Here is a 72,089-nt window from a genome sequence, read left to right as displayed (position 1 = left end):
GAAGACAAATGCGAGTTGTGGTTTTCAACACCAGCGCAAGTGCAAAAAGTGGTTTTGCTACACTAACACAAGTGCGAAAGTGGTTTTGAACACTAACAGGAGCGTGAAAAGTGATTTTCAACACTAGCAGAAGTGCAAAAAGTTGATTTCAACGCCAGCACATGTGCGGAAAGCGGTTTTGCAAAACAAGCACATGTGTGAAAAGTGGTTTGAAATGCCAGCACAAGTGTGGAAAGTAGTTCTGCAACACCAGCTCAAGTGCAGAAAGTGGTTTTCAACACCAGCACAAGTGCGAAAAGTGGTTTTTCAACACTAACACAAGTGCGAAAAGTGGTTTTTCCACACTAATACAAGTGCAAAAGTGGTTTCCTGCACCAACACAAGTGCGAAAAGTGGTTTTTCCACACTAATACAAGTGCAAAAGTGGTTTCCTGCACCAACACAAGTGCGAAAAGTGGTTTTTCAACACTAACACAAGTGCGAAAAGTGGTTTTTCAACACTAACACAAGTGCGAAAAGTGGTTTGTCCACACTAATACAAGTGCAAAAGTGGTTTCCTGCACCAACACAAGTGCGAAAAGTGGTTTTTCAACACTAACACAAGTGCGAAAAGTGGTTTTTCAACACTATCACAAGTGCAAAAAGTGTTTTTTTCCTCACTAATACAAGTGCAAAAGTGGTTTTTCAACACTAACACAAGTGTGAAAAGTGGTTTTTCCACACTAATACAAGTGCAAAAGTGGTTTCCTGCACCAACACAAGTGCGAAAAGTGGTTTTTCAACACTAACACAAGTGCGAAAAGTGGTTTTTCAACACTAACACAAGTGCGAAAAGTGGTTTTTCCACACTAATACAAGTGCAAAAGTGGTTTCCTGCACCAACACAAGTGCGAAAAGTGGTTTTTCAACACTAACACAAGTGCGAAAAGTGGTTTTTCAACACTATCACAAGTGCAAAAAGTGTTTTTTCCTCACTAATACAAGTGCAAAAGTGGTTTCCTGCACCAACACAAGTGCGAAAAGTGGTTTTTCAACACTAACACAAGTGCGAAAAGTGGTTTTTCAACACTAACACAAGTGCGAAAAGTGGTTTTTCCACACTAATACAAGTGCAAAAGTGGTTTCCTGCACCAACACAAGTGCGAAAAGTGGTTTCTCAACACGAACACAAGTGCGAAAAGTGGTTTTTCAACACTAATACATGTGCAAAAGTGGTTTCCTGCACCAACACAAGTGCGAAAAGAGGTTTTTCAACACTAACACAAGTGCGAAAAGTGGTTTTTCAACACTAACACAAGTGCGAAAAGTGGTTTTTCAACACTATCACAAGTGCAAAAAGTGTTTTTCCCACACTAATACAAGTGCAAAAGTGGTTTCCTGCACCAACACAAGTGCGAAAAGTGGTTTTTCAACACTAACACAAGTGCGAAAAGTGGTTTTTCAACACTATCACAAGTGCAAAAAGTGTTTTTTCCTCACTAATACAAGTGCAAAAGTGGTTTCCTGCACCAACACAAGTGCGAAAAGTGGTTTTTCAACACTAACACAAGTGCGAAAAGTGGTTTTTCAACACTAACACAAGTGCGAAAAGTGGTTTTTCCACACTAATACAAGTGCAAAAGTGGTTTCCTGTACCAACACAAGTGCGAAAAGTGGTTTTTCAACATTTGCACAAGTGAGAAAAGTGGTTTTCCACACTAACACAGGTGCGAAAAGTGGTTTCCTTCACTAACACAAGTGCAAAAAGTGGTTTTTCAACACTAACACAAGTGTGAAAAGTGGTTTTTCAACACTAACACAAGTGCAAAAAGTGTTTTTTTCCACACCAATACAATTGCAAAAGTGGTTTCCTGCACCAACACAAGTGCGAAAAGTGGTTTTTCAACACTAACACAAGTGCGAAAAGTGGTTTCCTTCAACAACACCAGTGCGAAAAGTGGTTTTTCAACACTATCACAAGTGCGAAAAGTGGTTTTTCCACACTAATACAAGTGCGAAAAGTGGTTTCCTTCACCAACACCAGTGCGAAAAGTGGTTTTTCAACACTAACACAAGTGCAAAAAGTGGTTTTTCCACACTAATACAAGTGCAAAAGTGGTTTCCTGCACCAACACAAGTGCGAAAAGTGGTTTTTCCACACTAATACAAGTGCAAAAGTGGTTTCCTGCACCAACACAAGTGCGAAAAGTGGTTTTTCAACACTAACACAAGTGCGAAAAGTGGTTTTTCAACACTATCACAAGTGCAAAAAGTGTATTTTCCACACTAATACAAGTGCAAAAGTGGTTTCCTGCACCAACACAAGTGCGAAAACTAGTTTTTCAACACTAACACAAGTGTGAAAAGTGGTTTCCTTCACTAACACATGTGCGAAAAGTGGGTTTTCAACACTAACACAAGTGCGAAAAGTGGTTTTTCAACACCAACACAAGTGCGAAAACTAGTTTTTCAACACTAACACAAGTGCGAAAAGTCGTTTTTCAACACTAACACAAGTGCGAAAAGTGGTTTTTCAACACCAACACAAGTGAGGCAAATGGTTTTGCAACACCAACACAAGTGCAAAAAGTGGTTTTGAACACTAACAGAGCGTGAAAAGTGATTTTCAACACCAGCAGAAGTGCAAAAAGTTGATTTCAACGCCAGCACATGTGCGGAAAGCGGTTTTGCAAGACAAGCACATGTGTGAAAAGTGGTTTTAAATGCCAGCACAAGTGTGGAAAGTGCTTTTGCAACACTAACACAAGTGCAAAAGGTGGTTTTCAATGCCAGCACAAGTGTGGAAAGTAGTTCTGCAACACCAGCTCAAGTGCAGAAAGTGGTTTTCAACACCAGCACAAGTGCAGAAAATGGTTTTCGACACTAACACAAGTGCGAAAAGTGGTTTTGCAACACGAACACAAGTGTGGAAAGTGGATTTCAACATGAGCACAAGTGCGATAAGTGGTTTTGCAACACTAACCCAATTGCGAAAAGTGGTTTTCAACACTAGCACGGGTGGTTTTCAATGCCAGCACACGTGTGGAAATTTGTTTTGCAACACGAAGACAAAGGCGAGTTGTGGTTTTCAACACCATCGCAAGTGCAAAAAGTGGGTTTGCTACATTAACACAAGGGCAAAAGTGGTTTCCTGCACCAACACAAGTGCGAAAAGTGGTTTTTCAACATTTGCACAAGTGCAAAAAGTGGTTTTCCACACTAACACAAGTGCGAAAAGTGGTTTCCTTCACTAACACAAGTGCGAAAATTGTTTTTTCAACACTAACACAAGTGCGAAAAGTGGTTTTTCAACACTAACACAAGTGTAAAAAGTGTTTTGTCCGCACTAATACAAGTGCAAAAGTGGTTTCCTGCACCAACACAAGTGTGAAAAGTGGTTTTTCAACACTAACACAAGTGCGAAAAGTGGTTTCCTTCACCAACACCAGTGCGAAAAGTGGTTTTTCAACACTTACACAAGTGCGAAAAGTGGTTTTTCAACATTAACACAAGTGCGAAAAGTGGTTTTTCCACACTAATACAAGTGCGAAAAGTGGTTTCCTTCACCAACACCAGTGCGAAAAGTGGTTTTTCCACACTAATACAAGTGCAAAAGTGGTTTCCTGCACCAACACAAGTGCGAAAAGTGTTTTTTCCACACTAATACAAGTGCAAAAGTGGTTTCCTGCACCAACGCAAGTGCGAAAACTAGTTTTTCAACACTAACACAAGTGCGAAAAGTGGTTTCCTACAACAACACAAGTGGGAAAAGTGGATTTTCAACACGAACACAAGTGCGAAAAGTGGTTTTTCAACACTAACACAAGTGCGAAAAGTGGTTTTTCAACACTAACACAAGTGCGAAAAGTGGTTTTTCAACATTTGCACAAGTGCGAAAAGTGGTTTTCCAAACTAACACAAGTGCGAAAAGTGGTTTCCTTCACTAACACAAGTGCGAAAAGTGGTTTTTCAACACTAACACAAGTGCGAAAAGTGGTTTTTCAACACTAACACAAGTGTAAAAAGTGTTTTTTCCCGCACTAATACAAGTGCAAAAGTGGCTTCCTGCACCAACACAAGTGCGAAAAGTGGTTTTTCAACACTAACACAAGTGCGAAATGTGGTTTCCTTCCCCAACACCAGTGCAAAAAGTGGTTTTTCAACACCAACACAAGTGCGAAAAGTGGTTTTTCCACACTAATACAAGTGCGAAATGTGGTTTCCTTCACCAACACCAGTGCGAAAAGTGATTTTTCAACATTAACACAAGTGCAAAAAGTGGTTTTTCCACACTAATACAAGTGCAAAAGTGGTTTCCTGCACCAAAACAAGTGCGAAAAGTGGTTTTTCAACACTAACACAAGTGCGAAAAGTGGTTTCCTTCACCAACACCAGGGCGAAAAGTGGTTTTTCAACATTTGCACAAGTGAGAAAAGTGGTTTTCCACACTAACACAGGTGCGAAAAGTGGTTTCCTTCACTAACACAAGTGCGAAAAGTGGTTTTTCAACACTAACACAAGTGTGAAAAGTGGTTTTTCAACACTAACACAAGTGCAAAAAGTGTTTTTTCCACACTAATACAATTGCAAAAGTGGTTTCCTGCACCAACACAAGTGCGAAAAGTGGTTTTTCAACACTAACACAAGTGCGAAAAGTGGTTTCCTTCACCAACACCAGTGCGAAAAGTGGTTTTTCAACACTATCACAAGTGCGAAAAGTGGTTTTTCCACACTAATACAAGTGAGAAAAGTGGTTTCCTTCACCAACACCAGTGCGAAAAGTGGTTTTTCAACACTAACACAAGTGCAAAAAGTGGTTTTTCCACACTAATACAAGTGCAAAAGTGGTTTCCTGCACCAACACAAGTGCGAAAAGTGGTTTTCCACACTAATACAAGTGCAAAAGTGGTTTCCTGCACCAACACAAGTGCGAAAAGTGGTTTTTCAACACTAACACAAGTGCGAAAAGTGGTTTTTCAACACTATCACAAGTGCAAAAAGTGTTTTTTCCACACTAATACAAGTGCAAAAGTGGTTTCCTGCACCAACACAAGTGCGAAAACTAGTTTTTCAACACTAACACAAGTGTGAAAAGTGGTTTCCTTCACTAACACATGTGCGAAAAGTGGGTTTTCAACACTAACACAAGTGCGAAAAGTGGTTTTTCAACACCAACACAAGTGCGAAAACTAGTTTTTCAACACTAACACAAGTGCGAAAAGTCGTTTTTCAACACTAACACAAGTGCGAAAAGTGGTTTTTCAACACCAACACAAGTGAGGCAAATGGTTTTGCAACACCAACACAAGTGCAAAAAGTGGTTTTGAACACTAACAGAGCGTGAAAAGTGATTTTCAACACCAGCAGAAGTGCAAAAAGTTGATTTCAACGCCAGCACATGTGCGGAAAGCGGTTTTGCAAGACAAGCACATGTGTGAAAAGTGGTTTTAAATGCCAGCACAAGTGTGGAAAGTGCTTTTGCAACACTAACACAAGTGCAAAAGGTGGTTTTCAATGCCAGCACAAGTGTGGAAAGTAGTTCTGCAACACCAGCTCAAGTGCAGAAAGTGGTTTTCAACACCAGCACAAGTGCAGAAAATGGTTTTCGACACTAATACAAGTGCGAAAAGTGGTTTTGCAACACGAACACAAGTGTGGAAAGTGGATTTCAACATGAGCACAAGTGCGATAAGTGGTTTTGCAACACTAACCCAATTGCGAAAAGTGGTTTTCAACACTAGCACGGGTGGTTTTCAATGCCAGCACACGTGTGGAAATTTGTTTTGCTACACGAAGACAAAGGCGAGTTGTGGTTTTCAACACCATCGCAAGTGCAAAAAGTGGGTTTGCTACACTAACACAAGGGCAAAAGTGGTTCTGCAACACGAGCTCAAGTGCGGAAAGTGCTTTTCAACACAAGCGCAAGTGCGAAAAGTGGTTTGGCAACACCAACACAAGTGCCATAACTAGATATGCAACACTAAAACAATTGCAATAAGTGGTTTTGCAACACTAACACAAGTGCAAAAGTGGTTTTGCAACAACAACACAAGTACGAAAAGTCTTTTTCAACACTAGCACGAGTGCGGAAAGTGGTTTTCAATGGCAGCAGAAGCGTGGAAATTGGTTTTTGCAACACCAACACAAATGCGAATAGTGGTTTTTCAACACTAACACAAGTGCGAAAAGTGGTTTTTCAACACTATCACAAGTGCAAAAAGTGTTTTTTCCACACTAATACAAGTGAAAAAGTGGTTTCCTGCACCAACACAAGTGCGAAAAGTGGTTTTTCAACACTAGCACAAGTGCGAAAAGTGGTTTTTCAACACTAACACAAGTGCGAAAAGTGTTTTTTCCACACTAATACAAGTGCAAAAGTGGTTTCCTGCACCAACACAAGTGCGAAAAGTGGTTTTTCAACACTAACACAAGTGCGAAAAGTGGTTTTTCAACACTAACACAAGTGCGAAAAGTGGTTTTTCCACACTAATACAAGTGCAAAAGTGCTTTTCAACGCCAGCACATGTGCGGAAAGCGGTTTTGCAAGACAAGCACATGTGTGAAAAGTGGTTTGAAATGCCAGCACAAGTGTGGAAAGTAGTTCTGCAACACCAGCTCAAGTGCAGAAAGTGGTTTTCAACACCAGCACAAGTGCGAAAAGTGGTTTTTCAACACTAACACAAGTGCGAAAAGTGGTTTTTCCACACTAATACAAGTGCAAAAGTGGTTTCCTGCACCAACACAAGTGCGAAAAGTGGTTTTTCCACACTAATACAAGTGCAAAAGTGGTTTCCTGCACCAACACAAGTGCGAAAAGTGGTTTTTCAACACTAACACAAGTGCGAAAAGTGGTTTTTCAACACTAACACAAGTGCGAAAAGTGGTTTTTCCACACTAATACAAGTGCAAAAGTGGTTTCCTGCACCAACACAAGTGCGAAAAGTGGTTTTTCAACACTAACACAAGTGCGAAAAGTGGTTTTTCAACACTATCACAAGTGCAAAAAGTGTTTTTTCCTCACTAATACAAGTGCAAAAGTGGTTTTTCAACACTAACACAAGTGTGAAAAGTGGTTTTTCCACACTAATACAAGTGCAAAAGTGGTTTCCTGCACCAACACAAGTGCGAAAAGTGGTTTTTCAACACTAACACAAGTGCGAAAAGTGGTTTTTCAACACTAACACAAGTGCGAAAAGTGGTTTTTCCACACTAATACAAGTGCAAAAGTGGTTTCCTGCACCAACACAAGTGCGAAAAGTGGTTTTTCAACACTAACACAAGTGCGAAAAGTGGTTTTTCAACACTATCACAAGTGCAAAAAGTGTTTTTTCCTCACTAATAGAAGTGCAAAAGTGGTTTCCTGCACCAACACAAGTGCGAAAAGTGGTTTTTCAACACTAACACAAGTGCGAAAAGTGGTTTTTCAACACTAACACAAGTGCGAAAAGTGGTTTTTCCACACTAATACAAGTGCAAAAGTGGTTTCCTGCACCAACACAAGTGCGAAAAGTGGTTTCTCAACACGAACACAAGTGCGAAAAGTGGTTTTTCAACACTAATACATGTGCAAAAGTGGTTTCCTGCACCAACACAAGTGCGAAAAGAGGTTTTTCAACACTAACACAAGTGCGAAAAGTGGTTTTTCAACACTAACACAAGTGCGAAAAGTGGTTTTTCAACACTATCACAAGTGCAAAAAGTGTTTTTCCCACACTAATACAAGTGCAAAAGTGGTTTCCTGTACCAACACAAGTGCGAAAAGTGGTTTTTCAACACTAACACAAGTGCGAAAAGTGGTTTTTCAACACTAACACAAGTGCGAAAAGTGGTTTTCCCACACTAATACAAGTGCAAAAGTGGTTTCCTGCACCAACACAAGTGCGAAAAGTGGTTTTTCAACACTAACACAAGTGCAAAAAGTGGTTTTTCTACACTATCACAAGTGCAAAAAGCGTTTTTTCCACACTAATACAAGTGCAAAAGTGGTTTCCTGCACCAACACAAGTGCGAAAAGTGGTTTTTCAACACTAACACAAGTGCGAAAAGTGGTTTTTCAACACTAACACAAGTGCGAAAAGTGGTTTTTCCACACTAATACAAGTGCACAAGTGGTTTCCTGCACCAACACAAGTGCGAAAAGTGGTTTTTCAACACTAACACAAGTGCGAAAAGTGGTTTTTCAACACTAACACAAGTGCGAAAAGTGGTTTTTCAACACTAACACAAGTGTAAAAAGTGTTTTTTCCGCACTAATACAAGTGCAAAAGTGGTTTCCTGTACCAACACAAGTGTGAAAAGTGGTTTTTCAACACTAACACAAGTGCGAAAAGTGGTTTCCTTCCCCAACACTAGTGCAAAAAGTGGTTTTACAACACTAACACAAGTGCGAAAAGTGGTTTTTCCACACTAATACAAGTGCGAAAAGTGGTTTCCTTCATCAACACCAGTGCCAAAAGTGGTTTTTCAACACTAACACAAGTGCGAAAAGTGGTTTTTCCACACTAATACAAGTGCAAAAGTGGTTTCCTGCACCAACACAAGTGCGAAAAGTGGTTTTTCAACATTTGCACAAGTGCAAAAAGTGGTTTTCCACACTAACACAAGTGCGAAAAGTGGTTTCCTTCACTAACACAAGTGCGAAAATTGGTTTTTCAACACTAACACAAGTGCGAAAAGTGGTTTTTCAACACTAACACAAGTGTAAAAAGTGTTTTGTCCGCACTAATACAAGTGCAAAAGTGGTTTCCTGCACCAACACAAGTGTGAAAAGTGGTTTTTCAACACTAACACAAGTGCGAAAAGTGGTTTCCTTCACCAACACCAGTGCGAAAAGTGGTTTTTCAACACTTACACAAGTGCGAAAAGTGGTTTTTCAACATTAACACAAGTGTGAAAAGTGGTTTTTCCACACTAATACAAGTGCGAAAAGTGGTTTCCTTCACCAACACCAGTGCGAAAAGTGGTTTTTCCACACTAATACAAGTGCAAAAGTGGTTTCCTGCACCAACACAAGTGCGAAAAGTGTTTTTTCCACACTAATACAAGTGCAAAAGTGGTTTCCTGCACCAACGCAAGTGCGAAAACTAGTTTTTCAACACTAACACAAGTGCGAAAAGTGGTTTCCTACAACAACACAAGTGGGAAAAGTGGATTTTCAACACGAACACAAGTGCGAAAAGTGGTTTTTCAACACTAACACAAGTGCGAAAAGTGGTTTTTCAACACTAACACAAGTGCGAAAAGTGGTTTTTCAACATTTGCACAAGTGCGAAAAGTGGTTTTCCACACTAACACAAGTGCGAAAAGTGGTTTCCTTCACTAACACAAGTGCGAAAAGTGGTTTTTCAACACTAACACAAGTGCGAAAAGTGGTTTTTCAACACTAACACAAGTGTAAAAAGTGTTTTTTCCCGCACTAATACAAGTGCAAAAGTGGCTTCCTGCACCAACACAAGTGCGAAAAGTGGTTTTTCAACACTAACACAAGTGCGAAAAGTGGTTTCCTTCCCCAACACCAGGGCAAAAAGTGGTTTTTCAACACTAACACAAGTGCGAAAAGTGGTTTTTCCACACTAATACAAGTGCGAAATGTGGTTTCCTTCACCAACACCAGTGCGAAAAGTGGTTTTTCAACATTAACACAAGTGCAAAAAGTGGTTTTTCCACACTAATACAAGTGCAAAAGTGGTTTCCTGCACCAAAACAAGTGCGAAAAGTGGTTTTTCAACACTAACACAAGTGCGAAAAGTGGTTTCCTTCACCAACACCAGTGCGAAAAGTGGTTTTTCAACATTTGCACAAGTGAGAAAAGTGGTTTTCCACACTAACACAGGTGCGAAAAGTGGTTTCCTTCACTAACACAAGTGCGAAAAGTGGTTTTTCAACACTAACACAAGTGTGAAAAGTGGTTTTTCAACACTAACACAAGTGCAAAAAGTGTTTTTTCCACACTAATACAATTGCAAAAGTGGTTTCCTGCACCAACACAAGTGCGAAAAGTGGTTTTTCAACACTAACACAAGTGCGAAAAGTGGTTTCCTTCACCAACACCAGTGCGAAAAGTGGTTTTTCAACACTATCACAAGTGCGAAAAGTGGTTTTCCCACACTAATACAAGTGCGAAAAGTGGTTTCCTTCACCAACACCAGTGCGAAAAGTGGTTTTTCAACACTAACACAAGTGCAAAAAGTGGTTTTTCCACACTAATACAAGTGCAAAAGTGGTTTCCTGCACCAATACAAGTGCGAAAAGTGGTTTTTCCACACTAATACAAGGGCAAAAGTGGTTTCCTGCACCAACACAAGTGCGAAAAGTGGTTTTTCAACGCTAACACAAGTGCGAAAAGTGGTTTTTCAACACTATCACAAGTGCAAAAAGTGTTTTTTCCACACTAATACAAGTGCAAAAGTGGTTTCCTGCACCAACACAAGTGCGAAAACTAGTTTTTCAACACTAACACAAGTGTGAAAAGTGGTTTCCTTCACTAACACATGTGCGAAAAGTGGGTTTTCAACACTAACACAAGTGCGAAAAGTGGTTTTTCAACACCAACACAAGTGCAAAAACTAGTTTTTCAACACTAACACAAGTGCGAAAAGTCGTTTTTCAACACTAACACAAGTGCGAAAAGTGGTTTTTCAACACCAACACAAGTGAGGCAAATGGTTTTGCAACACCAACACAAGTGCAAAAAGTGGTTTTGAACACTAACAGAGCGTGAAAAGTGATTTTCAACACCAGCAGAAGTGCAAAAAGTTGATTTCAACGCCAGCACATGTGCGGAAAGCGGTTTTGCAAGACAAGCACATGTGTGAAAAGTGGTTTTAAATGCCAGCACAAGTGTGGAAAGTGCTTTTGCAACACTAACACAAGTGCAAAAGGTGGTTTTCAATGCCAGCACAAGTGTGGAAAGTAGTTCTGCAACACCAGCTCAAGTGCAGAAAGTGGTTTTCAACACCAGCACAAGTGCAGAAAATGGTTTTCGACACTAACACAAGTGCGAAAAGTGGTTTTGCAACACGAACACAAGTGTGGAAAGTGGATTTCAACATGAGCACAAGTGCGATAAGTGGTTTTGCAACACTAACCCAATTGCGAAAAGTGGTTTTCAACACTAGCACGGGTGGTGTTCAATGCCAGCACACGTGTGGAAATTTGTTTTGCAACACGAAGACAAAGGCGAGTTGTGGTTTTCAACACCATCGCAAGTGCAAAAAGTGGGTTTGCTACACTAACACAAGGGCAAAAGTGGTTCTGCAACACGAGCTCAAGTGCGGAAAGTGCTTTTCAACACAAGCGCAAGTGCGAAAAGTGGTTTGGCAACACTAACACAAGTGCCATAACTAGATATGCAACACTAAAACAATTGCAATAAGTGGTTTTGCAACACTAACACAAGTGCAAAAGTGGTTTTGCAACAACAACACAAGTACGAAAAGTCTTTTTCAACACTAGCACGAGTGCGGAAAGTGGTTTTCAATGGCAGCAGAAGCGTGGAAATTGGTTTTTGCAACACCAACACAAATGCGAATAGTGGTTTTTCAACACTAACACAAGTGCGAAAAGTGGTTTTTCAACACTATCACAAGTGCAAAAAGTGTTTTTTCCACACTAATACAAGTGAAAAAGTGGTTTCCTGCACCAACACAAGTGCGAAAAGTGGTTTTTCAACACTAACACAAGTGCGAAAAGTGTTTTTTCCACACTAATACAAGTGCAAAAGTGGTTTCCTGCACCAACACAAGTGCGAAAAGTGGTTTTTCAACACTAACACAAGTGCGAAAAGTGGTTTTTCAACACTAACACAAGTGCGAAAAGTGGTTTTTCAACACTATCACAAGTGCAAAAAGTGTTTTTTCCACACTAATACAAGTGAAAAAGTGGTTTCCTGCACCAACACAAGTGCGAAAAGTGGTTTTTCAACACTAGCACAAGTGCGAAAAGTGGTTTTTCAACACTAACACAAGTGCGAAAAGTGTTTTTTCCACACTAATACAAGTGCAAAAGTGGTTTCCTGCACCAACACAAGTGCGAAAAGTGGTTTTTCAACACTAACACAAGTGCGAAAAGTGGTTTTTCAACACTAACACAAGTGCGAAAAGTGGTTTTTCAACACCAACACAAGTGCGAAAAGTGGTTTTTCCACACTAATACAAGTGCAAAAGTGCTTTTCAACACAAGCGCAAGTGCGAAAAGTGGTTTGGCAACACTAACACAAGTGCCATAAGTAGATATGCAACACTAAAACAATTGCAATAAGTGGTTTTGCAACACTAACACAAGTGCAAAAGTGGTTTTGCAACAACAACACAAGTACGAAAAGTGGTTCTGCAACACGAGCTCAAGTGCGGAAAGTGCTTTTCAACACAAGCACAAGTGCGAAAAGTGGTTTTGCAACACCATCCCCATTGCGAAAAGTCATTTTCAGCACGAGCATGAGTGCGGAAAGCGGTTTTCAATGCCAGCATAAGTGTGGAAATTGGTTTTTGCAACACTAACACAAATGCGAATAATGGTTTACAACAGTAGCACGAGTGCGGAAAGTGGTTTGCAACACAAAGACAAGTGTGGAAAGTGGTTTTCAACATGAGCACATGTGCGATAAGTTGTTTACAACACCAGCACAAGTGCGGAAAGTGGTTTTGCAAGACAAGCACATGTGTGAAAAGTGGTTTTAAATGCCAGCACATGTGTGGAAAGTGCTTTTGCAACACTAACACAAGTGCAAAAGGTGGTTTTCAACGCCAGCACAAGTGCGAAAAGTAGTTCTGCAACACCAGCTCATGTGCGGAAAGTGGTTCTCAATGCCAGCACAAGTGCGGAAAGTAGTTCTGCAACACCAGCTCAAGTGCGGAAAGTGGTTTTCAACACCAGCACAAGTGTGGAAAATGGTTTTGCAACACTAACACAAGTGCGAATAGTGGTTTTGCAACACTAACACAAGTTTTGAAAGTGGATTTCAACATGAGCACAAGTGTGATAAGTGGTTTTGCAACACTAACCCAATTGCAAAAAGTGGTTTTCAACATGAGCACAAGTGGTTTTCAATGACAGCACACGTGTGGAAATTTGTTTTGCACCACGAAGACAAATGCGAGTTGTGGTTTTCAACACCAGCGCAAGTGCAAAAAGTGGATATGCAACACTAACACAATTGCGATAAGTGGTTTTGCAACAATAAGACAAATGCGAATTGTGGTTTTCAACACTAGCGCAAGTGCGAAAAGTGGATTTGCAACACTAACACAAGTGCAAAAGTGGTTTTGCAACAATAAGACAAGTGCGAAAAGTCTTTTTCAACACAAGCATGTGTGCGGAAAGTGCACATGCAACACTAACACAATTGCGATAAGTGGTTTTGCAACAATAAGACAAATGCGAATTGTGGTTTTGAACACTAACAGGAGCGCGAAAAGTGGTTTTCAACACGAGCAGAAGTGCAAAAAGTTGTTTTCAACGACAGCACATGTGTGGAAAGTATTTCTGCAACACTAGGTCAAGTGCGGAAAGTGGTTTTCAACACTAGCAGAAGTGCAAAAAGTGGTTTTCAACGCCAGCACAAGTGCCGAAAGTTGTTTTGCAATACGAGCACATGTGTGAAAAGTCGTTTTCAATGCCAGCACAAGAGCGAAAAGTGGTTCTGCAACACTAGCTCAAGTGCAGAAAGTGGTTTCAATGCCAACACAAGTGCGGAAAGTAGTTCTGCAACACTCGCTCAAGTGCGGAAAGTGGTTTTCAATGCCAGCACAAGTGCAGAAAGTATTTCTGCAACACTAGCTCAAGTGCGGAAAGTGGTTTTCAACACAGGCAGAAGTGCAAAAAGTGATTTTCAACGCCAGCACAAGTGCCGAAAGTTGTTTTGCAATACGAGCACATGTGTGAAAAGTCGTTTTCAATGCCAGCACAAGAGCGAAAAGTGGTTCTGCAACACTAGATCAAGTGTGGAAAGTGGTTTTCAACACAAGCACAAGTGCGGAAAATGGATTTGCAACACTAACACAAGTGCGAAAAGTGGTTTTGCAACACTAACACAAGTGCGAAAAGTGGTTTTGCAACACGAACTCAAGTGTGAAAGTGGTTTTGCAACACCAACACAAGTGCGATAAGTGGTTTTCAACACGAGCACGAGCGCAGAATGTGGTTTTTGCAACACTAACTCAATTGCAAAAAGTGGTTTTCAACATTAGCACGTGTGCAGGAAGTGGTTTTCAATGCCAGCACAAGTGTGGAAATTGGTTTTGCAACACTAAGGCAAATGCTAATTGTGGTTTTCAACACTGGCGCAAGTGCGAAAAGTGGTTTTGCAACACTAACATAAGTGCGAAAAGTGGATTTCAACACGAACACAATTATTGCAAAACTGGTTTTCAACACTAACCAAAGTGCGAAAAGTTGTTTTCAACACGACCACAAGTGCGGAAAGTGGTATTGCAACACAGGCACAAGTGTAGAACGTGGTTTTCAACACGATCGCAAGTGTGGAAAGTGGTTTTGCAACACGAGTTCAAGTGCAGAGAGTGGTTTTCAACGCCAGCACAAGTGCGAAAAGTGGTTTTGCAAGTGGCACCAACACAAGTGAGACAAATGGTTTTGCAACACTAACACAAATGCAAAAAGTGGTTTTGAACACTAACAGGAGCACGAAAAGTGGTTTTCAACACTAGCAGAAGTGCAAAAAATTGTTTTCAACACCAGCACAAAGTGCGGAAAGTGGTTTTGCAATCCTAGCACATGTGTGAAAAGTGGTTTTAAATGCCAGCACAAGTGGGGAAAGTGGTTTTGCAACACCAAAACAAGTGCAAAAAGTGGTTTTCAACATGAGCACAAGTGCGATAAGTGGTTTTGCAATACTGGCACATGTGTGAAAAGTGGTTTTCCACACTAGCACAAGTGGTTTTCAATGCCAGCACACGTGTGGCAATTTGTTTTGCAACACGAAGACAAATGCGAGTTGTGGTTTTCAACACCAGCGCAAGTGCAAAAAGTGGTTTTGCTACACTAACACAAGTGCGAAAGTGGTTTTGAACACTAACAGGAGCGTGAAAAGTGATTTTCAACACTAGCAGAAGTGCAAAAAGTTGATTTCAACGCCAGCACATGTGCGGAAAGCGGTTTTGCAAGACAAGCACATGTGTGAAAAGTGGTTTGAAATGCCAGCACAAGTGTGGAAAGTAGTTCTGCAACACCAGCTCAAGTGCAGAAAGTGGTTTTCAACACCAGCACAAGTGCGAAAAGTGGTTTTTCAACACTAACACAAGTGCGAAAAGTGGTTTTTCCATACTAATACAAGTGCAAAAGTGGTTTCCTGCACCAACACAAGTGCGAAAAGTGGTTTTTCCACACTAATACAAGTGCAAAAGTGGTTTCCTGCACCAACACAAGTGCGAAAAGTGGTTTTTCAACACTAACACAAGTGCGAAAAGTGGTTTTTCAACACTAACACAAGTGCGAAAAGTGGTTTTTCCACACTAATACAAGTGCAAAAGTGGTTTCCTGCACCAACACAAGTGCGAAAAGTGGTTTTTCAACACTAACACAAGTGCGAAAAGTGGTTTTTCAACACTATCACAAGTGCAAAAAGTGTTTTTTCCTCACTAATACAAGTGCAAAAGTGGTTTTTCAACACTAACACAAGTGTGAAAAGTGGTTTTTCCACACTAATACAAGTGCAAAAGTGGTTTCCTGCACCAACACAAGTGCGAAAAGTGGTTTTTCAACACTAACACAAGTGCGAAAAGTGGTTTTTCAACACTAACACAAGTGCGAAAAGTGGTTTTTCCACACTAATACAAGTGCAAAAGTGGTTTCCTGCACCAACACAAGTGCGAAAAGTGGTTTTTCAACACTAACACAAGTGCGAAAAGTGGTTTTTCAACACTATCACAAGTGCAAAAAGTGTTTTTTCCTCACTAATACAAGTGCAAAAGTGGTTTCCTGCACCAACACAAGTGCGAAAAGTGGTTTTTCAACACTAACACAAGTGCGAAAAGTGGATTTTCAACACTAACACAAGTGCGAAAAGTGGTTTTTCCACACTAATACAAGTGCAAAAGTGGTTTCCTGCACCAACACAAGTGCGAAAAGTGGTTTTTCAACACGAACACAAGTGCGAAAAGTGGTTTTTCAACACTAATACATGTGCAAAAGTGGTTTCCTGCACCAACACAAGTGCGAAAAGAGGTTTTTCAACACTAACACAAGTGCGAAAAGTGGTTTCCTACAACAACACAAGTGGGAAAAGTGGATTTTCAACACGAACACAAGTGCGAAAAGTGGTTTTTCAACACTAACACAAGTGCGAAAAGTGGTTTATCAACACTAACACAAGTGCGAAAAGTGGTTTTTCAACATTTGCACAAGTGCGAAAAGTGGTTTTCCACACTAACACAAGTGCGAAAAGTGGTTTCCTTCACTAACACAAGAGCGAAAAGTGGTTTTTCAACACTAACACAAGTGCGAAAAGTGGTTTTTCAACACTAACACAAGTGTAAAAAGTGTTTTTTCCCGCACTAATACAAGTGCAAAAGTGGCTTCCTGCACCAACACAAGTGCGAAAAGTGGTTTTTCAACACTAACACAAGTGCGAAAAGTGGTTTCCTTCCCCAACACCAGGGCAAAAAGTGGTTTTTCAACACTAACACAAGTGCGAAAAGTGGTTTTTCCACACTAATACAAGTGCGAAATGTGGTTTCCTTCACCAACACCAGTGCGAAAAGTGGTTTTTCAACATTAACACAAGTGCAAAAAGTGGTTTTTCCACACTAATACAAGTGCAAAAGTGGTTTCCTGCACCAAAACAAGTGCGAAAAGTGGTTTTTCAACACTAACACAAGTGCGAAAAGTGGTTTCCTTCACCAACACCAGTGCGAAAAGTGGTTTTTCAACATTTGCACAAGTGAGAAAAGTGGTTTTCCACACTAACACAGGTGCGAAAAGTGGTTTCCTTCACTAACACAAGTGCGAAAAGTGGTTTTTCAACACTAACACAAGTGTGAAAAGTGGTTTTTCAACACTAACACAAGTGCAAAAAGTGTTTTTTCCACACTAATACAATTGCAAAAGTGGTTTCCTGCACCAACACAAGTGCGAAAAGTGGTTTTTCAACACTAACACAAGTGCGAAAAGTGGTTTCCTTCACCAACACCAGTGCGAAAAGTGGTTTTTCAACACTATCACAAGTGCGAAAAGTGGTTTTTCCACACTAATACAAGTGCGAAAAGTGGTTTCCTTCACCAACACCAGTGCGAAAAGTGGTTTTTCAACACTAACACAAGTGCAAAAAGTGGTTTTTCCACACTAATACAAGTGCAAAAGTGGTTTCCTGCACCAACACAAGTGCGAAAAGTGGTTTTTCCACACTAATACAAGTGCAAAAGTGGTTTCCTGCACCAACACAAGTGCGAAAAGTGGTTTTTCAACGCTAACACAAGTGCGAAAAGTGGTTTTTCAACATTTGCACAAGTGCGAAAAGTGGTTTTCCACACTAACACAAGTGCGAAAAGTGGTTTCCTTCACTAACACAAGTGCGAAAAGTGGTTTTTCAACACTAACACAAGTGCGAAAAGTGGTTTTTCAACACTAACACAAGTGTAAAAAGTGTTTTTTCCCGCACTAATACAAGTGCAAAAGTGGCTTCCTGCACCAACACAAGTGCGAAAAGTGGTTTTTCAACACTAACACAAGTGCGAAAAGTGGTTTCCTTCCCCAACACCAGTGCGAAAAGTGGTTTTTCAACATTAACACAAGTGCAAAAAGTGGTTTTTCCACACTAATACAAGTGCAAAAGTGGTTTCCTGCACCAAAACAAGTGCGAAAAGTGGTTTTTCAACACTAACACAAGTGCGAAAAGTGGTTTCCTTCACCAACACCAGTGCGAAAAGTGGTTTTTCAACATTTGCACAAGTGAGAAAAGTGGTTTTCCACACTAACACAGGTGCGAAAAGTGGTTTCCTTCACTAACACAAGTGCGAAAAGTGGTTTTTCAACACTAACACAAGTGTGAAAAGTGGTTTTTCAACACTAACACAAGTGCAAAAAGTGTTTTTTCCACACTAATACAATTGCAAAAGTGGTTTCCTGCACCAACACAAGTGCGAAAAGTGGTTTTTCAACACTAACACAAGTGCGAAAAGTGGTTTCCTTCACCAACACCAGTGCGAAAAGTGGTTTTTCAACACTATCACAAGTGCGAAAAGTGGTTTTTCCACACTAATACAAGTGCGAAAAGTGGTTTCCTTCACCAACACCAGTGCGAAAAGTGGTTTTTCAACACTAACACAAGTGCAAAAAGTGGTTTTCCACACTAATACAAGTGCAAAAGTGGTTTCCTGCACCAACACAAGTGCGAAAAGTGGTTTTTCCACACTAATACAAGTGCAAAAGTGGTTTCCTGCACCAACACAAGTGCGAAAAGTGGTTTTTCAACGCTAACACAAGTGCGAAAAGTGGTTTTTCAACACTATCACAAGTGCAAAAAGTGTTTTTTCCACACTAATACAAGTGCAAAAGTGGTTTCCTGCACCAACACAAGTGCGAAAACTAGTTTTTCAACACTAACACAAGTGTGAAAAGTGGTTTCCTTCACTAACACATGTGCGAAAAGTGGGTTTTCAACACTAACACAAATGCGAAAAGTGGTTTTTCAACACCAACACAAGTGCAAAAACTAGTTTTTCAACACTAACACAAGTGCGAAAAGTCGTTTTTCAACACTAACACAAGTGCGAAAAGTGGTTTTTCAACACCAACACAAGTGAGGCAAATGGTTTTGCAACACCAACACAAGTGCAAAAAGTGGTTTTGAACACTAACAGAGCGTGAAAAGTGATTTTCAACACCAGCAGAAGTGCAAAAAGTTGATTTCAACGCCAGCACATGTGCGGAAAGCGGTTTTGCAAGACAAGCACATGTGTGAAAAGTGGTTTTAAATGCCAGCACAAGTGTGGAAAGTGCTTTTGCAACACTAACACAAGTGCAAAAGGTGGTTTTCAATGCCAGCACAAGTGTGGAAAGTAGTTCTGCAACACCAGCTCAAGTGCAGAAAGTGGTTTTCAACACCAGCACAAGTGCAGAAAATGGTTTTCGACACTAACACAAGTGCGAAAAGTGGTTTTGCAACACGAACACAAGTGTGGAAAGTGGATTTCAACATGAGCACAAGTGCGATAAGTGGTTTTGCAACACTAACCCAATTGCGAAAAGTGGTTTTCAACACTAGCACGGGTGGTTTTCAATGCCAGCACACGTGTGGAAATTTGTTTTGCAACACGAAGACAAAGGCGAGTTGTGGTTTTCAACACCATCGCAAGTGCAAAAAGTGGGTTTGCTACACTAACACAAGGGCAAAAGTGGTTCTGCAACACGAGCTCAAGTGCGGAAAGTGCTTTTCAACACAAGCGCAAGTGCGAAAAGTGGTTTGGCAACACTAACACAAGTGCCATAACTAGATATGCAACACTAAAACAATTGCAATAAGTGGTTTTGCAACACTAACACAAGTGCAAAAGTGGTTTTGCAACAACAACACAAGTACGAAAAGTCTTTTTCAACACTAGCACGAGTGCGGAAAGTGGTTTTCAATGGCAGCAGAAGCGTGGAAATTGGTTTTTGCAACACCAACACAAATGCGAATAGTGGTTTTTCAACACTAACACAAGTGCGAAAAGTGGTTTTTCAACACTATCACAAGTGCAAAAAGTGTTTTTTCCACACTAATACAAGTGAAAAAGTGGTTTCCTGCACCAACACAAGTGCGAAAAGTGGTTTTTCAACACTAACACAAGTGCGAAAAGTGTTTTTTCCACACTAATACAAGTGCAAAAGTGGTTTCCTGCACCAACACAAGTGCGAAAAGTGGTTTTTCAACACTAACACAAGTGCGAAAAGTGGTTTTTCAACACTAACACAAGTGCGAAAAGTGGTTTTTCAACACTATCACAAGTGCAAAAAGTGTTTTTTCCACACTAATACAAGTGAAAAAGTGGTTTCCTGCACCAACACAAGTGCGAAAAGTGGTTTTTCAACACTAGCACAAGTGCGAAAAGTGGTTTTTCAACACTAACACAAGTGCGAAAAGTGTTTTTTCCACACTAATACAAGTGCAAAAGTGGTTTCCTGCACCAACACAAGTGCGAAAAGTGGTTTTTCAACACTAACACAAGTGCGAAAAGTGGTTTTTCAACACTAACACAAGTGCGAAAAGTGGTTTTTCAACACTAACACAAGTGCGAAAAGTGGTTTTTCCACACTAATACAAGTGCAAAAGTGCTTTTCAACACAAGCGCAAGTGCGAAAAGTGGTTTGGCAACACTAACACAAGTGCCATAAGTAGATATGCAACACTAAAACAATTGCAATAAGTGGTTTTGCAACACTAACACAAGTGCAAAAGTGGTTTTGCAACAACAACACAAGTACGAAAAGTGGTTCTGCAACACGAGCTCAAGTGCGGAAAGTGCTTTTCAACACAAGCACAAGTGCGAAAAGTGGTTTTGCAACACCATCCCCATTGCGAAAAGTCATTTTCAGCGCGAGCATGAGTGCGGAAAGCGGTTTTCAATGCCAGCATAAGTGTGGAAATTGGTTTTTGCAACACTAACACAAATGCGAATAATGGTTTACAACAGTAGCACGAGTGCGGAAAGTGGTTTGCAACACAAAGACAAGTGTGGAAAGTGGTTTTCAACATGAGCACATGTGCGATAAGTTGTTTTCAACACCAGCACAAGTGCGGAAAGTGGTTTTGCAAGACAAGCACATGTGTGAAAAGTGGTTTTAAATGCCAGCACATGTGTGGAAAGTGCTTTTGCAACACTAACACAAGTGCAAAAGGTGGTTTTCAACGCCAGCACAAGTGCGAAAAGTAGTTCTGCAACACCAGCTCATGTGCGGAAAGTGGTTCTCAATGCCAGCACAAGTGCGGAAAGTAGTTCTGCAACACCAGCTCAAGTGCGGAAAGTGGTTTTCAACACCAGCACAAGTGTGGAAAATGGTTTTGCAACACTAACACAAGTGCGAATAGTGGTTTTGCAACACTAACACAAGTTTTGAAAGTGGATTTCAACATGAGCACAAGTGCGATAAGTGGTTTTGCAACACTAACCCAATTGCAAAAAGTGGTTTTCAACATGAGCACAAGTGGTTTTCAATGCCAGCACACGTGTGGAAATTTGTTTTGCACCACGAAGACAAATGCGAGTTGTGGTTTTCAACACCAGCGCAAGTGCAAAAAGTGGATATGCAACACTAACACAATTGCGATAAGTGGTTTTGCAACAATAAGACAAATGCGAATTGTGGTTTTCAACACTAGCGCAAGTGCGAAAAGTGGATTTGCAACACTAACACAAGTGCAAAAGTGGTTTTGCAACAATAAGACAAGTGCGAAAAGTCTTTTTCAACACAAGCATGTGTGCGGAAAGTGCACATGCAACACTAACACAATTGCGATAAGTGGTTTTGCAACAATAAGACAAATGCGAATTGTGGTTTTGAACACTAACAGGAGCGCGAAAAGTGGTTTTCAACACGAGCAGAAGTGCAAAAAGTTGTTTTCAACGACAGCACATGTGTGGAAAGTATTTCTGCAACACTAGGTCAAGTGCGGAAAGTGGTTTTCAACACTAGCAGAAGTGCAAAAAGTGGTTTTCAACGCCAGCACAAGTGCCGAAAGTTGTTTTGCAATACGAGCACATGTGTGAAAAGTCGTTTTCAATGCCAGCACAAGAGCGAAAAGTGGTTCTGCAACACTAGCTCAAGTGCAGAAAGTGGTTTCAATGCCAACACAAGTGCGGAAAGTAGTTCTGCAACACTCGCTCAAGTGCGGAAAGTGGTTTTCAATGCCAGCACAAGTGCAGAAAGTATTTCTGCAACACTAGCTCAAGTGCGGAAAGTGGTTTTCAACACAGGCAGAAGTGCAAAAAGTGATTTTCAACGCCAGCACAAGTGCCGAAAGTTGTTTTGCAATACGAGCACATGTGTGAAAAGTCGTTTTCAATGCCAGCACAAGAGCGAAAAGTGGTTCTGCAACACTAGATCAAGTGTGGAAAGTGGTTTTCAACACAAGCACAAGTGCGGAAAATGGATTTGCAACACTAACACAAGTGCGAAAAGTGGTTTTGCAACACTAACACAAGTGCGATAAGTGGTTTTCAACACGAGCACGAGCGCAGAATGTGGTTTTTGCAACACTAACTCAATTGCAAAAAGTGGTTTTCAACATTAGCACGTGTGCAGGAAGTGGTTTTCAATGCCAGCACAAGTGTGGAAATTGGTTTTGCAACACTAAGGCAAATGCTAATTGTGGTTTTCAACACTGGCGCAAGTGCGAAAAGTGGTTTTGCAACACTAACATAAGTGCGAAAAGTGGATTTCAACACGAACACAATTATTGCAAAACTGGTTTTCAACACTAACCAAAGTGCGAAAAGTTGTTTTCAACACGACCACAAGTGCGGAAAGTGGTATTGCAACACAGGCACAAGTGTAGAACGTGGTTTTCAACACGATCGCAAGTGTGGAAAGTGGTTTTGCAACACGAGTTCAAGTGCAGAGAGTGGTTTTCAACGCCAGCACAAGTGCGAAAAGTGGTTTTGCAAGTGGCACCAACACAAGTGAGACAAATGGTTTTGCAACACTAACACAAATGCAAAAAGTGGTTTTGAACACTAACAGGAGCACGAAAAGTGGTTTTCAACACTAGCAGAAGTGCAAAAAATTGTTTTCAACACCAGCACAAAGTGCGGAAAGTGGTTTTTCAATCCTAGCACATGTGTGAAAAGTGGTTTTAAATGCCAGCACAAGTGGGGAAAGTGGTTTTGCAACACCAAAACAAGTGCAAAAAGTGGTTTTCAACATGAGCACAAGTGCGATAAGTGGCTTTGCAATACTGGCACATGTGTGAAAAGTGGTTTTCCACACTAGCACAAGTGGTTTTCAATGCCAGCACACGTGTGGCAATTTGTTTTGCAACACGAAGACAAATGCGAGTTGTGGTTTTCAACACCAGCGCAAGTGCAAAAAGTGGTTTTGCTACACTAACACAAGTGCGAAAGTGGTTTTGAACACTAACAGGAGCGTGAAAAGTGATTTTCAACACTAGCAGAAGTGCAAAAAGTTGATTTCAACGCCAGCACATGTGCGGAAAGCGGTTTTGCAAGACAAGCACATGTGTGAAAAGTGGTTTGAAATGCCAGCACAAGTGTGGAAAGTAGTTCTGCAACACCAGCTCAAGTGCAGAAAGTGGTTTTCAACACCAGCACAAGTGCGAAAAGTGGTTTTTCAACACTAACACAAGTGCGAAAAGTGGTTTTTCCATACTAATACAAGTGCAAAAGTGGTTTCCTGCACCAACACAAGTGCGAAAAGTGGTTTTTCCACACTAATACAAGTGCAAAAGTGGTTTCCTGCACCAACACAAGTGCGAAAAGTGGTTTTTCAACACTAACACAAGTGCGAAAAGTGGTTTTTCAACACTAACACAAGTGCGAAAAGTGGTTTTTCCACACTAATACAAGTGCAGAAGTGGTTTCCTGCACCAACACAAGTGCGAAAAGTGGTTTTTCAACACTAACACAAGTGCGAAAAGTGGTTTTTCAACACTATCACAAGTGCAAAAAGTGTTTTTTCCTCACTAATACAAGTGCAAAAGTGGTTTTTCAACACTAACACAAGTGTGAAAAGTGGTTTTTCCACACTAATACAAGTGCAAAAGTGGTTTCCTGCACCAACACAAGTGCGAAAAGTGGTTTTTCAACACTAACACAAGTGCGAAAAGTGGTTTTTCAACACTAACACAAGTGCGAAAAGTGGTTTTTCCACACTAATACAAGTGCAAAAGTGGTTTCCTGCACCAACACAAGTGCGAAAAGTGGTTTTTCAACACTAACACAAGTGCGAAAAGTGGTTTTTCAACACTATCACAAGTGCAAAAAGTGTTTTTTCCTCACTAATACAAGTGCAAAAGTGGTTTCCTGCACCAACACAAGTGCGAAAAGTGGTTTTTCAACACTAACACAAGTGCGAAAAGTGGTTTTTCAACACTAACACAAGTGCGAAAAGTGGTTTTTCCACACTAATACAAGTGCAAAAGTGGTTTCCTGCACCAACACAAGTGCGAAAAGTGGTTTTTCAACACGAACACAAGTGCGAAAAGTGGTTTTTCAACACTAATACATGTGCAAAAGTGGTTTCCTGCACCAACACAAGTGCGAAAAGAGGTTTTTCAACACTAACACAAGTGCGAAAAGTGGTTTTTCAACACTAACACAAGTGCGAAAAGTGGTTTTTCAACACTATCACAAGTGCAAAAAGTGTTTTTCCCACACTAATACAAGTGCAAAAGTGGTTTCCTGTACCAACACAAGTGCGAAAAGTGGTTTTTCAACACTAACACAAGTGCGAAAAGTGGATTTTCAACACTAACACAAGTGCGAAAAGTGGTTTTCCCACACTAATACAAGTGCAAAAGTGGTTTCCTGCACCAACACAAGTGCGAAAAGTGGTTTTTCAACACTAACACAAGTGCGAAAAGTGGTTTTTCTACACTATCACAAGTGCAAAAAGCGTTTTTTCCACACTAATACAAGTGCAAAAGTGGTTTCCTGCACCAACACAAGTGCGAAAAGTGGTTTTTCAACACTAACACAAGTGCGAAAAGTGGTTTTTCAACACTAACACAAGTGCGAAAAGTGGTTTTTCCACACTAATACAAGTGCACAAGTGGTTTCCTGCACCAACACAAGTGCGAAAAGTGGTTTTTCAACACTAACACAAGTGCGAAAAGTGGTTTTTCAACACTAACACAAGTGCGAAAAGTGGTTTTTCAACACTAACACAAGTGTAAAAAGTGTTTTTTCCGCACTAATACAAGTGCAAAAGTGGTTTCCTGTACCAACACAAGTGTGAAAAGTGGTTTTTCAACACTAATACAAGTGCGAAAAGTGGTTTCCTTCCCCAACACTGGTGCAAAAAGTGGTTTTTCAACACTAACACAAGTGCGAAAAGTGGTTTTTCCACACTAATACAAGTGCGAAAAGTGGTTCCTTCACCAACACCAGTGCCAAAAGTGGTTTTTCAACACTAACACAAGTGCGAAAAGTGGTTTTTCCACACTAATACAAGTGCAAAAGTGGTTTCCTGCACCAACACAAGTGCGAAAAGTGGTTTTTCAACATTTGCACAAGTGCAAAAAGTGGTTTTCCACACTAACACAAGTGCGAAAAGTGGTTTCCTTCACTAACACAAGTGCGAAAATTGGTTTTTCAACACTAACACAAGTGCGAAAAGTGGTTTTTCAACACTAACACAAGTGTAAAAAGTGTTTTGTCCACACTAATACAAGTGCAAAAGTGGTTTCCTGCACCAACACAAGTGCGAAAAGTGGTTTTTCAACACTAACACAAGTGCGAAAAGTGGTTTTTCAACACTAACACAAGTGCGAAAAGTGGTTTTTCCACACTAATACAAGTGCACAAGTGGTTTCCTGCACCAACACAAGTGCGAAAAGTGGTTTTTCAACACTAACACAAGTGCGAAAAGTGGTTTTTCAACACTAACACAAGTGCGAAAAGTGGTTTTTCAACACTAACACAAGTGTAAAAAGTGTTTTTTCCGCACTAATACAAGTGCAAAAGTGGTTTCCTGTACCAACACAAGTGTGAAAAGTGGTTTTTCAACACTAACACAAGTGTGAAAAGTGGTTTCCTTCCCCAACACTAGTGCAAAAAGTGGTTTTTCAACACTAACACAAGTGCGAAAAGTGGTTTTTCCACACTAATACAAGTGCGAAAAGTGGTTTCCTTCACCAACACCAGTGCCAAAAGTGGTTTTTCAACACTAACACAAGTGCGAAAAGTGGTTTTTCCACACTAATACAAGTGCAAAAGTGGTTTCCTGCACCAACACAAGTGCGAAAAGTGGTTTTTCAACATTTGCACAAGTGCAAAAAGTGGTTTTCCACACTAACACAAGTGCGAAAAGTGGTTTCCTTCACTAACACAAGTGCGAAAATTGGTTTTTCAACACTAACACAAGTGCGAAAAGTGGTTTTTCAACACTAACACAAGTGTAAAAAGTGTTTTGTCCGCACTAATACAAGTGCAAAAGTGGTTTCCTGCACCAACACAAGTGTGAAAAGTGGTTTTTCAACACTAACACAAGTGCGAAAAGTGGTTTCCTTCACCAACACCAGTGCGAAAAGTGGTTTTTCAACACTTACACAAGTGCGAAAAGTGGTTTTTCAACATTAACACAAGTGTGAAAAGTGGTTTTTCCACACTAATACAAGTGCGAAAAGTGGTTTCCTTCACCAACACCAGTGCGAAAAGTGGTTTTTCCACACTAATACAAGTGCAAAAGTGGTTTCCTGCACCAACACAAGTGCGAAAAGTGTTTTTTCCACACTAATACAAGTGCAAAAGTGGTTTCCTGCACCAACGCAAGTGCGAAAACTAGTTTTTCAACACTAACACAAGTGCGAAAAGTGGTTTCCTACAACAACACAAGTGGGAAAAGTGGATTTTCAACACGAACACAAGTGCGAAAAGTGGTTTTTCAACACTAACACAAGTGCGAAAAGTGGTTTTTCAACACTAACACAAGTGCGAAAAGTGGTTTTTCAACATTTGCACAAGTGCGAAAAGTGGTTTTCCACACTAACACAAGTGCGAAAAGTGGTTTCCTTCACTAACACAAGTGCGAAAAGTGGTTTTTCAACACTAACACAAGTGCGAAAAGTGGTTTTTCAACACTAACACAAGTGTAAAAAGTGTTTTTTCCCGCACTAATACAAGTGCAAAAGTGGCTTCCTGCACCAACACAAGTGCGAAAAGTGGTTTTTCAACATTAACACAAGTGCGAAAAGTGGTTTCCTTCCCCAACACCAGGGCAAAAAGTGGTTTTTCAACACTAACACAAGTGCAAAAAGTGGTTTTTCCACACTAATACAAGTGCGAAATGTGGTTTCCTTCACCAACACCAGTGCGAAAAGTGGTTTTTCAACATTAACACAAGTGCAAAAAGTGGTTTTTCCACACTAATACAAGTGCAAAAGTGGTTTCCTGCACCAACACAAGTGCGAAAAGTGGTTTTTCAACATTTGCACAAGTGCAAAAAGTGGTTTTCCACACTAACACAAGTGCGAAAAGTGGTTTCCTTCACTAACACAAGTGCGAAAATTGGTTTTTCAACACTAACACAAGTGCGAAAAGTGGTTTTTCAACACTAACACAAGTGTAAAAAGTGTTTTGTCCACACTAATACAAGTGCAAAAGTGGTTTCCTGCACCAACACAAGTGCGAAAAGTGGTTTTTCAACACTAACACAAGTGCGAAAAGTGGTTTTTCAACACTAACACAAGTGCGAAAAGTGGTTTTTCCACACTAATACAAGTGCACAAGTGGTTTCCTGCACCAACACAAGTGCGAAAAGTGGTTTTTCAACACTAACACAAGTGCGAAAAGTGGTTTTTCAACACTAACACAAGTGCAAAAAGTGGTTTTTCAACACTAACACAAGTGTAAAAAGTGTTTTTTCCGCACTAATACAAGTGCAAAAGTGGTTTCCTGTACCAACACAAGTGTGAAAAGTGGTTTTTCCACACTAATACAAGTGCGAAAAGTGGTTTCCTTCACCAACACCAGTGCCAAAAGTGGTTTTTCAACACTAACACAAGTGCGAAAAGTGGTTTTTCCACACTAATACAAGTGCAAAAGTGGTTTCCTGCACCAACACAAGTGCGAAAAGTGGTTTTTCAACATTTGCACAAGTGCAAAAAGTGGTTTTCCACACTAACACAAGTGCGAAAAGTGGTTTCCTTCACTAACACAAGTGCGAAAAGTGGTTTTTCAACACTAACACAAGTGTAAAAAGTGTTTTGTCCGCACTAATACAAGTGCAAAAGTGGTTTCCTGCACCAACACAAGTGTGAAAAGTGGTTTTTCAACACTAACACAAGTGCGAAAAGTGGTTTCCTTCACCAACACCAGTGCGAAAAGTGGTTTTTCAACACTTACACAAGTGCGAAAAGTGGTTTTTCAACATTAACACAAGTGTGAAAAGTGGTTTTTCCACACTAATACAAGTGCGAAAAGTGGTTTCCTTCACCAACACCAGTGCGAAAAGTGGTTTTTCCACACTAATACAAGTGCAAAAGTGGTTTCCTGCACCAACACAAGTGCGAAAAGTGTTTTTTCCACACTAATACAAGTGCAAAAGTGGTTTCCTGCACCAACGCAAGTGCGAAAACTAGTTTTTCAACACTAACGCAAGTGCGAAAAGTGGTTTCCTACAACAACACAAGTGGGAAAAGTGGATTTTCAACACGAACACAAGTGCGAAAAGTGGTTTTTCAACACTAACACAAGTGCGAAAAGTGGTTTTTCAACACTAACACAAGTGCGAAAAGTGGTTTTTCAACATTTGCACAAGTGCGAAAAGTGGTTTTCCACACTAACACAAGTGCGAAAAGTGGTTTCCTTCACTAACACAAGTGCGAAAAGTGGTTTTTCAACACTAACACAAGTGCGAAAAGTGATTTTTCAACACTAACACAAGTGTAAAAAGTGTTTTTTCCCGCACTAATACAAGTGCAAAAGTGGCTTCCTGCACCAACACAAGTGCGAAAAGTGGTTTTTCAACACTAACACAAGTGCGAAAAGTGGTTTCCTTCCCCAACACCAGGGCAAAAAGTGGTTTTTCAACACTAACACAAGTGCGAAAAGTGGTTTTTCCACACTAATACAAGTGCGAAATGTGGTTTCCTTCACCAACACCAGTGCGAAAAGTGGTTTTTCAACATTAACACAAGTGCAAAAAGTGGTTTTTCCACACTAATACAAGTGCAAAAGTGGTTTCCTGCACCAAAACAAGTGCGAAAAGTGTTTTTTCAACACTAACACAAGTGCGAAAAGTGGTTTCCTTCACCAACACCAGTGCGAAAAGTGGTTTTTCAACATTTGCACAAGTGAGAAAAGTGGTTTTCCACACTAACACAGGTGTGAAAAGTGGTTTCCTTCACTAACACAAGTGCGAAAAGTGGTTTTTCAACACTAACACAAGTGTGAAAAGTGGTTTTTCAACACTAACACAAGTGCAAAAAGTGTTTTTTCCACACTAATACAATTGCAAAAGTGGTTTCCTGCACCAACACAAGTGCGAAAAGTGGTTTTTCAACACTAACACAAGTGCGAAAAGTGGTTTCCTTCACCAACACCAGTGCGAAAAGTGGTTTTTCAACACTATCACAAGTGCGAAAAGTGGTTTTTCCACACTAATACAAGTGCGAAAAGTGGTTTCCTTCACCAACACCAGTGCGAAAAGTGGTTTTTCAACACTAACACAAGTGCAAAAAGTGGTTTTTCCACACTAATACAAGTGCAAAAGTGGTTTCCTGCACCAACACAAGTGCGAAAAGTGGTTTTTCCACACTAATACAAGTGCAAAAGTGGTTTCCTGCACCAACACAAGTGCGAAAAGTGGTTTTTCAACACTATCACAAGTGCAAAAAGTGTTTTTTCCACACTAATACAAGTGCAAAAGTGGTTTCCTGCACCAACACAAGTGCGAAAACTAGTTTTTCAACACTAACACAAGTGTGAAAAGTGGTTTCCTTCACTAACACATGTGCGAAAAGTGGGTTTTCAACACTAACACAAGTGCGAAAAGTGGTTTTTCAACACCAACACAAGTGCAAAAACTAGTTTTTCAACACTAACACAAGTGCGAAAGGTCGTTTTTCAACACTAACACAAGTGCGAAAAGTGGTTTTTCAACACCAACACAAGTGAGGCAAATGGTTTTGCAACACCAACACAAGTGCAAAAAGTGGTTTTGAACACTAACAGAGCGTGAAAAGTGATTTTCAACACCAGCAGAAGTGCAAAAAGTTGATTTCAACGCCAGCACATGTGCGGAAAGCGGTTTTGCAAGACAAGCACATGTGTGAAAAGTGGTTTTAAATGCCAGCACAAGTGTGGAAAGTGCTTTTGCAACACTAACACAAGTGCAAAAGGTGGTTTTCAATGCCAGCACAAGTGTGGAAAGTAGTTCTGCAACACCAGCTCAAGTGCAGAAAGTGGTTTTCAACACCAGCACAAGTGCAGAAAATGGTTTTCGACACTAACACAAGTGCGAAAAGTGGTTTTGCAACACGAACACAAGTGTGGAAAGTGGATTTCAACATGAGCACAAGTGCGATAAGTGGTTTTGCAACACTAACCCAATTGCGAAAAGTGGTTTTCAACACTAGCACGGGTGGTTTTCAATGCCAGCACACGTGTGGAAATTTGTTTTGCAACACGAAGACAAAGGCGAGTTGTGGTTTTCAACACCATCGCAAGTGCAAAAAGTGGGTTTGCTACACTAACACAAGGGCAAAAGTGGTTCTGCAACACGAGCTCAAGTGCGGAAAGTGCTTTTCAACACAAGCGCAAGTGCGAAAAGTGGTTTGGCAACACTAACACAAGTGCCATAACTAGATATGCAACACTAAAACAATTGCAATAAGTGGTTTTGCAACACTAACACAAGTGCAAAAGTGGTTTTGCAACAACAACACAAGTACGAAAAGTCTTTTTCAACACTAGCACGAGTGCGGAAAGTGGTTTTCAATGGCAGCAGAAGCGTGGAAATTGGTTTTTGCAACACCAACACAAATGCGAATAGTGGTTTTTCAACACTAACACAAGTGCGAAAAGTGGTTTTTCAACACTATCACAAGTGCAAAAAGTGTTTTTTCCACACTAATACAAGTGAAAAAGTGGTTTCCTGCACCAACACAAGTGCGAAAAGTGGTTTTTCAACACTAACACAAGTGCGAAAAGTGTTTTTTCCACACTAATACAAGTGCAAAAGTGGTTTCCTGCACCAACACAAGTGCGAAAAGTGGTTTTTCAACACTAACACAAGTGCGAAAAGTGGTTTTTCAACACTAACACAAGTGTGAAAAGTGGTTTTTCAACACTAACACAAGTGCGAAAAGTGGTTTTTCCACACTAATACAAGTGCAAAAGTGCTTTTCAACACAAGCGCAAGTGCGAAAAGTGGTTTGGCAACACTAACACAAGTGCCATAAATAGATATGCAACACTAAAACAATTGCAATAAGTGGTTTTGCAACACTAACACAAGTGCAAAAGTGGTTTTGCAACAACAACACAAGTACGAAAAGTGGTTCTGCAACACGAGCTCAAGTGCGGAAAGTGCTTTTCAACACAAGCACAAGTGCGAAAAGTGGTTTTGCAACACCATCCCCATTGCGAAAAGTCATTTTCAGCACGAGCATGAGTGCGGAAAGCGGTTTTCAATGCCAGCATAAGTGTGGAAATTGGTTTTTGCAACACTAACACAAATGCGAATAATGGTTTACAACAGTAGCACGAGTGCGGAAAGTGGTTTGCAACACAAAGACAAGTGTGGAAAGTGGTTTTCAACATGAGCACATGTGCGATAAGTTGTTTTCAACACCAGCACAAGTGCGGAAAGTGGTTTTGCAAGACAAGCACATGTGTGAAAAGTCGTTTTAAATGCCAACACAAGTGTGGAAAGTGCTTTTGCAACACTAACACAAGTGCAAAAGGTGGTTTTCAACGCCAGCACAAGTGCGAAAAGTAGTTCTGCAACACCAGCTCAAGTGCGGAAAGTGGTTCTCAATGCCAGCACAAGTGCGGAAAGTAGTTCTGCAACACCAGCTCAAGTGCGGAAAGTGGTTTTCAACACCAGCACAAGTGTGGAAAATGGTTTTGCAACACTAACACAAGTGCGAATAGTGGTTTTGCAACACTAACACAAGTTTTGAAAGTGGATTTCAACATGAGCACAAGTGCGATAAGTGGTTTTGCAACACTAACCCAATTGCAAAAAGTGGTTTTCAACACGAGCACAAGTGGTTTTCAATGCCAGCACACGTGTGGAAATTTGTTTTGCACCACGAAGACAAATGCGAGTTGTGGTTTTCAACACCAGCGCAAGTGCAAAAAGTGGATATGCAACACTAACACAATTGCGATAAGTGGTTTTGCAACAATAAGACAAATGCGAATTGTGGTTTTCAACACTAGCGCAAGTGCGAAAAGTGGATTTGCAACACTAACACAAGTGCAAAAGTGGTTTTGCAACAATAAGACAAGTGCGAAAAGTCTTTTTCAACACAAGCATGTGTGCGGAAAGTGCACATGCAACACTAATACAATTGCGATAAGTGGTTTTGCAACAATAAGACAAATGCGAATTGTGGTTTTGAACACTAACAGGAGCGCGAAAAGTGGTTTTCAACACGAGCAGAAGTGCAAAAAGTTGTTTTCAACGACAGCACAAGTGTGGAAAGTATTTCTGCAACACTAGGTCAAGTGCGGAAAGTGGTTTTCAACACTAGCAGAAGTGCAAAAAGTAGTTCTGCAACACTCGCTCAAGTGCGGAAAGTGGTTTTCAATGCCAGCACAAGTGCAGAAAGTATTTCTGCAACACTAGCTCAAGTGCGGAAAGTGGTTTTCAACACAGGCAGAAGTGCAAAAAGTGATTTTCAACGCCAGCACAAGTGCCGAAAGTTGTTTTGCAATACGAGCACATGTGTGAAAAGTCGTTTTCAATGCCAGCACAAGAGCGAAAAGTGGTTCTGCAACACTAGATCAAGTGTGGAAAGTGGTTTTCAACACAAGCACAAGTGTGGAAAATGGATTTGCAACACTAACACAAGTGCGAAAAGTGGTTTTGCAACACTAACACAAGTGCGAAAAGTGGTTTTGCAACACGAACTCAAGTGTGAAAGTGGTTTTGCAACACCAACACAAGTGCGATAAGTGGTTTTCAACATGAGCACGAGCGCAGAATGTGGTTTTTGCAACACTAACTCAATTGCAAAAAGTGGTTTTCAACATTAGCACGTGTGCAGGAAGTGGTTTTCAATGCCAGCACAAGTGTGGAAATTGGTTTTGCAACACTAAGGCAAATGCTAATTGTGGTTTTCAACACTGGCGCAAGTGCGAAAAGTGGTTTTGCAACACTAACATAAGTGCGAAAAGTGGATTTCAACACGAACACAATTATTGCAAAACTGGTTTTCAACACTAACCAAAGTGCGAAAAGTTGTTTTCAACACGAGCACAAGTGTGGAAAGTGGTTTTGCAACACGAGTTCAAGTGCAGAGAGTGGTTTTCAACGCCAGCACAAGTGCGAAAAGTGGTTTTGCAAGTGGCACCAACACAAGTGAGACAAATGGTTTTGCAACACTAACACAAATGCAAAAAGTGGTTTTGAACACGAGTTCAAGTGCAGAGAGTGGTTTTCAACGCCAGCACAAGTGCGAAAAGTGGTTTTGCAAGTGGCACCAACACAAGTGAGACAAATGGTTTTGCAACACTAACACAAATACAAAAAGTGGTTTTGAACACTAACAGGAGCACGAAAAGTGGTTTTCAACACTAGCAGAAGTGCAAAAAATTGTTTTCAACACCAGCACAAAGTGCGGAAAGTGGTTTTGCAATCCTAGCACATGTGTGAAAAGTGGTTTTAAATGCCAGCACAAGTGGGGAAAGTGGTTTTGCAACACCAAAACAAGTGCAAAAAGTGGTTTTCAACATGAGCACAAGTGCGATAAGTGGTTTTGCAATACTGGCACATGTGTGAAAAGTGGTTTTCCACACTAGCACAAGTGGTTTTCAATGCCAGCACACGTGTGGCAATTTGTTTTGCAACACGAAGACAAATGCGAGTTGTGGTTTTCAACACCAGCGCAAGTGCAAAAAGTGGTTTTTCAACACTAACACAAGTGCGAAAAGTGGTTTTTCCACACTAATATAAGTGCAAAAGTGGTTTCCTGCACCAACACAAGTGCGAAAAGTGGTTTTTCCACACTAATACAAGTGCAAAAGTGGTTTCCTGCACCAACACAAGTGCGAAAAGTGGTTTTTCAACACTATCACAAGTGCAAAAAGTGTTTTTTCCACACTAATACAAGTGCAAAAGTGGTTTCCTGCACCAACACAAGTGCGAAAAGTGGTTTTTCAACACTAACACAAGTGCGAAAAGTGGTTTTTCCACACTAATACAAGTGCAAAAGTGGTTTCCTGCACCAACACAAGTGCGAAAAGTGGTTTTTCCACACTAATACAAGTGCAAAAGTGGTTTCCTGCACCAACACAAGTGCGAAAAGTGGTTTTTCAACACTAACACAAGTGCGAAAAGTGGTTTTTCAACACTATCACAAGTGCAAAAAGTGTTTTTTCCACACTAATACAAGTGCAAAAGTGGTTTCCTGCACCAACACAAGTGCGAAAACTAGTTTTTCAACACTAACACAAGTGTGAAAAGTGGTTTCCTTCACTAACACATGTGCGAAAAGTGGGTTTTCAACACTAACACAAGTGCGAAAAGTGGTTTTTCAACACCAACACAAGTGCGAAAACTAGTTTTTCAACACTAACACAAGTGCGAAAAGTCGTTTTTCAACACTAACACAAGTGCGAAAAGTCGTTTTTCAACACTAACACAAGTGCGAAAAGTGGTTTTTCAACACCAACACAAGTGAGGCAAATGGTTTTGCAACACCAACACAAGTGCAAAAAGTGGTTTTGAACACTAACAGAGCGTGAAAAGTGATTTTCAACACCAGCAGAAGTGCAAAAAGTTGATTTCAACGCCAGCACATGTGCGGAAAGCGGTTTTGCAAGACAAGCACATGTGTGAAAAGTGGTTTTAAATGCCAGCACAAGTGTGGAAAGTGCTTTTGCAACACTAACACAAGTGCAAAAGGTGGTTTTCAATGCCAGCACAAGTGTGGAAAGTAGTTCTGCAACACCAGCTCAAGTGCAGAAAGTGGTTTTCAACACCAGCACAAGTGCAGAAAATGGTTTTCGACACTAACACAAGTGCGAAAAGTGGTTTTGCAACACGAACACAAGTGTGGAAAGTGGATTTCAACATGAGCACAAGTGCGATAAGTGGTTTTGCAACACTAACCCAATTGCGAAAAGTGGTTTTCAACACTAGCACGGGTGGTTTTCAATGCCAGCACACGTGTGGAAATTTGTTTTGCAACACGAAGACAAAGGCGAGTTGTGGTTTTCAACACCATCGCAAGTGCAAAAAGTGGGTTTGCTACACTAACACAAGGGCAAAAGTGGTTCTGCAACACGAGCTCAAGTGCGGAAAGTGCTTTTCAACACAAGCGCAAGTGCGAAAAGTGGTTTGGCAACACTAACACAAGTGCCATAAGTAGATATGCAACACTAAAACAATTGCAATAAGTGGTTTTGCAACACTAACACAAGTGCAAAAGTGGTTTTGCAACAACAACACAAGTACGAAAAGTCTTTTTCAACACTAGCACGAGTGCGGAAAGTGGTTTTCAATGGCAGCAGAAGCGTGGAAATTGGTTTTTGCAACACCAACACAAATGCGAATAGTGGTTTTTCAACACTAACACAAGTGCGAAAAGTGGTTTTTCAACACTATCACAAGTGCAAAAAGTGTTTTTTCCACACTAATACAAGTGAAAAAGTGGTTTCCTGCACCAACACAAGTGCGAAAAGTGGTTTTTCAACACTAGCACAAGTGCGAAAAGTGGTTTTTCAACACTAACACAAGTGCGAAAAGTGTTTTTTCCACACTAATGCAAGTGCAAAAGTGGTTTCCTGCACCAACACAAGTGCGAAAAGTGGTTTTTCAACACTAACACAAGTGCAAAAAGTAGTTTTTCAACACTAACACAAGTGCGAAAAGTGGTTTTTCAACACTAACACAAGTGCGAAAAGTGGTTTTTCCACACTAATACAAGTGCAAAAGTGCTTTTCAACACAAGCGCAAGTGCGAAAAGTGGTTTGGCAACACTAACACAAGTGCAAAAGTGGTTTTGCAACAACAACACAAGTACGAAAAGTGGTTTTGCAACAACAACACAAGTACGAAAAGTGGTTCTGCAACACGAGCTCAAGTGCGGAAAGTGCTTTTCAACACAAGCACAAGTGCGAAAAGTGGTTTTGCAACACCATCCCCATTGCGAAAAGTCATTTTCAGTACGAGCATGAGTGCGGAAAGCGGTTTTCAATGCCAGCATAAGTGTGGAAATTGGTTTTTGCAACACTAACACAAATGCGAATAATGGTTTACAACAGTAGCACGAGTGCGGAAAGTGGTTTGCAACACAAAGACAAGTGTGGAAAGTGGTTTTCAACATGAGCACATGTGCGATAAGTTGTTTTCAACACCAGCACAAGTGCGGAAAGTGGTTTTGCAAGACAAGCACATTTGTGAAAAGTGGTTTTAAATGCCAGCACAAGTGTGGAAAGTGCTTTTGCAACACTAACACAAGTTTTGAAAGTGGATTTCAACATGAGCACAAGTGCGATAAGTGGTTTTGCAACACTAACCCAATTGCAAAAAGTGGTTTTCAACACGAGCACAAGTGGTTTTCAATGCCAGCACACGTGTGGAAATTTGTTTTGCACCACGAAGACAAATGCGAGTTGTGGTTTTCAACACCAGCGCAAGTGCAAAAAGTGGATATGCAACACTAACACAATTGCGATAAGTGGTTTTGCAACAATAAGACAAATGCGAATTGTGGTTTTCAACACTAGCGCAAGTGCGAAAAGTGGATTTGCAACACTAACACAAGTGCAAAAGTGGTTTTGCAACAATAAGACAAGTGCGAAAAGTCTTTTTCAACACAAGCATGTGTGCGGAAAGTGCACATGCAACACTAACACAATTGCGATAAGTGGTTTTGCAACAATAAGACAAATGCGAATTGTGGTTTTGAACACTAACAGGAGCGCGAAAAGTGGTTTTCAACACGAGCAGAAGTGTAAAAAGTGGTTTTCAACGCCAGCACAAGTGCCGAAAGTTGTTTTGCAATACGAGCACATGTGTGAAAAGTTGTTTTCAACGACAGCACAAGTGTGGAAAGTATTTCTGCAACACTAGGTCAAGTGCGGAAAGTGGTTTTCAACACTAGCAGAAGTGCAAAAAGTGGTTTTCAACGCCAGCACAAGTGCCGAAAGTTGTTTTGCAATACGAGCACATGTGTGAAAAGTCGTTTTCAATGCCAGCACAAGAGCGAAAAGTGGTTCTGCAACACTAGCTCAAGTGCAGAAAGTGGTTTCAATGCCAACACAAGTGCGGAAAGTAGTTCTGCAACACTCGCTCAAGTGCGGAAAGTGGTTTTCAATGCCAGCACAAGTGCAGAAAGCATTTCTGCAACACTAGCTCAAGTGCGGAAAGTGGTTTTCAACACAGGCAGAAGTGCAAAAAGTGATTTTCAACGCCAGCACAAGTGCCGAAAGTTGTTTTGCAATACGAGCACATGTGTGAAAAGTCATTTTCAATGCCAGCACAAGAGCGAAAAGTGGTTCTGCAACACTAGATCAAGTGTGGAAAGTGGTTTTCAACACAAGCACAAGTGCGGAAAATGGATTTGCAACACTAACACAAGTGCGAAAAGTGGTTTTGCAACACGAACTCAAGTGTGAAAGTGGTTTTGCAACACCAACACAAGTGCGATAAGTGGTTTTCAACACGAGCACGAGCGCAGAATGTGGTTTTTGCAACACTAACTCAATTGCAAAAAGTGGTTTTCAACATTAGCACGTGTGCAGGAAGTGGTTTTCAATGCCAGCACAAGTGTGGAAATTGGTTTTGAAACACTAAGGCAAATGCTAATTGTGGTTTTCAACACTGGCGCAAGTGCGAAAAGTGGTTTTGCAACACTAACATAAGTGCGAAAAGTGGATTTCAACACGAACACAATTATTGCAAAACTGGTTTTCAACACTAACCAAAGTGCGAAAAGTTGTTTTCAACACGAGCACAAGTGCGGAAAGTGGTATTGCAACACAGGCACAAGTGTAGAACGTGGTTTTCAACACGATCGCAAGTGTGGAAAGTGGTTTTGCAACACGAGTTCAAGTGCAGAGAGTGGATTTCAACGCCAGCACATGTGCGGAAAGCGGTTTTGCAAGACAAGCACATGTGTGAAAAGTGGTTTGAAATGCCAGCACAAGTGTGGAAAGTAGTTCTGCAACACCAGCTCAAGTGCAGAAAGTGGTTTTCAACACCAGCACAAGTGCGGAAAATGGTTTTGCGACACTAACACAAGTGCGAAAAGTGGTTTTGCAACACTAACACAAGTGTGGAAAGTGGATTTCAACATGAGCACAAGTGCGATAAGTGGTTTTGCAACACTAACCCAATTGCGAAAAGTGGTTTTCAACACTAGCACGAGTGGTTTTCAATGCCAGCACACGTGTGGAAATTTGTTTTGCAACACGAAGACAAAGGCGAGTTGTGGTTTTCAACACCAGCGCAAGTGCAAAAAGTGGGTTTGCTACACTAACACAATTGCAAAAGTGGTTCTGCAACACGAGCTCAAGTGCGGAAAGTGCTTTTCAACACAAGCACAAGTGCGAAAAGTGGTTTGGCAACACTAACACAAGTGCCATAAGTGGATATGCAACACTAAAACAATTGCAATAAGTGGCGCTGCCGGAAGCGTACAGATGAACCTGGCCGGAACGGAACCGCTCAGCAAGCCGCTCGGCGAGCCGCTCGGTGAGCCGCTCTGTGAGCTGCTCAACGAGGCGGGCAGCGCACACGTGAGCGAGCTGAACGTCTCAGCCTGGACAAGCCTTCTGCACTTTACATCGACCAGTAATCCATTAGCACATAAGAAGTCCGCGCCGAGCAGTGCCATGGGCACGTCGGCCATAACGAACGACCAACGGAAAACCTGACCTCCGAACCACAGGGGGAGACAGCGTTTTCTGTACGTGCATATAGACGTACCATTGGCCACAAGCAACGCGGGACCTCGGCCCGCGGTGTGCTTGTCGGACGTACCGGCAGGAACGACACTCACCTGCGCCCCCGTGTCGCACAGGTAACGGCACCCGGACCAGGTGTCCATTATATACAGAAGGCTGTTTGAATTGCCGATGCTCACCGTTGCCACCGAGCGCCGGCTCACCCGTTTCCCGACCTGCCGAATGAGCACGGCGGGCGACACTGCCGAGCCTCGTGGCCGAACTTGGCGTGGAAGAAACACCAGGCGGGCAGCTGCGGCGTCGGAGGCCGCGGTTTTCTTCGCGGCGGCGGCGGTGGTGGTGGGCGGGGCGTGACGGCGGACACGAGGTGCGGTGCATCGGGGAAAGCCTCGGGAGCCTCGGGAGCCTCGGGAGCGGCAACCGCGCCAAGACTCGCCTGCGTGTCCAAAGCCGCGTAGTATTTGTCGGCCTCAGCAGCGAGCGCACGTGGTTCCATTAACGCGGAACCAGCCAAAGCGAGGCGGACTCGTGCTGGCAGCTGGCGTCGAAACAACGCCCGGAATAGAGCGTTCGGTGTTTCGTCGCCCATGAGCGCCAGCATATGGTCCATACGGACCGACGGTCGCGTGTCCCCGATCTCGGGGAGGTCCAAGAGGCGATCGGCCCGTGCGTCCACCGTAAGGCCGAACGTTGCGAGGAGGAGACACTTGACCGCCTCGTACTTGCCGTCAGCAGGTGGATCCCTTAGGACCGATACGACACGGGTGGCCGTGCCGGGCCCGAGGGCGGCGACCACGTGGCAGTACATGGTCTCGTCCACCGTGATGCCTCGAAGTCGGAACTGGGCTTCCACCTGCAGGAACCAAACTTCGGCTTGTGACTCCCAGAATTCGGGGAGCTTGATGGAGACCGCGTTGGTAGCCATTGTTGCGGCAGTTTCGGGTAGTCAGCGACGGCTGACTCGAATGTCGGAGGTCACCAATGAAGCACGCGGTGCTACGCGCGCGACTTGCTACCAAGGAGGAAGCGGACAACGCGGTAAGTTTATAGTTCTTTATTCCAAAGAGGTCACTGTAGCACTGGCGCGCTCTGGGCTGCGCACCCGGTGTATATCCTGAGGCCACGCCTACCCCTCGGGCGTGGCCGCCGCCCACTTGGTGCGTGGAATGATGTCACCACGCCAGTGGGCTTTCGTGTACGCCACAACGTCATAATTCGACAGGGACAACGCTTAGCCTGATGAGTTTGAAATTTATTGAGCATGATCTATGCAACAATTATTTCGAGAATATAAATTCATGATGTCATCGCTCACGTGGTCTGGCAGCCATATTGAATCAAAAAAAAAAAGAAACGTTCAAAAATAGAATAGTTGGCTCACACCAAGTTGACTGCGCAGGGTAAGTATTCTATGAATACCATCTAGTTTATTTATGTTTTATGGTTCTGTGCCTGTTCTCGTGTGTAATGTGTTAGCTCTTATACGAGCCTTGATTCTGTATACAAGAAAAATATAATGAAAAATAAAAAAGTCGCACAACACCATACCACCCGCAGCGAGATGGCAATGCAGAACGTTTTAATAGGACCTTGTTGGATATGCTGAGGACCATGTCGGAAAAAGAAAAAGACTGGAAGAACCATCTCAACAAAGTTGTCCATGCGTACAACTGCACAAGGCAAGATTCAACAGGATTTTCACCCTACGACCTCATGTTTGGGCGTGCACCAAAGTTGCCAGTTGATTTAATTTTCCGACTTGGTGCAGATGATCCAGAAAGCAGTCATGCAACATATGTTCACAAATGGAAGTCATGTATGCAAGAAGCGTAAGCAATTGCCCAACAAAATGCCGATAAAGCGGCAGAGCGGTCAAAGGACCAGTATGATCGGACAGTCAGGAGTTCGATGCTATTACCAGGTGACAGGGTACTGGTGAGAAATCTGACTCGAAGAGGTTGACCAGGGAAAATTGCGTTCATTTTGGGAGAACCAAGTTAATATAATCGTGATGCAAATGGGAAAGGATAGCCTGGGGTACCAAGTATAGCCTGAGATGGGAAATGGACAGGTGAGGGTACTGCATCGGAATTTGCTCTTACCCTTCAGTGGGTTGCCACTCCAGAGTCATTTGGTCCCCAATGATCTGGCCAGAAAGAATCGACAGCAAAGTGGGAGAGCAATGTCCTCGTGCCCCACAGCACCTACTGAGTCTGATGAGGAATATATGGAGCCACATCTAGTCCTTGTATAGGACAATTGTGCACCCAAAATAGACCACGTGATGTATAAGTTGAACCAATGGATGAAATGAGAGAAGAACTCAGAAGCTCTAACCGGGAAGTTGCACCGTTTGGTCGAAGTTTGGAGGATGAGTGAAAAACAGATCTCGGGCCTGACCCTGGAGACAGGGGTGACAACAACTTGCCAGATGGTTAGATGAACATCGTTCGACCGATGCGCCAGAGACGACCACCACCGCTTTTTACCTACCATCGCCTAGGAGAACCCACAGTAAGGACTCATGGCAACTCAATCTGGTTACCTGTATGGCAAGTGCCATCATGGAGGCCTCCACCAATTGTATGGTACGACTGGCCAACAGTAATCTACTAGCGTTGAATGTCACCATGTTGAGTCGGTAATTTACCCCAAGCTAGGATCCCATGTTGAGGGTTAGTTTGCTATTGGTACACATACAACCTGGATTGTGAATGTGGTTAATATTGAGGACAACACAAGTTGAAGTAATACTTGGGTGGCTTGAGACTTGACTTGAGATTTGTCTTGAGACTTGACTTGAGACTTAACTTAAGACTTGACTTGAGACTTGTCTTGAGACTTGTCCTCAAAGACTTGAGACTTGTCTTGAGACTTGACTTGAGACTTGACTTGAGACTTCTCTTGAGACTTCTCTTGAGACGTCCTCAAAGACTTGAGACTTGTCTTGAGACTTGACTTGAGTCTTGTCTTGAGACTTGACTTGAGACTTGACTTGAGACTTGTCCTCAAAGACTTGAGACTTATTTGAGACTTGGCTCGATTGTCGACTAATTGACATCTCTGCCATTACTTTCCCAGCAGTAGTTATGGCAGGAATTTGTAATTTAATCCAAGGTGCCGGGGAGAGCTCGCCGACGTTTCGTGAAGGACACCCTGGGATCTTTAACATCCACCGACTAATGTCCACCGGTTTTAGGTCCATCCGAGGGACGGCACACACACTGATGAATCACCGGGATGACAGTTCATAGCTGGGTCGGGATTCGGTCTAGAAATGTAGGTTTAAACAGCCACCCTGCCGGCGCATTTAAAGATTAGGAAGGCAAAGTATTACATCGACAAACGTACGTAATAAATAGATGGTCTCTTTGGATTCTATTAAAACGCCAAACCAATTTCATTCCATTATTTCGTACTTTTTATTATTTATTAATTGCTGTTATTATCACATTACTCTCAATCATCATCGAAAGCTAAGAGGAAAGTCCTTTAAAGTTGTAACTTATAATTATATTGATGCATGTCGATCTCAATACACGCAGGAGGAAGAAGAAGAAGAAATAGTGAAGAAGAAGAAAAGACGAGGAGGAAGAGGAACATTGTCTTACCATCCGGCGGGAAACACGGAAGTGTAGTTTAGTACCGTGACGTGACCTGCCACGATATCAGAAGATTTGACAGAGAAAGCTGTTGTTGTTGCGGTTCATGAATGACTCCGAGACTGCGTTTCAACATGAAGGAAAACTTCATGATGCAGGCGAGCAAGATTGCCGCGGTGGTCGCTCTTTACTGGGTGACGTCCATCAGCATGGTGTTTCTCAACAAGTACCTTCTCAGTAGCCCCGAAATGAAGCTCGACGCGCCGCTCTTCATCACCTGCTCGCAGTGTTGGATCACCGTGGCCCTCTGCCTTGTCATGCGCGTCATGGCTAACGTTTGGCCTGCTAAAGTACAGTTTCCACAGCTGGACCTCAGTCTGGATATCTTGCTGAAGGTGACGTGACGTGTTGGGGACTGCTGATTTATTACTTGCAAAATCGAAGATTGTGGTTGTGGTTCTGATTGTTTGTCTGCCTGTCTGTTTGTCTGCCTGTCTGTTTGTCTGTTTGTCACCGGCCTACAGGTCACAATTCTAAACCGATCGTCACGAAACTTCACCAAGTTGTATAGGTCGTCCCAATTGAGAAGCCTATTGTTTTGGGGGGTCAAAAGGGCAAAAGGTCAACATAGGCCAAAGGTCATCAACTTTGCCAAATTTCTAAAATCCTCAATTTTCATCCGATTGACTTGAAATTTGAAGAGGACTTGCATATCTGGTCACTGAATTCAACCACCAAGTATATTTGAATGAGGTCAACATAAGCCAAAAGGTCAACATCGGCCAAAAGGTCAACACAGGCCAAATTTCTAAAATCCTCAATTTTCATCCGATTGACTTGAAAATTGAACAGCATTTGCACATTGTCACTAAATAGGGAAACTAACTACTTTTGAGGACAAAAGGTCAAAGATCAACTCAAGGTCAACCTTACAAAATCATTTTTCATCTGAAAAATCGTCACTTTTCTTCCTGTTGACCCGAGCTTTGATCAAGATTGTCAATTTTAATCTTGATGAAATGGACAATTTGCTGTATCAATGGAATTTTTTTTTCTTGGGGGTAGGGGGCGGATTTTGCAAGTATCGTGCTCCGCATGACGTCTTCTTGTTTATTTATTTGCAGATTCTTCAAGTACAGGTATATTGTGATTCTTCAAGTATCTGTCTGTCTGTCTGTTTGTTTGTTACTTGCTGGAAAAGATTCCGGCAAGTATGTTGGTTGGTTGGTTTGTTTGTCTGTTTGCCTGTCTGTTTGTGCACAGTACTACGTCTTCATCGTTGCACATAGAATCGCCATACTTTACACACATATTTGTCTTGCCCTGGAACAGACTGCCCAATTTTTAACTCTCTCGGCCCAAGGCCTCCATTATGACGTCATAATTCAATAATTCGACAAGTTCAAAACTTCATCCAATCAAGATGCAATTTCTTGAGCGCCATGTCGGCATAAACTGGTGGAGAAAAAAAAAGAAGATGACGTCATCGCTCACGTGGTTCGGCCGCCATCTTGGAAAAACCAAAAAACCTTTGCACATCTATATCTCCGAAAGTGCCGTATAGAAAAAATTGAGACATGGCTCATTGTAAATAACTCTCCATGGGGAATAAAATATGTTAATGATGATGTCATAGATGCCTCCATTATGACGTCATAATTCGACAAGTACAAAACTTCATCCGATCAAGATGAAATTTCTTCAGCATAATCTAGGAATAAATTAGTTTAGAAAACAAATAATGGTGATGTCATCAGTCACGTGGTTCGGTCGCCATCTTGGAAAAACCGAAAAACTTGATCCAAAATGGCCGATAAAAAAAGTACATTCCGGCAAGTCCTCGGTCTCTGACCGATTTTTCATTCTGTTTGTCTGTCTGTATTTTAATCGCCTACAGGTCACAATTTTTACAGGTCAATTGTCGCCTACAGGTCAATTTAAAAACGGATCTTTATGAAACATCACCAAATGGTAGAGTTGGTCATAAGGAAGAAGACTATTTATTTTGAGGTCAAAAGGTCAACAACTTAAGGTACAATTTCTAAAATCCTCAATTTTCACCCGATTGACTTGGAATTTTAAGAGGATTTGCGTATCTGGTCATTGAATTGAACCACCAAGTATTTTTGAGGTCAACATAGACCAAAGGTCAACAACTTATTTTGGGATTTCGCAAGTATCGTGCTTTGCACGACATATTTATTATATTTATTTATTTGCTGATTTATTGATTTTTTAGCACACCTGGAACGTAGTTCCGGAGAGCTTATGCGATGGCGCGTCGTCAGTCCGTAAACACTTGAAACTTCTTCTCCGAAACCGCTGATGGGATTGTGACCAAATTTGGCACAAACGCTGCTTGCTATGTTGCAACTCAAGTTTGTTCACGGCATTAAAAAAAATCGGGGTCTAAGGGAGTCTACCTGGGGTCGAAGTGCATCCAGGTTTGACCCCCCCCCCCCCCCCCGCCCCCGGCCCCCAAAAAATAGGAATTTGCTTTTTCCTCTGAAACTGCACACACTATTTCGATGAAACTTGCCCACAACCTTCATCACCTGTGATGTACCAAAGTTTGTTGACGGCACTAAGAAAATCTAAGTCTAAGGGGGTCTATGGGTGGTCAAAGTGAGTCTAGGTTTAACCCCTCTGTTGCGGAACTGCCGCCGGCCTTCTTCCCTTACCAAGGGGGGATTAGTCCCCTTGTCTTGACTGACCTCACGCGACCCGAGACCTATTACGTCCCTTCCGGACAGCGCTAAATAGGGGTTCAGGACCAAATTCGCTGTTACCTAAGTACTAGCGCTGCCCTGAAGCGAGGACATAAGCCTCGAACGAACCACGTGTGTTTGTGATACGCCGAGCGGTTGCGTACATGTGATCCGCGCCGTTATAGATGGTGGAACCCGATTCAAGCGGTTCTATTCGTACCACGCTTAGCCAATGGAGAAATCACGGTAACGATCAAATCAGAAGGAAGAACAGAATTTATTTACACTATACAAGGATTGGTATAAGGAAAGGGACACAGAGCAAGCCTTATACAGTCTTACTTAATACCCCTGGACAAACGGGCCCGTCTTACACACACACTCACACGGGGATTGCTGATCGGCAGGATGATGTTCTCCAGCGCGTCCAGGAATGGCTCTTGTGCAGCTCTCTCCGGTCCCCGACACGTCCCGTGGAGATGGAGGCAGGAGAAGGCAGGAGCTCGTAGCGTGTCGCCTGAACAATCGGGTTATCTCGGGGCGCACGGTAGTGGGCGGACTTTGGCGCGACTGGCGGTTATTCACTCGCTTATTCACTCGCGGTTATGGCCGCGTTCACTCGCGTGGCTGAAATGCGCTCTGTTCATTACCAGCGCGTTTGGCTGTGCCCGCGTATGTGCACGACCAACGCCTCTTGCTCTATCTCCTGGCGCGCACGTTCGATTGCGAGGGTCAAAGTTCAACAACGGCGAGTGATGCAAATTCTCTGGCACATTCCTCTTGCGCCACTGGTGCAAGTCAAGTCCTTCACAACGCGCTTATCCTCTGCAAGTCCTCAAGTTCCCTCTCTGCAAGTCCTTTTGAGGGCTTTTCGTCTGGGCTTATATAGACCCGCCCCACTAACCTTCTGGAACTCACCAGACTCTCTTCACCACGCCCTCTCACGCCATTCCGCTCGAGCTCTGATTGGCTGGTGGCTCTTACCGTCCCCCCACGCCGTTGCTCCGAGCTCAACCCTCCTTCACCTTTCGAGGCCCTGCCTTGTGTTAACTTGACTAGGGGACAGCCAAATGGGACACGGGATGTATTGCACCCATAGAGGTAGAATGGAGGTTGGAGCAAAATGATTGGGGGGCCTATTCTCCTGTCTTTACACAACACAGGTACTAAGAGGGGAAATGGCCTATTCTTACACATACTAAGACATAACTATACTACAAATGGGCCTATATGTTGCTCGTGTGACTAACTATGGGGGGCAAACCTTTAACCTTTAATGACTTCAATGTGCCAATCTCAAAACCGCAGCACCCCCAAAATAGGTATTTGCTTTCTTCTCAGAAACTACACACACAACTTCGATGAAACTTGACCACAACATACAACACCAATGATGTACCAAAGTTTGTTCACGGCATTAAAAGGATAGGGGTTTAAGGGGATGTGTGGGGGGGGGGTTTGACCCCCTAAAATAGGTATTTGCTCTCTTCTCCGAAAGCACACACATAGTTTTGATGAAACTTGATCGCAACTTTCATCACTCGTGATGTACCAATGTTTGTTCAAGGCATTAGAAAAATCGTGGTCTAAGGAGGTATGTGGGGGGGTGCTTGCCGTCCAAAATGGTGGGGGGTGCTTGTCGTCCAAAATAAGTATTTTTTTGTGTGTGTTTGTTTAAAGTCTTATGATTACGTTAGTATGATTCTATATGCTCCCTTGTCTTCTAGAAACCATTTAAATTGGTCTAAAATACCGTGATACTGTCTAAAATACCTATAATCGATGTAGTAAACTCCTTTATTATACCAGGTGAGTGCCATGGGGTATTGCCCCTATTTTCTATGTTGAGGCTCCAGTCACGGACTATATCATCGTCGTCAAGGCCAGATCCTAAATAAAAGAGCTGCATAAAGAGAAATAAAGGAGAGAGAATGTAAAAGTGAGGTGTGAAAATAAGTAAGAAAAGTGAATGATGAAAAGTGTAAGATGTTTGTTTGCAAGAAGGAGAGATTGAAGCTAGCCCGGTAGCTGGAGTCTGAGTGAGACAAAAAGTAAGATCAGCAATCCTGGCACGGAGAGTGTAAGGTAGTTCCGGGCACCAGTTTAACACTGAATCTGAATTTTAACCAGTTAACCAGTCATTTTAACCAGTTTAACAAGTCTGAATGGTAGTACTACCCTGAGCGGTTGCTCTTTACAACCTACTACCTAAAAAAACTGGTCCAACCAGATGGGTGTTTTTTTTAGGAGACGCCATCTCTTTACTGGATGGCATTTGGCTGCCTTAACAAGTATTGTTTTGAGTTTTGCAGATTGTCACAGTCGCCATCCCCACAGTGAAGCCAGTGAGGGTAGTCGGTTTAGTCGCTGACTATCCGACCATGCGGCAGATAGCTCTGGGTTACATGTTAACAGTGGCAGTCAAGAGACCGACCTGACAAGTTTATTTACTTGTTATTTAGTTTATTTTCTTTAGTTACCTCCACCACCAAAGGTGGATGGAGGGTTGGAGGTTATGTTTTCACCCCTGTCTGTTTGTCCATTTGTGAACAAAATATCTCAAAAAGTTGCGGACGGATTCGGATGAAATTTGGCAGAGATGTAGCGTATGTGAAAAGGACGAAATGAGTAGAGTTTGGTGAAGATCCGGATTCGGTTCCGGCCACTAGAATTTTAAAGTGATTCTTCACCATTGGGATATAGGGCCAAAAACGATACATCGCAGGATATCTTAAAACGTTGTGGACAGATTTGGACGAAACTTGGTGGACAGGTTGTGTGTGTGACAAGGAAGAATCGATTCAATTTTGGTGAAGATCTGGATACAGCTATTAGAATTTTTAAAAGTGAATTCTTTACCATTGAGTGATATGGCCAACCAGGTGGAGGTAGGCTCTCTACTGAGTGCCGTTCTCGTTTATTATTTGATTATTTACTTACTTGTTTGCTGATTTATTTATTTACTAGCGAGGTAACCGTGCTACGCATGGGTGGGAGGCCAAAAGCAGACAGACAATGCGGAAACGGCAAATGCGAAACCATGAAGGAATAAATTCCACATTATTGTGCCACCTTCAGTCAAATGTCAGACATGGACAGCCAGTTCGTGAATGACTTGGGCATTTGTTGATTTTTTTTTCTTTTTTTCACATAGTGGCCAAGTTTGACACGACTCGATATGATACGCCTCATATTCTTTTGTGGGGCTAAGTTGTCGTGGGTAAGGGAATTAAACAATTTGATTGATTAGAACTCAAGAATATCAACTCATCATTGTATATCAATATATTTTCACCAACAAGATAGAACACTGCTGTTTCCTCTGTTGGTGAAAAGGTATTGATGCATAAGGATGAGTTGATATTCTTGAGTTCTAATTAAATTGTTAAATTAACTCCGAGATTAATGGTTCTTCTAACAAAATAAGGCAGTATTCGAGATAATTCAAAGTATTCAAAGTATTGTTGCGGATATGAGGCCTGTATTTTTTTGATTGTGTTGTATTGTGGTAAATTGGTGATGATTATTGTTTATTCTGCGCCCCCCTGCCTCCGGAGCTGTGTAAAGGTGAAAGGGCATCCCATAATTAGTCCACAAGCATACACGTCAGCCAAATAATAGAATACCCCTGTTTGATAGTTATCTCTTATTCTGTGTTTTAGGGTAAGGCTGTGTCTCCCATTAATTGAAGTACTCCATTGCACCAGTGAAAGAGAATAGATCCCCTTTCATTCCCATCCCCAAAATCCCCATTCCTTTTACATCCCCTCTCGTGATTGCCAACCCTCGATTGCCAATTACCTCCCCTCCAAAACCGCCATTGACCACGAGGCAGGGAGGCAGGGTCGGAGAAGAAAGGCGTGTCTCCACCTCGTCATAGAGGGGAGGAGTGAGCCAGAGGGTCGCATGACCAACCAGGGCCGAGGTGAGCACACCGATGGGCGTGTCCAAAAGGCCGGCGGCTTGATCGCTAGAGGCGCTATAAAGGCGCGCGCGCAAGTGGAGTGAGTCAAGAGTCGTCAGTGGAGGGTCAGTGGTTGCGTTGGTTGCGGTAAGAAGTCGGTGGTGAGAAGTGGTGGCGTCGAGTGGTCAGTGGTTACGTTGGTTGCGTTGAGTTGTCGGTGGTGAGGAGACACCAGGGCCAAGAGAGAGAAGGTTCAAGGTCAATTACCAGCAGTTGCGCCAGAGACGGCAGACGCGCCCTGAGGTGAGCCAGAGAAGCAGCTTTGGCTCCACAAGCAGCGTTGACTCCACCAGGCAGCTTCAACCCGTTACCCCGCGGGGACCAGATAGCGGTGGCATCGGTGGCCGTCGAGGTCCAGCCGACGTCCCGTGCGGGATCAAGCCCGAACCATCTGCCCCAGCTGAACCTTCCCATTCCTCCTTCCAGCATTCATTCCTTTCCTCCACCTTTCTTGTGTACGTGAGTTTGTTTTGTTTGTTCTGTCCCTGGGTTAATGAAGTCTGGATAAGCTAGTATTTGCACTGTGTCACCTGCGTCTTATGTGTTGTAAATAAACTTGATTGCTTGCTTTTTGCTTATGTGTGTAAATAGTAAATAAATTCAGTAGTATTTCCAAACCTTTCTTTGCCTTCGTCTTCCTCTTTGCATTCGTCGTTTTAGTCTTTTCCCTCATTGAGCAGCTGCGGTGCGATACGGCCAAAGTTCTGGGTGAATCGGGTGAGTCGGGGATCCTGTAACGGTCGCGGTTGGACCATCCGCTCGGCCCATCATAACATCTAAACCGCGATCAGTAACAGTATTATGACATCACATTAAATATGAAAAATAGGGGCAATACCCCTGGGAGCTTACCTTGTAGAATAAAGCAGTATACTACACTGACTAAAGGTATTTTAAAATGTATCATGGCATTGTAAACCAATTTCAAAGGTTGCTGGAAGACAGGGCAGCATATACAATCATACTAACGTAATCGTAAGACTTTAAACAAACAAACAAAAAATACCTACTTTGGGAGACAACCCCCTCACCCTGTATACCTCCTCGGACCCCAATTTTTCTTATGCCTTGAACAAACATTGGTACATCACGGGTGATGAAGGTTGTGGTGAAGTTTCATTGAAATTGTGTGTGTAGTTTCTGAGAAGAAAACAAATACCTATTTTGGGGGGCAACCCTCCCATAAATTTCAAAGACCTCCTTAGGGTCCGATTTCTTTTTTTTTAATGCCATTAACAAACTTTGGTACATCACAGGTGGTGAAGGTTGTGGTAAAGTTTCATCGGAATTCCGTGTGTAGTTTCTGAGAGGAACGCAAATACCTATTTGGGTGGGCGACCCTCAAATAAATTACAAAGACCGCCTTAGAGGCCGATTTTGTTTTATTTATTTATTTATTTATTTTTAATGCCGTGAATAAACTTTAGTCACAACATAACAAATAAAATTTGTGCCAAGTTTGGTCACAATCCCATCAGTGCTTTCGGAGAAGAAGTTGCAAGTGTTTACGGACTGATGGACTGACGGATTCTCTGCTCACCTTCACTCTTTCATTCCTCTTTTCTCCCGCCTCTGGAACAAACTCCCTCACTCTATTCAATCCCACTCCTCCCTCCAGGTCTTTAAAACAGCTGTTCACCACCATCTCTAATATTCACCCATCCAAAACCTTGATCTTTTTTCTACCCTTGTTAAAACAACCCAAATCCACCTCTTTCAACCTCCGACTTCATTACTGAAATTCCTAGTCGTGTTCATTTGCTTTTTACCGTGTACCCCTCCTCCTCTTCCCCAAGCCCTCTCCCTCCCACAGATCTACCGATGCCCCGTTCTCTACTGTTGTTGTGCTTGTGTGCTTTCCTCTCTCTCCCCCTCTTGTTTCTCGCTCCCTTTATTGTATGTTTTATGTGTCCATGCATGTTTTCGTGTTTAATGTGTTAGCTCTTACACGACCCTTGACTCTGTATTCAAAAAAACATAATACAATCTTACTCTATAATGTTCCAAGATTATGATTATTGCCTTCTCGATGCACATATTACATATAACTTACTTCTGGCAATTTCCTTGATACAAGAGTAAATCTAAGGTATTCAATCACACGGTCCATACTATCATCGTCTTAACACGATCTACAGTCACATGAAAAAGTAAGTACACACCATGTAAAGTTTTGACTTTTTCAACATATTTCAACATACAGCTATTTGATCTTCATTTCAACAATATTGATAGATAAAGGTGATATAATATAACAAATATCATGAAACATTTACATTTTGTAGTCCATTGTATAATTTAAATAAACATAAATGCAAATTTCGCATGGGGAAAAAGTAAGTACACCCCTACATTTATCACTACTTCAAATACCTAAAATTAGAATCAGGTGCACCAGCTCAGGTGCAAATGATTAGAACATCGTTAGAGAGGATCTTGGAGGAACCTGTCGTATTTAAACCTCAGACATTTAGTTTGGTTTGCTCTTTGTTGTTGAAGTGATGGATGCTGTGAAGAGAAACAGTTTGGGATGGTTTGGTCATGTGTTGAGGAAGGATGAAAGTGATTGGTTGAGAAGAGTGATGGAAATGAATGTAGAAGGAAGTCGAGGACGGGGAAGACCGAGAAAGACTTGGCTAAAGGTGGTGGAAGAGGAAATGCGGGCAAGGGGGTTAACAAGGAGAGATGCAGAAAATAGGGCAAAATGGAGAAGATTGTCATGGGGACCGCAAGGCTAACCCCCGCTCTTGCAGGGAAAATGGCCTTAAAATGCCTGTTGTTGTTGTTGTTTGTTGTTGAAGTGTGCGGCATCACCATGCCTAGATCAAAAGAGCTCTCTGAGGCCTTCAGAAAGAAGGTTATAGATGCCTACGAGTTTGGGAAGGGATATAAAAAGATCTCCAAACAATTTGAAATCAATCATTCAACTGTCCAGAAGATCATCTACAAATGGAGAAGATTCCAAACAACTGCCAACTTGTTCAGGCCAGGCCGCCCCAGCAAGTTCAGCCCGAGAGCAGACCGCAAGATGCTGAAAGAAGTCTCTAAGAACCCCAGAATGTCATCACGGGACCTACAGGTAACTCTTGCCACTGTTGATGTCAAAGTGCACGAGTCTACCATTAGAAAGAGGCTGCACAAATTTGATCTACATGGGAGGTGTGCCAGGAGGAAACCTTTGCTGTGCAGAAAGAACATCAGGGCAAGACTAAAGTTTGCCAATGAACACCGAGGCAAAGACCAGCACTTCTGGAACAATGTTCCCTGGACAGATTAGTCAAAGGTAGAGCTATTTGGCCACAGTACCAGAAGACGTGTTTGGCGAAAACCAAAGACAGCATTTGACCACAAGAACCTGATACCAACTGTAAAGCATGGTGGTGGAAATATTATGGTTTGGGGCAACTTTGCTGCATCAGGGCCTGGGCAGCTCACCATCATAGAATCCACTATGAATTCTTCATTGTACCAGAGGGTGCTTGAGGATAATGTGAGGCCATCTGTCGGAAAGTTGAAGCTCATCCGAAGGTGGACCTTGCAACATGACAATGACCATAAACATACCAGTAAATCCACCAAGGAATGGCTGAAAAGAAAGAAATGGAGGGTTCTGGAATGGCCAAGTCAAAGCCTGGATCTAAATCCCATCGAGATGTTGTGGGGGGATTTGAAACGAGCTGTGCATGCAAGAAACCCCTCAAACAATCCATTACCTGTGGGGCCTTGCGTCTACAAAGGGGTTGTGGCTGTAGTTGTGTGGGGCAGAGTTGTCTTGGGGTGGGGGGGGCAGAGGGTGAGGGGGGGGAGGGTGGGTGTTAAATGGAGAATTGTTTTCATAATTTATCTTTAATTTGTTGAATTAAACATGGAAGATGTTTGGGGGGTTGGGGAGGTAGTGAGAGAAATGGGAAAATATGTTTTGAAGATGGAGAGGTAAGAGATGTGCAGTGAATGTACACCGAGTTAAACAGCTTTTGATGGAGATGTTAAACTTTTTAATGACTACTTTTAAATAAGTCCGTTTTTCAAATGCACGGTCAAAATTGAAGTATAGACAGTTCACAATTTGCGTTTTTATTTTCATTTTTAATACCAATTATTTTAATAATTAGTGATACAAAAATTTCAGACTTTCGAAATGATTCTTTGCATGGACTTCTGGGTGGTATATCCAAGTTTATGAACCTATGCCTCCTGAAATGTGTGGCTTTAACATCTATCTGTTGTTTCAGGTTCTCCCCTTGTCCATTGTCTTCATGGGCATGATTGCCTTTAACAACCTGTGTCTCAAGTCTGTTGGAGTAGCCTTCTACAATGTGGGTCGTTCACTCACCACTGTTTTTAACGTCATCATGTCCTATGTGCTCCTGGAACAGACTACTTCACTCCGTTCACTGCTCTGCTGTGCCATCATAATTGGTAATGTTTACTTCCATTCATTTGTGCCCTAATGACACAATTTAATCCTAATCATTTGGTAGATGCAGTGTAATTGACTTTAACAACTTTAACTGCATTTAAATGCAGTGTAATTGCCTATTGACTGCCGTTATTGAAGCTGGAGAAAGAAAAATTATCGGAATTTTAGGAAACTTTTTTATATTCCTGCAATTAACCTGCAAATTCCTGCAAATTTTGAAGCCCTGGTGTTGGGCTAGCGGCTAGGGTGCCGGCTTAGGATCCCAGGATCCTGGGTTCGAATCCCTGTCGATCGCTGAATTAACGCCAGGGGGGTTGACTCAGCCTGTTCATCCTTCCGAGGTCGGCTAATTGAGTACCAGTTCACTGGTAATTCCCTGTTTGTCGTTAAAGGCGGCAAAAAGGGTTGGCGTCAGGAAGGGCATCCAGCCGTAAAACATTGCTTCAAAAAGGGGACCAAAAAAACAACAACAACCACGGTTCCCGAAAAAGGCCAACCCCCGCTTTGCGGGGAAAAATGGCCTCTAAAGGTGGTTTTATGTTATAATTAGCCAAGGGAAAGTTCTTGTTTTCACACAATGTGTTAGAATGGCCAACAATGTACAAGCAAGGAGGGTTTTGATCAAGATGTGTGTGTGTGTGTGTGTGTGTATATATATATATATATATATATATATATATATATATATATATATACATATATATATATACTAGCTTGGCTCGGCTCGCTGTGCTCGCCTCACCAAGCGTCGTTACTGAGGAACGGGCTTATTTTAGCTGAGAATAATGACTGTACCTGAGTTGCTGTGTTGTCATGATTTACAACAATCATAACACAAACAATTATTTTGCACAAATGTATTTGTTGTGTTTGTGATATTACATTTTTATAGGCAATTTAGGTTGAAGATTTAGGTTGAATGTTTTTTTTTTTCAAGAAAGAACTCCTCTGCACATACATAGGGGAGGGGTAGGTGCAGACTGGAAGTTTGGGACGATTACACCTCACCACCACGTAATTCAAAACACCTCAGCACCAAGTAATTCAAAACACCTCACCACCACGTAATTCAAAACACCTCACCACCAAGTAATTTAAAACACCTCACAGCCATAGAACACGTAATAAAAACACCTCACCACCACAAAATTAAAAACACCTCACAGGCATAAAACACATAATAAAAACACCTCAAAGCCACGAAATTAAAAACACCTCACCACCACGTCATTTAAAAACACCTCACCACCAAGTAATTCAAAACACCTCACCACCACGTAATTCAAAACACCTCATCACCAACTAATTCAAAACACCTCACCACTACATAACTAAAAACACCACCACCACATAATTGTAAATACCTCACCACCACGTAATTCAAAACACCTCACCACCACGTAATTCAAAACACCTCACCACCATGTGATTTAAAAACACCTCACCACCACATAATTCAAAATACCTCACCACCACGTGATTCAAAACCACCCCAACGTTATTAAAAACACTTCACAACCACGGAAACAAAAGTTTGAGGGAGTCGCTAAGTGACAACACAGACACTGCCCAGATGTGTAGATATATATATTAATGACTGTACCCGAGTTGTCGTTTTGTCATGGCTTAAACCAATCATAATTCAAACAATTATTTTGCACAAATGTATTTGTAATATACGTGATATCACATTTTATAAACAACTAGGGCATGCCCGTACTATATATATATCTAAAATTATATCCCCCCCCTCTATTTACATGAAATGGTTTGGTCCAAAGCGAACGGCTTGCGAGTACGGTGACAATCCCCCCCCTCTATTTACATGAAATGGTTTGGTCCAAAGCGAACGGCTTGCGGAGTTTGGTAAAGAAATCGCCATAGCTCGGTAACTACTTGTCCGATTAATATTGTTACAGACGTGGCTTGGATGTTATTTACCGAGCGGTTTTATGGTATGACCACGTCTGCACAAGTTACCCGATTGTGCCCGAACGTTGACTAGTCGCGCCACGCTGGCTCAATAAGAAAAAGAAGACACCCGGCTGGGTTACAATAACACAATACGACACCAGGGGTTCAGTTCTCAAGACCTCCGGAGGAGGTTATATTAAGGCGGAAGGTTAGATTACAACTACAAGAGGGACAGCATAGAAAGACAAGCACTTAGACACAATCTTATATTAACCCCGGACAGACGACAGACAAACGGGACAAGGCTGACTCACACGGGGGTTGATGAAAAGGACAGGCGGGTAGCGATGGCTCCAGGTGCACCTGGGCTCAAAGGTCAGAATCGACTCGGTCCGGTCCAGAGATGCGGGGAGGTCGCAGCGCTCGGATGGCGTCTTGTTTGCTCAAGCTGGGGGGCGCATCTGACTCAGCGCTCGCAGGTGGCTTTCCTTCTCCAAGCTGGGTGCGCATCTCTCGTCACATCCGGCGCGGGGCCGCGTATATCCGGCGGGGAGTGACACGCCCTCGGCTCGTTAGCTCCGCCTCGTGGAATCGGCACGTTGCTTCTCATTGGGTGCGTGCGGGGGGGTTTACCAGGCTCCGCCCTTGACGAGGAGCTGACAAGGAGCCCCTTCGTGGTAACCCCGTGGAGCGCATGGTCTGGAGCTAATCGAGCCGGTGTGAGGACGCATCCTCCCCCGCTCCGCCGCCATCTCCTCTGTTGTTGTTGTAATTGTTGGGGAAGAAGATGGAAGGAGGTATGGGAAAGGTCCTAAACTCACTACTGATGCCATATAATCACATTCTGGTGCAACGAAGAGTCATAATTAATGGAGACGAGGCCTTAACTGACATAGAATAAGAATAACTAGGAAGATGTCCGAAAGTTGTCTACGTGTGGTGCGGTGGACCTGGGCACGACATTTAATGGGGGAATAAGGGGAAGGTCGGCTCTACTGATTGTTATTTACATGCAATGGGACTAGGGAATGGGGGATTGGGGAAAGTTGGGGAGTATTGGAGAAAATAGGGGAATATTTACAAGCGGATATGGAGGCCAAATTCCATATTCGCAACATTGCACCCTTCTCTACCCTCGGGGCGTCCCGACCCGATAAATTTTTACCTACTTTAGTGTGGCACGCAATGTAGTTCCCTCTACTATTAACTCTACCCTGAGTGCGACAGTTTTACAGATATTCACAAATGAGTAAATATGTCCCCCTGCGACGTTGCACCCTTCTCCTCACAGAAACACACCCACAGGATAACCGAATCCGGAAAGAATCCTCAAACTAAACATACAGCCGGTAGGGAGCATTATTTACAAGATTACGCTGATATCTACACTACGATCCAGGACCTGTTTTTGGAGGAACACATGCAGATGTTATGCATAGAGAGAGCGCGCTTGCCAGCATCGATACACCAACCCACGAGTGCTCTGTGGCCGACGGCCTTTAATAACGTGCAGAGCACCCTTCCCGAGCATCAAAAGCACCACCCCACCACCAATCGGTGCAGTCACCATTGTTCATTGGAATAAAAATAAATTCGACAACCCCTAACCCTGCAGGTGTCTCTTGCTCTTCTTGTAGTGCACTTGGTGGTGTTAACTATTAGTGGTTCACCTGTATGGCATAGGTGCCACGTTGATCCATAGGTCCATCCCCGGGTGGTGCTTGGCCGCAAACGAACTGCGGTCCATTGTGGGTGGCCACAAACATTGCGGTCCATATGGTGTATCGATCCCGGCAGCAAACAGCGAAAGTGCAGGCCCACAACTGCGCAGCCAGCACCTCTCTCTCCTCTCTCTCTACCCCAAAGCCAGATCCTCGGAGGTGGGAGACAAAAGAAGAAACAAGTGAGTAAGGTGGTAATGGCGCAAAAGTGCACGCAATGTAAGGTGATGCACACTGGGGGCACATGGGAACCAGGTGAGACAGGTACGTTCCTATCGTACGCCCCCCCCCCCCCCCACCAGGTAACCTACATGGCCCCTCCCTTACCCCTTACTGTATCCACAAAACACAACACTACCCATAAACATCTACTTTACAAATCAACAAACATCCCTACTGTCTTCCCCGTTCCTCCCATATACCAAATTCGTCTTCTCTCCCTCCTAACCAATCAAATTTGCCATTTTCAACTCTCATCAAAATTTGCCATCTCCAACTCAACATCATAATTTGCCATTACCAATTCATCATCAGTCCCTCCTAGGGAGGGAGAGATGGAATCACCCCAATGTCTCATCCACGTCGTGATGCGTCTCACAAATCCACAGCAATCTCATTTCCTGCACACAGAACAAAGAAAACACAGGTGTGGAGTCATCATCATCACCACAGGTAAGTGGCTGCGTATGGTGCGACAGGTTCATCAATCCTAACTATCGCCTAAATGACTTTAACAACTTTACACTACCCGGGGTCTTCCTCCGGCCAAACCATTGGCCCTCTTACTCTATGGGTTCTAAAAACCAATTCCCATTGGCCAACCTGTGGTGCTTTTCAATTTGGGGTCTCACTCCCCCGATTCATCTCCCGGTGCCCTCGTACAATTTCTGGGCCGTGGCGTGTACCTCTCCCAGTGGGTCTACCCACCTGCACCCCTCCACCACTGCAGTTGCCTCCGAGCTTACCTGCTCCTTACCCTAACCTATCTACCTGGGGAAGGCCCTCTGGCGCTCTCCCCACTCCGTGCCCTCTCTGGCACTGGGCTGCCCGATCCACACCCGGGATCCTCAGGCACCCACTCACAACTACCGGCTCCCAGAGCCCACCTGCGGCCTCACCTGGCCGACATCCTCACAGTGGTGGAGTGCCCAACCAACTACACACACTAACAGGCTACACGCCCAGCCATTTCCACAACACTAATGCACCCATCCACAACACCATTCTGCCACCGCACCACAAATGCCAATATCCAACCACAATTTACCTGCACCCTCTACCTAACACTTACACTACCCGCCCCGGGTATCCGTGATGGGGGTCCACTCTTCCCCCATTCACACCTTCACACCATGCACACCACTCCGTACCACTTACTCCATCTCTCTCCACACACCTGTACTTGCACACCTGTGCTCTCACACCTGGTGCCACCTGCACCCTTCTCTCCCCAAGCGCATTCGCGCTGATCCACACACTCACTACTCATACACTGCTCCACACACCTGTCCAGTTGCACACCTGTGCAATCACACCTGTTCAATTCTCACACACACGGCATCATCTCAGCTAACTACTCCCTTCTGAAACTTGCGCTTCCCAGTCGTCCCTTTAAACTATTGCGCTCCCTCGTCATTATAATCCACACTAATCTACCTGCGTCCCCACTACAGGTATCAGTCACTAACTAACCTTAACGTCACCTAATGTCATCTTCGCTAGATCCCTACACACAATATCCTAACCCACCCGGGCTAGTTTTCACTGCCATACACCCCATAAACCTAGTGCTCCTTTGCCCCCCATGGGAAGGATGGTGGATTTGCCATCCCACCACATCGGGGGTCTCTCACTACCAATTTTGCACATCAAATTTCAACAAATTAAAAATTTGCCAATCACTGCCCATCATCTGCCAATCACTACTGCCAATCCCTTGCCAATCATCAAATTTTGCTTTTCTCTAATTTTGGGTCCAAAACACTAACCTCATCACCCAGTCTACTCACTAATACCTCTCGGTGCGCCAATCCCTGTCCAAAGCCCGGCTTCGTAAAGCCAAGCAATGGATGCTGGTTGTTTTGTGCCAGCGGCTGGATGCGTCCGGCACTCGGTGCAGGGACGGGGGCTTACCCGGGCCGAGATCCCACGCATCACCTCGGCGTGGAGCCATCCAATGTCCCGATCTCGACCTGCCGGAATGCCTCAACAAAAGGTGGTCGCCATGACGACCCTTTCTATCGGGCTGCCAGCTCCGCCTAGTGGAGCCTGGACGCGGCCGTTCAAAGCGAGGCCCGGCACGCACCGAGGGCCTGCTTCGGCTAAAAGTCGCTCTAACCTCTAACCCGTGTAACGTCGATGCTTCACCTGGACGCTTACACCCCGCAGCCCGTTCCTTGCTCACACATCCAGCTGTGCCCATGCTCCTCGTACCGTTCCTTACACACCCAGGCACACCCATTCCACTCACAGCCTTGGTCACACACCTGACCACCGAACACTTTGGCACACATTCGTTGGTAGCACACCTCACCAAAACACCTCTTCGCGCCCCCTCCTCTGTCACCTCCTCTGTGACAATCACAGGTGTGCTCTCATTCGCACACCCAACCACGTGCCTCACTACCAATTCCAGCGTGCATTCCCACTCACGCTCTACCATTCCAGGTGTGCATCCTTCCATCCCAGGTGTACATCCTCGCTCACCTGTCACAACTAACTCACGCTCCATGTCACTCTCACTACTTTCACCTCCATTCCTGACAGAGCACTCACCCTTACTCTTGACAGCGCACTCTTTCCCCATGCACCTGTCCGTCACACACCTTTCTCGCGCACACTCCTGCGCACACTCTCCCGTCACACCCTCTGTAACACTCCCCACAGGTGGACACTCTTCCTTACTTCTGACAGCGCACTCTTTCCTCATGCACCTGTCCGTCACACACCTTTCTCGCGCACACTCCTGCGCACACTCTTGCGCACACTCTCCCGTCACACCCTCTGTAACACTCACCACACCGCGCTCCCATGTGCTCCCTCGCACACACGCTACGACCGACTCACTCTCGCCAGCACACTCACTCCTTGGTACACACTTTTTCCTCACACACCCCAGAGTCGGACTTTCTTGCACACCTCCATTTTCGCACACCAGACCTGTCGCACACTTCACCAACGGCCTCTCACGAACACCCGGGTCTATCTCGACCCCCAAGCCTCTTAAATCCCCTGGCGCATCATACGCACGACCATATTGGTCACCACTTACACCGGGTCCTCTTCCTCTTCGCTTCTCCTCCATCACCTGCGAATCCCTCATCCGGTTAATGAGCACATCATCACGATCCAAACACAGACTTTGGACCAATTCTTTTATCTCCTCTTTTATCTCTTTGTTATCCCCTCTCCGTCGCTTCTTAATTTCGCTCACCCCCTCTTCCACTTCTTTCCGTGTCGCTTTCAACCCTCCTAATACCGCAGTGTTCCTTTGAACCTGCTCCACTAACTCCGTCTGTCCCACCGTCAGCTGCTCCACCTCCTGCGTCATGTCCTCTATGCCCCCTTGTAACTTTACAGTCCCCTTTCTCACCTCCTTCTCCATGTGCTCCTTACAGTGCCTCACCTCCTCGCGCACTCCTCCGACCTCCTCACTCACACCTCTTCTAATCTCCTCTCCCTCTACCCCATTTTTCACTCCCTCTATCTGATTCTCCTGGGCAGCCATTCTATTTTCTACCCCCATTAACCCATTTTTCACCTCCTTTATCCCGTTGTCTAACCCCTCAAAATTATTGTCTAACTTCTCACTGGTACCCCTCGCTTCGTCCCTCATTACCCCCATCTGGCTTCCCATTACCCCCAATCGCTCACTCCGAGCATCCATCCGGTTCCCCATTTCCTTCATTTGGCCCTCCAATCGCTCACTCCGAGCCCTCATCCGGTTCCCCATTACCCCCAATTGCTCACTCCGAGCCCTCATTTGCTCACAATGAGCATCCATCCGGCCCTCCAATCGCTCACCCAATCGCTCAATCTGGCTCCCCATACTCATCTGTACAGCTGCCTGTAGCTGCGCAATGAGGGCCTGTATGTCAATCGGCTGCATGTTAAAGCCCGGTGATACAGCGGGCTCGGCTACCGCGCGCTCTTGCGAGGCGCCATTTTGCGTGCCTGCTACCCTCGCTGTTTCGCTCTCCTCATGTCCCTCATGTCCCTCAATTTGGTCCTGGACCGACCCTGCTTCACTCTCCCCTACCGGACCCCAGCCGTCTTGATCCGCCATAGCGCGACTTTCAAAATTCGGTTTTTTATTTTATTTTCGTAAAACAAATTCAAATTTCGCCGTTATAATTTCGCGCGGGAAACGCGCTCCGAATCGATTCTACTTGTTACCAATTTGGGCCTAATAAATTTAGTCCCGGGTTCGAATTCCACTCCTCGACACCAATTGTTACCGTACTAACACAATTGGTGTCCAAAATTTGGGCTAAATAAATTTAGTCCCAGGTTCGAATCCAACTCCTGACAACCAATTGTTACAGACGTGGCTTGGATGTTATTTACCGAGCGGTTTTATGGTATGACCACGTCTGCACAAGTTACCCGATTGTGCCCGAACGTTGACTAGTCGCGCCACGCTGGCTCAATAAGAAAAAGAAGACACCCGGCTGGGTTACAATAACACAATACGACACCAGGGGTTCAGTTCTCAAGACCTCCGGAGGAGGTTATATTAAGGCGGAAGGTTAGATTACAACTACAAGAGGGACAGCATAGAAAGACAAGCACTTAGACACAATCTTATATTAACCCCGGACAGACGACAGACAAACGGGACAAGGCTGACTCACACGGGGGTTGATGAAAAGGACAGGCGGGTAGCGATGGCTCCAGGTGCACCTGGGCTCAAAGGTCAGAATCGACTCGGTCCGGTCCAGAGATGCGGGGAGGTCGCAGCGCTCGGATGGCGTCTTGTTTGCTCAAGCTGGGGGGCGCATCTGACTCAGCGCTCGCAGGTGGCTTTCCTTCTCCAAGCTGGGTGCGCATCTCTCGTCACATCCGGCGCGGGGCCGCGTATATCCGGCGGGGAGTGACACGCCCTCGGCTCGTTAGCTCCGCCTCGTGGAATCGGCACGTTGCTTCTCATTGGGTGCGTGCGGGGGGGTTTACCAGGCTCCGCCCTTGACGAGGAGCTGACAAGGAGCCCCTTCGTGGTAACCCCGTGGAGCGCATGGTCTGGAGCTAATCGAGCCGGTGTGAGGACGCATCCTCCCCCGCTCCGCCGCCATCTCCTCTGTTGTTGTTGTAATTGTTGGGGAAGAAGATGGAAGGAGGTATGGGAAAGGTCCTAAACTCACTACTGATGCCATATAATCACATTCTGGTGCAACGAAGAGTCATAATTAATGGAGACGAGGCCTTAACTGACATAGAATAAGAATAACTAGGAAGATGTCCGAAAGTTGTCTACGTGTGGTGCGGTGGACCTGGGCACGACATTTAATGGGGGAATAAGGGGAAGGTCGGCTCTACTGATTGTTATTTACATGCAATGGGACTAGGGAATGGGGGATTGGGGAAAGTTGGGGAGTATTGGAGAAAATAGGGGAATATTTACAAGCGGATATGGAGGCCAAATTCCATATTCGCAACAATATGAAACCTTGAAAAGGCACATCCTCGGGTCCCCAGCAATATACCTGGCAAGTTTAAAGTATATCGGACCCGTGGTTGTCGAGAAACAGCGGTCACAGACACACAGACAAACACACACACACACAGAGATTACTGGAATTATAGATAGATTGAAGTTGAAAGAAAAAATTTTCCCGAAAAAATTCCAAAAATGATAAAAATAATTGGAAAATTTTTCAAAGAAAATACCCTTAAGACATACCGACGGGAGAGATATGTGCACACCAGAAGTTTGGTACGATTTCACAAAAGATTGAGAAAGTAGTTCAGTGACAAGACAAGACAAGACAACACAACACAACACAAGACAGACACTGCACAGATATATATATATTGTCACATGCCTGCCCTTTGGTGAACACCTCAGGGCGAAACAGATGCCCAAACGAGATTTAACTCCGAGGCGTTCATTTCAATGGCGGACCTTCGTTATATGCGCGGGGAGCAAGTGGGGAAGAAGCCGTGAGCGCTTACCTGCATGGGTCCACCCGACGTCTTCGCACCTGGATAAATTAACTCAAACGACACGGAATTAAACTGCACAAAAATACGGGCTTTATTAAAGAAACTGCCGGTAACAAAATAAAACATGGCCAAATAAAAACTATAATTCCTAAACGGAATATCCCCACACAGACTCTATTACAGACAAAGGGAAATATAAAAGAACGAAAATAAATGTGTGCGATTTGTTGTGGGGACTTAGCTCCTAGTTGCTCTTGAACCCCGTCAGGAATCGTCTGAGGCCTCTACGTCCTTGCGTGCGAAAACGCGCTCTTTGGTGCGCAGTAGGCCTTGGCACGCAGCTCGCTCTTCCAGCCGCGCTTGTCCTCACGATCTTGTTCACCAACACCAACACCACAGCCAGACGATGCAAGGAAGACCAGAGCCTCGACTGTTCGTTGTCAAAAGCCGGGACTTGAGAAACAAAGAAGAAGAGCGATGTCGGGACACTACCGTTCACCACCAGATCCAGAACCCGAGAGAGAAAATGTCCGCCGTTCTAATTGTTTTGTATTCATAGCTCTGACGTCCTCCCACGACATCTCCGTGTCTGCTCCTTGTCCATGTGGCTCCATCCAGGTAATTATCCCGTTTCCTCCTGTCCCGCATGCGCCATAAAAACTACCTCCGTTATTCGGCCGTTTGCCTCAGAAATTAAGGACCGACCAGCTATCCGTCCAAGGCTGGTGCATACTGTGTGTGTGTGTGTGTGTGTGTGTATATAATAAATAAATAAATAAATAATAAAAAAAATATATATATATATATATATTAAATAATTAATCGAAAAATTAAATAATTAATTGATGCATTGATTCATCCACAAATCAAAAATATCCCTCATAGCCACATCACGTGGTCAAAGTCATATCCAACTATCAGCTTCCTCACTCAAAAGGTGCCTGAAATATTGCCCAGACGAGAAACAAAATAAATGATTGAATAACTGTGTAACTTAAATAAATAAATAAATAATCGTAAAATAATTAATTTCTCAATCAATTGGCTAATATCATACCTAAACCACCACTGTTTCATCCGAATTTCTAACTTTTTGAAAATTAATAAATCGAAAAATTAAATAATCAATTGATGAATTGATTAATAAATAAATGAAAAATACCCTTTGCAGCCAAATCACTTGGTCACTGTTGTGTCCAAATATCAGCTTCCTAACTCAAAAGGTGCCTGAGATATTGCCCAGATGAGAAAGGAAATACATAAGTACTTAATAAATCGTTAATAGTTAAGTGATTAAACAATTAATTGTGTCATCCAAAAATTTTTAAAATACCATTTTTGCCAAAGCACGTCACTATTGTGCCATAATTTCAGCTTCCTAGATCAAAGAATAGCTGAGATCTCCTGGACATACCAGAGAACCTTGACCTTTGACCTACATAGTCAAAACACATTGACAGCCTCACGTTTGTCCTTCGGAATCCTCTGGCAAAGTTTGACAAAGATAGCTGAAAGCGTTCTCGAGTTATGGCACTCAAGGACAAACAAACAAACAAGACAGACTGACATATGACCATAAATTGAAAATTTTCATCATAACAAACACACAGATAGACAGAGGTGAAAACATAACCTCCATCCACCTTCGGTGGTGGAGGTAATGGAGATATAAATAAAATGAGTGAATGCATGGAGGGTAAAATGGATGAAAGTATAACGGAGATGAGAACACAAGGGGGGGGGGGGGGGGGGGGAATTGAAAAACGACAACAGAAATAATATGAAGGAAATAATGAATGAAATTATTGAGATGAAATGTGAGTTGGGGGTGAGGTTGGAAGAAATAAATAAGGAACTCGGAGAGCAAATGTATGGATTGGAGAGGAAAATGAGGGGCAATTGGAGGACAGTCTGGGAAAACTAGCACAAATTGGGGGCACAGGCGGGAAGAGGTTTGTTGGGTAATGTCCTGGAAGAACATTGTGCCGGGGTCAATATTGCTTTTCTCCAGTGGAAAGAGATCGTCCACGTGACAACCTAGATGGTATTCATAGAATACTTACCCTGCGCAGTCAACTTGGTGTGAGCCAACTCTTCTGTTTTTTAAGGTTGTTTTTTTTCTATAATCCAAAATGGCTGCCAGACCATGTAAGCGATGACATCATAAATTTATATTCTCTAAAGTCTTATAGAATTGTTGCATAGATCACGCTCAATAAATTTTAAACTGATCAGACTAAGCGTTCCTGTCAAATTATGATGTCATCATTATAGCACCAATGAGGTCATCGTTAACAACACCTATTTGTGTTCTTTACAATGATCCACGTTTCAATTTTTTCCATAGAGCGGTTTTGGAGATATAGAGGTGCAACGTTTTTCGGTTTTTCCAAGATGGCGCCTGTACCACATGACCTACGACGTCATGATTATCATTAAAATATTCTACAGGAGGAGGTGCTCCTATGGTGAAAATTTCGTGTCCATCAGACCAACAGTTGCTAAGAAGAATAATTCATAATGATCGGATAAGTGTTGTACTTGTCGAATTATGACGTCATAAAGAAGGCACTGATGACATCATCATTAACATATCTTATTCCCCATGGGGAATAGTTGACAATGAGCCAGGTCTCAATTTTTCCATGGGGTGGTTTCAGAGATATAAAGATGCGAAGTTTTTTTAAGATGGCACCTGCACCACGTGACCTATGACGTCATAATTATCATTAAAATATTCTACAGGAGGAGGCGCTCCTATGGTGAAAATTTTGTCAATCGGACCAAGAATTGCAGAGAAAAAATTTCATACTGATAGAATCAAACGTTGTACTTGTCAAATTATGACGTCATCGATACCTTAATTATGACATCATCATTAACATATCTTATTCCCCAAGGGGAGAACTTAAGATGGTGCCTGTACCACGTGACCTATGACGCCATAATTATCATTTTAAAAAATTCCACAGGAGGAGCCGCTCATATTCTGAAAATTTCGTGTCTATCGGACTAACAGTTGCAGAGGAATTTTTGTTTTTCATCCTGATCAGATCAAGCATTGTGCTTGTCGAATTATGATGTCATAATGAAGGCACCGATGACATCACCATCAACATATCTTATTCCCCATGGGGAGTACTTGACAATGAGCCATGTTTCAATTTTTTCCATTGAGCGGTTTGGGAGATGTGGAGCGTCCGTACCACGTGACCTATGACATCATCACGAATAAAAAATATTCGAAAGGCGGAGGGACTCCTATGGTAGAATTTCGTGTCAATCGGAGCAATGTTTGCTGAAAAAATGAATTTTAAAAAATGCAGACACGTACGTGCGTACGTGTGGCGTACGCACGTACGTAACCGAATGCCTAACCCTGCTTTTTGTTTTGCGAGCGCATGGTTACAAGGTAGAAGGGCAGGGTAACTACTCATGAGATTGCCAAAACATTAACATAAAAAATAACATAAATATTATTATTCCCTGCGTTTTATTATTCCAACATCGACCACCCAAATCTTCTTCAAACTCAACGAGAAACTTTTTATTCAAATTCCACAAATGTTGTACAGAAATTCTGCATCTGATAATTCTTCTTCTTCAAATTTGTAAAGCATTACGAAGAAACTCGGCTATGGATTAACTAAAGGCTCCTTTGGTCACCACTGTTATGTCTGGAGGCATATAGAGCCTCACAGCTCTGAAGACACCATAAAACTTAAAAAGATGAAGAAGATCCCTCCGTGTCCATATTCAGTGAAGCAATGGGTGGAATTTGCTAGCGACATGCAGTATTTTGAGAGACCTCCGGTGCCAGCCCCAGGTGTTCACACACTTTGGATTAACAATGGTGCCTGAGGAGCACAGACTGGGGGTATGTTCTCCCCCTCCCCCTCCTGTCCTGCTCTCGCCCCTCACCCTCCTCTTGTTCTCCCCCTTCACCTTCCTCTTGGTCTCCCCCCTCACCCCACCCCTCTTTGTCTACCCTCCTCTCTCCCCTATCCTTATTTGTCTCTCCCCCAACCCCTCTCTGTCTCACCGCACTCCTCTCTACCTCTCTCCACCCCTCCTTCCTCTTCTCTATCCTCCCCCTCCCCATCCTCTCTCCATCCTCCCGCCCCTTCCCTCTCTCTTTCCCTCACTACCACTCCCCTCCTGAAACCACTCCTCTCCTGGCCCACTCCTTCCTCTTGGAATGTACAGTATCGTATAGTGACATGTGGTGAGGCTTTGCTCTCCCCTCCTCCTTTCTCCATCCCACCCCTCTTTCTTCCCTCAAACCATCTCCCCACTGCCTTCCCTCTCTGTCCCCTACCCTTCTCTTTCTCCCCTACCTCTCTCTCTCTCTCCCACCCTTCCCCTCCCTATATATTTTCCTCACTTCCACTCCCCTCCTCGCACCACCCTTCTCTCCCAGAGTGTACAGTATAGCGACGTGTGGTGAGGCTTCACTCTTCCCCCCCCCCCCCCTCCTTCCTTTCTCCCTCCCCTCTCTCTCCACCCCTCCCTGTTGCCTCCTCTCCTCTCCCCCTTCTCCCCTCCCATCTCCTCCTCCTCTCTCTCTCCTACCCCTCTTTCTGTCTCTCCCCCACCCCTCTCTCTCTCTCTTTCCCCCACCCCTCTTCCCTCCTTTCCCACTCCCTTCTAATGGATTATTCAGGGTTTTAAAGGATAATTCTAAAGGGTCTTATTCATTTCTCGGCTTTGCTTGTTTCCCATTAAAAATGCCAAACTGAGCTGCTTCCTTCAGACACGGGAGTGATTTTTTAAAATATATTTATGATCTTTGGAGTTAAATTTTGTGAGGCTGGAACTTATTTCATTAACTTACATGTTAGAAACTGTTCGCCATTTGCGATTTCGCCATCCGCGAGATTTACAGGAACGTAACCCCCGTGGACGACGAGGTTTTATTGCATGTATATAACATGCAGAATATGTTCTTGTGAGATGATGATGATGTTTGCTTGATTCTCGTTTTCCTGGCTGTCTAGGTGGCTTTTGGTTGGGTGTAGATCAAGAAAGCCAGCACAACTCGTTATCCAAACTTGGCATACTTTACGGTGTCCTGGCAAGTCTGTGTGTGTCGCTGAACGCCATCTACATGAAGAAGGTTTTGCCATTTGTCGAGGGCAGCATCTGGCGTCTTACTTTCTATAACAATATCAACGCGAGCCTTCTCTTTGTGCCGGCATTCCTGTTAGCCGGTGAAACTTCGGCTCTCGTTTCCTTCAATAATTTTGGCCTCATTTCTTTCTGGGTTGTTATGCTTGCCAGCGGCTGTTTGGGTTTCTCCATGAGCTACGTCACGGGGCTACAAATAAAATTCACGAGTCCCTTGACGCACAATATCTCGGGCACGGCCAAAGCTTGTGCGCAGACTGTAATCGCCGTAGGTTATTTTCATGAAGTCAAGACGTACCTCTGGTGGGCCAGCAATTTACTGGTCCTCCTTGGCTCTTCGTCGTACACCTGGGTCCGGGGCATGGAGATGAAAAGGGCACAGAAAGATTTTATGGATGAAGTTCGGACAGGATCCTTGGAAAAGGAAAATGAAAGCACTTGATGTGTGTGGTATGACCAAAAACTGCTACCCAATACACAAGGACTGAAGTGTGGGAAGAAAACCCAGAGAGAAACTGCCATTGCAGGAAAAACTCTTATTTGGTTTCAAAAACTTTTCTTTTTCTTTTTGCCTGGGATTTGTGAATGTAATATTTTTGTTTTATGGTTTGTTTTCCCCACACTTCTTGTTTCTCGGATGACGCGTTGTTGGCTTTTTGGAAATCTGTATGATGTCACACATGTACTTGGGTGGTTTGCCTTATTTTCAATGCTTTGCTTAATATTTCATGGTGGTTCATTGTCCCGATTATGATTAGACTTGTGGTTGTAGTCGGGTAGGTTTTGAATGTTGAGCATTTCTTGCTACAATTGACTTATTGAGTTTCTTTTAGAAGCCATGATTTGTACATTATGGGACTTCACGGTTGTCGTTGCCATAATCAGAAGCCCCAGGAATCCCCCTGGAAACCCAAGGCCCCAAGGACGCCGGCCACTCTGACCGGGTTCACCCAGAGATTGGGTAAAAATGAAATCTTAAATAGTTGTCTTTGTTGTGCAAGTTGTAATTTTCGTGTGTGTGTGTGTGTGTGTGTGTGTGTGTGTGTGTGTGTGTGTGTGTGTGTGTGTGTGTGTGTGTGTGTGTGTGTGTGTGTGTGTGTGTGTGTGTGTGTGTGTGTGTGTGTTATATTGACATCTTGTCAATTGTAATACAAGAGATTACATCTTCATTCAAGATGTAGGTGGAATGTTGGACTTTACCTGAATGATGATTATGAGTTGTTTTTCTGCTTTTATTTTTAATAAAGTTGTATTTAACTGGGTATATATGTATAGTGTGCTATGCAATTCTTAGCATTATTCTACACTGTAAATGTAATATTGGAGTTTGGGTTAGTGACTGTTTATTTTTTATTTTTTCTGTTGTGAACCATAAAGTGGTTAATTTGCATTATTGTCTTTTGCTGACCAGTTTGGTCATTTTTTCACAACTGATGGTAATATTACTGAGGTCTTTAGGTAATGTTTGTCTGACTATCGGTCCATATCTAACATGTAATGATTACATGAACGGTTTGGCTATTATCTGTCATGCTGCAAATGAATTTTGTTGAGTCATCTTTGGAGTCGTGGATGTATTTTCACATTTTGGAGTTACGCTATGTGCTTGGATCATCTGCAGGCGTCTTTTTCCACTAAAATATTGGAGGCTTCACTTTTCTTTTGTGACATGGGGGTGGAGGGGTTACCTCTCTGAGGCGCATTCCATTCAGTCACGGTTTCTTGCTCAGCCATTCCGTTGTGTATGCCATTTTCCAGCAATAACATAGCAGCATGGTGTAACGTGTTATAGCTCGGTGCAAATTAATATATGGGTTAGTGTTTTTGCTTTGATGATCTACTACTAGGACTACTGTTACGACTGCAATAATGGCCACAATTACACACCTTGGAGGATCTGCCAAGGGGAAGGTTTGGCCCATCTTTCTGAACCAGTGACTACTACTACTACTACTACTACTACTACTACTACTACTACTACTGCGACTACCTGACATTTGACTGGAGCAGATTCCAGCAGGAGTTTTGTAATTTGTTCATGCCACCAGCAATACCTCGCCTAGTCTGTGAATGACACCATGCGATCTTAAATGTCCACCAACTTGTGCTAGCAGACCGGACGCCAAGTTTAACATCAATCCGAGGGACGGCGTACTTTGTTATGCAACAACCTGCCTGTAAAGTACTAATCTAACAATTTGATATCTGGCTGAGAGCAAACTGTAGTGGGGTTTTTTTTTAACCAAACGTTTAAAAAGAGCAATGTCTAAATAAAGAGAGAAATCAAAAAGATTTTAGTTTTGTCGTTGTGTAGTTTAATAATCTATCTATTATTTATTATTTATTTATTTTTTATTATATATATAAAAGAAAGTTTTTGTTTGTTTGGCTGCACGCGCTAATCTCCTGAATGGTGAAAGACAGGAGGAAACCTCTGAAACAAAAAATGTCGGGACGGGCCCCAGGAAGGTTGTAGTCTAGGTGGCGAGGCCGGTCGAGGCCGCTTCGGCCGGGCTGGGCCCATTTCACAATTAAAAGCTGAGCTGAATTATAGTAGTCAATCTTCTACGGCCGCAAGTAAAAGCCGAATTATAGTAGTAAATTCATTCAAAAAGAACCAAAAATGTCAGGACTGGCCCCGGGAAGGTTATAGGCTAGGTGGCGAGGCCGGTCGATGCCGCCTCGGCCAGGCTGGGCCCATTTCGCAATTAAAAGCTGAGCTGAATTATAGTAGTCAATCTTCTACGGCCGCAAGTAAAAGCCGAATTATAGTAGTAAATTCATTCAAAAAGAACCCGGTCAACGCCGGGTGCATTCAGCTAGTACTGTATATATTTTTTTATGAAAGGATAAATTGGTATATTAAATAATTGCTCTTCCTCATGTTGATTTGCTGAAGTTCAGTTTGGGATCGTCACATGAACAACAAAGAATTTAAAAAAAAAGTTTTTCCAAGTCGGTCACCATTGTAAACTCAACCTTAAATAGTGTACATGTAGATTACAGAAAATAAAACATGGAGGGATTCTTTTTCCAATAATGTATTGACCTGCACTCATTGCTTCTCTGAAAACTTTATTTCATCACATGATGCCATCGGGATGGGTTGCCCAATATACAGAATCCAATGTATTGTTCTCCCTGTGGTGCGCAATCCACTACTGAAAGGAATCATTGAAAGGGCTGCAAGGATAGCTAGGAGGTATGCACACTCATTTGAGCTGTCTCGCCTGGGTTTGAATCTTGGCACAGCAACATACTGTCCTCGGCTTTCGCAAGCAGGGCGAGTCATAAATGTGTGTACCATTCCTCGGATGGAAGTTAAGCTGGGCAATCCATTTGCTAGCATTAGTTGGTAAATCTTAACGATCCCACGGTGTTTGTGAAGAGAAGATGCCTTATTGCCTACACCCTGACCAAAATACAAAATTCCTGCTTAACCTACAGGGGGGCACTTCATCAGCCGCACCACTGTGTCCTCAGAAAATGACATTACCCACAGCCATGTATTGCATACGAAAGAATAATAATTTACCTTCAAAAAGGGGAAATGTGAATCCTCATGTTTTCATTGCTCATTTGGGAAGATAATTAAATGACATGTTGGAGGGCTTTGTTTCACCCCCCATTGAACGGTGATGATTATTGTGGGTTTTGCCCTCCAAAAAAGAAAATCTGCAAGTTCAGGGTACCAGTTTTCTTGCATACATTAGCCCATCCCGACTTGCAGCGGGAGACGGGG

General features: G+C 43.1%; 1 protein-coding gene across 1 annotated transcript; it reads left to right on the top strand.

The window, feature by feature from the left end:
* The first annotated feature begins 42,292 nt into the window (after positions 1-42,292).
* SLC35C1 (solute carrier family 35 member C1) lies at positions 42,293-69,999 on the top strand. Its single transcript, XM_068125398.2, has 3 exons — positions 42,293-42,726; positions 53,236-53,422; positions 68,218-69,999. The coding sequence occupies exons 1-3, from the start codon at positions 42,442-42,444 to the stop codon at positions 68,787-68,789; spliced, it is 1,044 nt and encodes a 347-aa protein (XP_067981499.1). The 5' UTR covers positions 42,293-42,441; the 3' UTR covers positions 68,790-69,999.
* The last annotated feature ends 2,090 nt before the right edge of the window (positions 70,000-72,089 follow it).

Source organism: Myxine glutinosa, chromosome 8 (genome assembly GCF_964187855.1).
Source record: "Myxine glutinosa chromosome 8, kmMyxGlut1.1, whole genome shotgun sequence".
Taxonomy (NCBI): domain Eukaryota; kingdom Metazoa; phylum Chordata; class Myxini; order Myxiniformes; family Myxinidae; genus Myxine; species Myxine glutinosa.
The sequence above is the reverse complement of the archived record's forward strand: the minus strand, read 5'-3'. Positions and strand labels throughout refer to the sequence as shown.

What these genes read in the sequence shown, in the direction of transcription:
- SLC35C1 (XM_068125398.2), top strand. Translation starts at nt 42,442, where the DNA reads ATGACTCCGAGACTGCGTTTCAACATGAAGGAAAACTTCATGATGCAG. An exon ending in GTCTGGATATCTTGCTGAAG is followed by an intron (nt 42,727 to 53,235) that starts GTGACGTGACGT and finishes CTGTTGTTTCAG; the next exon opens with GTTCTCCCCTTGTCCATTGT. An exon ending in CTGCTGTGCCATCATAATTG is followed by an intron (nt 53,423 to 68,217) that starts GTAATGTTTACT and finishes CTGGCTGTCTAG; the next exon opens with GTGGCTTTTGGTTGGGTGTA.